The following is a 72,089-nucleotide window of genomic DNA, read 5'->3' as shown; positions in this document are numbered from 1 at the left end:
GGATAAGACGGAGATCCTTCCTATAACTAAACTCTGCCTTCCACATTTCTTTGCCTCCACTGGCTTTGCTTGGAACAGTACGAAAAAAAAAATATCTTGGTGTTCTCTTCTCTAATTCTATCTCCTCTTCTATCCGACTTAACATGAATGCTGTCATTTCTAGAATTGACTCTCTCCTCTCTTCCTGGAATCCCCTTTACCTTTCCTGGTGGGGTCATCTTGATTCGATTAAAATGATGATTGCTCCAATTTTGATCTACTTACTCTCCATGCTCCCTGTCCATATTCCAGCTCTCTACTTCCGTCGCATTGACTCTATTTTGTCCAAATTCCTTTGGAGACAGAAGAAAGCTCGTATATCTCTTTTAGCCCTTCGGAAATCTAAGTCAAATGGTGGAGTTAATTTCCCAAACTTCCGTCTTTATCACAAGTCCTTCTCTCTTCGCCAGGCTTCCCGTTGGTTATCGCAAGATGTGGACTCCTTTGCCCCTCTATGGTTATTGGTTGAACGGGAGTTATTGCTTCCCTATTCCTTTCACGATGTGATACGCTTTACTGCCAAGGCTCCTTGTCTTAACCCTCCATTATTCAAACATACGTCCTCTCTTTTGCGACCCTTGGTTTCCAAGACCTCTCTCTCTCGTGAATCCTTTTTATTGTCACCCATTTGGTATAATTCATTTATTCTGTTACAGAATAGACCTATTGCCTGGGCTTCGTGGAGATCAAAAGATATTATATGGGTTCATCATCTTTTTGACGGTTCATCTCCTCTTTCCTTCCCCCAATTTCAGGCCCAGTTTCATTGTCCTCCGTCGTTTGCAAAGAAATATTACATTCTCATAGACATCGTTCTTGATAGATACTACTCTTTACCCTCGGATGATCTATCCACCCCACTTTCCTCTTTACTCACCATTCTCTCTACCATTCCTAAGGCTTCTCTTATTTATCGATACTTCTCAGCTCCTGACCCTGATCGTCCCAAATCAAAATTGGAACTTTCTTGGGAATAAGACTTAAATTGCTTGTGGCCGACCTCTCTTTGGGACAAACTTTGGGCTAAATCCTTGAAGACCTCTCGCACTGCATCTCTCACTCAATCCTTATTCTTCTTCTATCACAGACTCTATCTCTTTTCTCTCTCTCGTTTTCTCTCTTCTTCTACAGCCAACTGCTGGACCTGGGATGCTCCAAATGCTGATCTTTATCATCTTTTCTTTTTCTGTCCTCCTGTCCGTCATTTTTGGGTACAAGTGTGGTCTCGCATCTCCCATATTTTTAATTTCTCTATTTCTTTTTCTACCTCTTTGGTTTTTTTGGGTACCCTTTCGGAGTCCTTGGACCTCCCCCCACATTCATGTGGTCTTTTTGATCTTTTTTTAGCCCTTGCACTCCAACATATTGCCTCCAATTGGAAATCTTTGAACAAACTCTCCATAACTTCCTGGTGGAAATTACTATGTCATTCTCATAGATTGGATGTTGCCTTTGCATCCTCCTGCAAGCCCCCCCGAAATGTTGAACTCTACTGGTTACTTCTCACCTTATACTTAGATCAATCCACCAAAAAGAAATACACTTCACTGACCTCTGACAATTTTAAACCCCCTTGAGCGTTTGTACTTCTGCTTGTAAGTTCATGCTTCAGACTTCACTATGGAAAGTTTTTCTTTTTCTTTTATTTACTCATATTTTAATAATGTTTTAATTCGTGCATTTATTAGTTACTCGTGCATTTGCTGTTCTATCTACCATCACTTAATTTGATTGTTTATATTGTAGTCTTAACTGTATTTTACATTGTTCTAATTTTCCCTTCCCCTCCCCTCCTTGCCCTCCCCTAAAATTTTAAAATGCTTTGTTTCTTCATTGTGCCATTAGCTGACTTAATTTTATTCTCCTATGATTGCCCCTTCTCATTTTATTCTGCTGTTGTCACCTTATTGTATTGCCAATTCTTTATTTCAATAAAGCTTTCAAACATAAAAAGAGAAACAAATATCATGTAGTAATATAGTCAGTGACCAAAGTAAACTATTTTCCTGCCCGATACTATATTTATTTGAGAATATCTAAGTAGAAGAAAAACTAGTGGTTACAAGTTAGAGTAAAGGCAGATGATTGAATCGTTTTGCTAATTTCTCGGACACCTTAGAACATACACACTTTTCTATCTGCCAGGCAATGAAGAGCAAATGAAGAGAAAAGTTATAGAAGTTCCTTGATGTATGAAATCAATCAATTCAAGTTGTGTTGAAAATTTTGACAAGGTTTTGGTCAGATTTTTTCAAACGAAGGGCTGAGATTGACACACAATGAAATTTGTCAATGTGTAACAATTACAGTCTGAAAGGTGTCTAGTTCACCCATTGACCAAGGATCTTCAATTACATATTTTAAATTTAAATGAAGAATTGCAGATGTAAAAAAAAGTGGGAAAATGGAACTTCCAATTAATAAAATATATATTAAAGTCTAGTGAAATGTTGCAAATGGGTTACTCTTATCACGTGGATAAGTAACCCTTTGCAGAAGAGAACGTCAACAAATCAGGCATATTTCTTTGAACACTTTAACAATAAAAAACCAGAATATGGCATTATTCTAAATACCAAAAATATTATTGGAACCTATGTTCAATTAAAGCAAATCAATTACAAAAAAATTCGAAGATAAGTAGTCCTTGACTTACATTTTTTTCAGGGAAAGTTGTGAAATTGAAGTGCAATCTAATTTTCCAAAATCCAATGGTGTGCTTTCAATAATATTACAAATGTAATCTCCTAAACCAGAATTTGTGATAAAAGTTGTATTTCAAGGTTGTAAAAAGTGGCTTTTGATAAGTGATATCAACTTCAGCTATCAATGAAATTATTTTTTGTTATCATCATGAGTGAATTGATTCTTCTGCTTTCGCTTACAATCTGTGCCATTACCTCCACTGTTGCAACGTGTTTCTGTGAATCAGAGGGCATCAAGCAAATGGTGAAAGTGCGCAATACCTATAAAACATGGCCTTTATCTATGAGGCCTTGCGTCAGTTTTGCGCCGCCGGTGCGTCACTTTTTGTGACGCACCAGCGGCGTAAAATATGCGCCTTGTTGCGCCATATTTAAAAAGTGACGCATTTAGGTAGATGCGTCACTTTTTAAACCCCTGCGCCACATTATACCTGCGTCAGGTATAATGTATGCAGAGGGGGCGTTCCTCCGCAAAAAGCCTCGTAATAGTGACGCAGTGAAATCTATGAGATTTCACTGCGTCACTTTTAGGATGCTGTTGCGTCAAAATCTTGCGCCTGCCTCACAGCAGTCGTAAGACTGGCGCAAGCCCTTTCACATGGGGCTTTCCCCATGTGAAAGTACGCAATGTGGGAGTTGCGTCACTTTTGTGACACACTCCAGCAATGCGTCACTTTTGCGCTTACAGATATGTCAGAAATACTGACGTATCTGTAAGTCCTTGCGACATGATGCGTCATACATTAAATATGACGCATCATTGGTGTCGCAAGGAGTGCGCAGTGAAAAGTGACGCATCGCTGTTTTCACGCAGCGATGCGTCACTTTTCATAAATGAGGCCCCATGTGTTTTGTCAGCACAATCTAAAATGGTGCTGGGCAAAAAAACGGGCACCCTTTAAAATACAAATATACATATTCAGTGAAAACCAAAGGGCATATTTACTAATCTTTCATGCAATATGGGGCAGCAATTAAAGTTGCCAAGCTGCATTGTGTGAAAGAGAGAGATCAGAATGCTCCATATTTACAAGTATATGGAGTATGTCGGCTCTCTCCTTGCGCCGGTGCAATGTGTGCAGTCTAGCATCAACGTAAGCACCTTAGTGCAAGGGTGTCTGCATTATGGGCAGGACTGTTTTTATGCAGGAGGTGTGCTCGAAGACATTTTTTTCAATTTCTGTGTGTACTGTTGAATACGGAAAGAGTAAATAACAAGGAGAAATAAAGATATTTCTCTTCATTAAACCTCACTGGTGAAGGCCTATCATTTTGACACTTTCCTAGTGTAACTTTGTTGCTTTACATTTCTTCATAAAGCAATGTGAGGTTGCATAAATAACCCTTTGCAGCTTTGTGAATCTTAAGTCTTTACATTGTCCTTGCATAACCTTGCACGTTGCAAAGTCAGCACAATGGCATGTTAAAAGGCCCCCAAATGTAGTGTTTTCACAGAGAGCAAACTACTGTGTCAAAACTAGAAAAGTCATTTCTTGAGCCATGTGCATTAAGATAATTTAACGATCTATGTGACCGATAATAAAGTTATGATGATGATGATGGCATTAAGATTATTGTTTCATTGAAAAGGATACAGATGTATTCAGACACTCTCTGAAAGCATTTTTTCCTTCTTCATTTGTGTTCAAGGCCTCTTCTGCAGTACCACATGTACAGCCAATGTTGCAGCTACAGACACTTTAATGCCCAGATGATGAGTAGGCGAGGTGGGGCATGCAACACCGAGAAAATGTGAATACCGTAGGTTGGCGTATTTACTGAGTGTAGTAAATACCTTGGGCCTCATTAATGAAAAGTGACACATCGCGATGCGTCACTTTTCACTGTGCTCTCCCTGCGACACAAATGATGCGTCATATTTACAGTATGACGCATCATGTCGCAAGGGTTTACAGATACGTCAGTATTTCTGACGTATCTGTAGGAGCAAAAGTGACGCATTGCTGGAGTGTGTCACAAAAGTGACGCAACTCCAGCAATGTGAACTTTCACATGGGCAAGTCCCATATTGTTACTGTCTGCGTCAGTCTTACGCCTGCCATGAGGCAGTCGTAAGATTTTGACGCATTAGCGTCCAAGAAATGACACAGTGAAATCTCATAGATTTTACTGCGTCACTTCTGTGACTCTTTCTTGCGTCAAAAACGCCCCCTCGTATATATTATACCTGGCGCAGTTATAATGTGGCGCAGGGGTTTACAAAGTGACGCATGTACCTAGATGCGTCACTTTGTAAATATGGGGCAACAAGGCACATTTTTTACTCTGCTGGTGCGTCACAAAAAGTGACGCACCAGCGGCGTAAAAGTGACACAAGGGCTCATAAATAAGCCCCTTTATATTCTGAGTTTTTCAATTTGTCTCTAAATATGGGTCATAATATGGAATTCAGTGCTTATCACATGTGCCAGTATTTACTAGGCTTTGCCTATAGAAATTTGACTGTAAAAATTACGGGTCGTTTGATAATAACCCCACATTTTGGAATTACCATCCCTGCGCAAGCAGTGAGTTGCATAGTAATGACAATTATACAGCATAATTAGTGCATTCGTATGAGCCCAATTGGGAAACCAGAGCACCAAAGATATATATTGTTTGTTTTATTCATTTATACGGTGCTCTAAACAAACATGATATCTTGGTGACTAAGCTTTAATAAAACATGTTTAAATTCCAATTCTAAACACATAAAGCTAAACAACTAAATAACATGTCGTCAAATAAGAAGATGGAGTTTAGAACCTTTCTAAATTTTGTGGGTTTTGAAAACATAATGAAAAATTGGAATTTGTTCCAGAGGTAAATTGCCTGAATTGAACACTGACAGGCTCTGATGCATTTGAGAAATAATTAGGGACTACCCAACATCACTTGGCCATAACACCTTGGAGAAAGTCCTATATGTAAGGTTGATTTTGTTCTTTATAATACTGGAGGCTGTTGCCTGGCAAAATGTTTCGACTAAAATAGTCAAGAGACAGAAATTTTGTGTCAAAAATATTGTGAAACAAAATATAGACTAAAAACAGGCAAGAGTATCATTTTTTTAAATGAATATTTAATGTAAAGAAATGTATTTTCAATATTTAATTAGTTAAAAATAATATAATGCTACCTATAAAGCTTTAGTCATGTATTTAAATATATGATCATATATAATTATTAAAGATGATAGATTGATAGATAGATACTTCAAAGATATATATATTGCTTCTCTGGTATTTGAGCCGACCCCTCCTTCGACGTGTGGCAGAGCGGTAGGAAGCAATCCCTTTCGGTGTCCCGGAAATTTACTTTGACTCCTGTGCGGAGTAGCTGCTCTAGCCCCAGGCCCGCTTTAAGTGTTCCCACATCCGAGAACGAAACCGGTGCTGAGAGATGGACGTTCCTACATCTGCCGAGGTACTCGCTGCGGAGGGGAATTACTGCATGCGGATTGTCTGGTGAAAGAGTGTGCGGACGGCGGACAGGGTCAGCTGTTCGCCTTCCTAGTGAGTGCGCATTTGTGCCCAATACACAGCTCCCTGTCAGCAGACGCTCTAAGAAGCAGGGAGGAGGTGGCATTAGACTTATTTGATGATTCCCCGGCTGGGGAGTCAAACGCTAATACTCAAACAGAGACTGTGCGAGAGGAGGGTTAAAGCCACAATGACAATTTCAAGAAGATGGAAAAGCTCATGAAAATGGAGCAAGCGAAATGGTGGGAGCACCGCACTCTGAGCAGATACCAGAGGGTTAAGGATCATGCTGGCACCCAGCTATGAGCAACCAGACCCTAACATGCTCAGAGAATGGGCGGAATGTAACATAGATTCCCCACTTAAGCTGGTCACCATCTTAGTTAAATATGCGGGGAGTTACCGTGCTGCGTTACAGGAAAAAATAGATGAATTAAACAGTGAGATTAACACCATGGATTCAGGGGCAGCGGCGGAGTGCGCTAAACTTAGAGAAGACATGTTGGTCAGGCTGCGTAAGGAGGAGTTAGTGATTAAAAAGAGGAAGGCAAATAAATTTCAACGCGATAAAACGGACTACCAACAGGGCCGTATTTTCACCTTCGCAAGGAAATGTGATGCCATTAAAGCCTCCAAAGTTTCTTCAGGTCTTCCATCAGTCTTGGCCAGCACCAGTTCTGCTCCCGCATCGCATTTGTTGTCTTCTGCTTCAGATTTGAGCTCTCTGCCTAACAGTGAGTCAGACACAGAACTAAGCAGAAATTACCATCGGTTGGGGTTTACCAGGTTCTCACTGGCGCAGGAGGTGGGCTGCCTGCGCCAGGACAGGCAAGATACTCTGCGTCCAAGAAGGCCCAATCCGAGCGACGCAAAAGGAACAACAAAAAACGAAAAACCCAAGAAAAGAAATTACCCCAGCAAGAGATGGAACCAAAAGAAGTAAGTCCAGCTCATAATAATGAAAGCTATGATCTAAGTGACTCTTCTGTTATTAATCTCACCAATGTTGCTCTTAGTATTGCTGAACTGAAAACTCTTTCGCTGGGACTAACATTTAGTCCTGCTAGTGACTTCAATTATGCAAAGACCAGGATTGATCTTTATAAATATTCTCGCAAATTGAAGCTACAGAAATATTTTTTATGAATTAAATTCCAGCCCAAAGTTAACATGACATCAACTACCGACCTGTTACCTGGCTTAAATGTTAATGATTTAGAACTGATACAGGACTTGGAAGCACTGCACAATGAAATCCCCAGCTCTGGCTTTTCAGAAGAACATTTGGTTTTAAACACTCCAGGCAACACTAAATGTAAACCCAAATCTACCTTCACTCCATTAATGTTGCATGATAACATCGATATTTTCATGAACTGGCCATCACAGGGATTAAAAACCTTTATGCAACAACACTGAGAGAAAAGTGCAAATATTCAGCACAAAACAACTGCTATGCAAAACTGGTAAAAAAACTAAAGGCGGATAACAACATCAAAATCTACCAATCAGACAAAAGGGGTAATGTTGTTTTATGGCCACGCTCTCTATACATGGAGGAGGCTTACTTTCAGTTGAATGACTCTAATTGTTATAAACGGTGTGATGTTTTTACTGTTAGAAAAGCTCAAGCAGATTTCTACGCACAACTGTTGGCTTGGAGAAGCTCGGGATTACTAAGCCAGGATGAATTTAAATTCCTCAAAAATGAACATCCAGTAATTCCCTTGTACTACCTTATTCCCAAAGTCCACAAGAACTCTGAGAAACCCCTAGGCAGGCCTATCATCTCTGCCCGCAGTGGACTTTTGGAAAATGCTACCATGTATATTGATTCTTTTCTCCAGGAGTTTGTCAAGGCGTTGCCATCCTATGTACAGGATTCTGGTGACTTTTTGAGGAAACTAGATTGTGTAGCATGGGACTCAGATTGTTGGCTAATTACTTTGGATGTTTCATCCTTATATACTAGCATCCACCACCTCGACGGTCTCAGGGCTATTCAATATTATTTGGGAAGTAGACCTATCCCAGGGCCCGATTCACAGAACTAACTTAAGACAAAATCCTAAACTTACTGCCATTTTGGTATTCACAGAAGGCACTTACTCATTTTGGTATTCACAGAATGCACTTACTCATTTCGGTATTCACAGAAGTTAGGGGTCCTAACTTTAGGACTCCTAAATGCCTTCTGTGAATACCGAAAGTCTTAAAGTTAGGATTTTTCTCAATTTAGAAGTAGTAAAGTTATAACTCCTAACCTTAGGACTCCTAAATGCCTTCTGTGAATACCGAAAGTCTTAAAATTAGGATTTTTCTCAATTTTACTACTACTAAACTGAGAAAAATCCTAATTTTAAGACTTTCGGTATTCACAGAAGGCATTAAGGAGTCCTAAAGTTAGGAGTCCTAACTTTACTACTACTAAATTGAGAAAAATCCAAATTTTAAGACTTTCGCTATTCACAGAAGGCATTTAGACGTCCTAAATTTAGGAGTCCTAACTCTACTACTACTAAACTGAGAAAAATTCTAATTTTAAGACTTTCGTAATTTTTATTTTTTTTAATTTTTGCGGGGTAAGCGCTGGCTACGCTCCCAGGTGCGTGCTCCAGTACGCGCACCCTGAGTGCACCACGGGGAAAAACAGTGTAGAAAAATAGAGTAAAAAAATAATGTAAAGTGTTTAGAGGTAAGTTAGCTCTGAAAAGAGCTGTTGCGTTAAGTGGGTGTTTTTTGTACCCACAAGTAGGTACCAATGCAGAGTCTTATATTCAAGAGATAAACTCTATTCCCCTCATCTGTAAAATGCACACCATCTCTCCTATAGATGTCTTGCATGTTGTAACACAAGTTGTTGTGGAAAATGGAACCCATACCATAGTCTCTGAGGTAAGCAGAAACAGATTTATTTACATGTTTCCTTGCTTTCTCAATCTGTGGACAAAATTGGTTGGACCAGTTCAATTTTTGCCTTTGGCATATATTAGAAAATACCAAGGCAGTTTTTGGAAAGAGTGACATCAATTGTCCAAAGATGTCCTTTAAAAGCATTTCCAGATCTACCCCAGTCAAAATGCCCAAGTCATTTCCACCACAGTGCACAATTATAAGGTATGGGGTTGGTAAATGCATAAAGGATTTTACCAATGGTATCAATTGGTGACTCCTCAATCCTCTCTGTCCGATCCATACAATGTCCATATTTGGTAAATCAAGATTGTAAATACCTCTGTTAGCTGCGTAATTTTGACTCTAGTGGACATAGCTATGACCCACAAATCAGACTTTTTTCATTTTGAAGGTGGATGTGCTTCTAGTCAGATGAGTTGTGGAAATGAAATGGCAGTTTGATTATGAAAAAAAGTGCTTTGGAATCAGTGCAGTTGAAAAACCAGAAATGATTGGTGCGTTGTTAAAAATCTCTACTTAAAATGAGGGTGCATGCTTTTTTTGTAAGAAGTCATTTCAATGGTTGAGAAAAAGTCATTTAAAGAAACATTGCATTTCATTAGCTAGTAGATTGAGAGGTCAAACAACCTTGAAGGATTGTTTTGCAACTTAGTATGCTGAACTTGTGAACTGTGTGCTGGTTTAAGAGGGAGTTACCATGGTTACTTGGTGAATGAGTACTGGGGGGATGGGTGAATGTTATGTGAGTTTCAAAGTCTTGAAATGTACAACCAATTAAAAAGTGCAGTTTGGTTTTGAATTTGTGTGGGAACAATTTTTATTGGCTATGTACAAGAATATGGCTCTGAAATGAGAAAGAATCTGTGCCATTATTGAAAGGCTCCAGTGAAGGGAGTATTGTTCAGAGATTCTTGTTAAGAATATCTGTTGACTGTGACTGACACTGTTTGACATCTTCCAAAGCATTTTTAAAGGTGAGTAATGATTCTTTTAAAAAAGATAGAGAGCTTAAAGAAATTTGACCAGTATCATAGTGAGTATCTGTGTGAATTAAGGAATTATATTTTTACCTTTTTCCATAATGTTAGCTGGATGTTTATAAGGTAGACTTCTTTATAAATTGTTTTTTATGCTTGGATACAATGCTGGTTTCGAAATTGTGTAATGGTTTCATTGGACTTGTAAATATGCTCCTTTTTTTGAAGAGCCTTGTGCAACCTTTTTCATGGGTGGAAGCAGTCAATGTATGGAGAGGGATAGGAATAGCAGATAGAAAACCATATGAAATGGTGTGGGAGATGCATAAAGTATTTTAGGAATGGTAACAATTGAGATGGAATATAAGATAAAGAGGGACATATTTACAAGACTTTTGCGCAATGTTTGACATTAAAGCTGATACAGAGATAGTGCATTGGTTTCATTGGCATATTTACAAGCTGTGTATTCAATGTGTGACATTAAAGCTGATACAGAGATTGTGTATTGGTTTTCTTTGGCATATTTACAAGCTGCGTGCGCAATGTTTGACATTAAAGCTGATACATCCACATCAATTTAAAATCAAGCTTCACTCACAGTGTGATCTTAGGCACATGTCCAGGATATTACATGTAATCTACCATCTCTGTCTCTGCACGCAGTATGTGTGTCTCTGCACAAATTATTTCTCTGTATCTACAGGCCAAAAACAGACCACCTATAAATAAACAAGATATAACATTAATTAGTAAATTATATCTAACATTGCGGAAGCGGCTTGTAAGTATGCCAATGAAACCTTTACACTATCTCTGGACCAGCATTAATGTCAATCATTCAGAATTTATGGGAAATGTGTGACATATCTGAATGCCTACTTGATGGAACCAAAGTAAACAAGCATTGAAAACGCAATAGATCTTGCCCTTGGTGTCAGACATACTGTTGGCAGTAAAAGACATGGTACATTGTATCTAAAATCCAATTAATCTGCCTAAGATTACACTGTGAGTGAAGCTTGAAATAATGAGCAACTAGAGTGCTAACATTAAATATGCACCCAGATAAGAATATGAAATGCAGTGAGAGATGTTTAAAGCTTTTTTTTAATGGCATAAAATGAGATAGATTGTACAAAAAAAGAGAAGCATATTTACAAGCTGTGTGCGCAATCTTTGACATAGCTGTGTGTTTATAAGGTAGACTTCTTTATAAATTGTTTTTTATGCTTGGATTCAATGCTGGTTTTAAAATTGTGTAATGGTTTTATTGGACTTGTAAATATGCTCCTTTTTTCGAAGCACCTTGTGCAACCTTTAGCATGGGTTGAAGCAGTCAATGTATGGAGAGGGATAGGAATAGCAGATAGAAAACCATATGAAATGGTGTGGGAGATGCATAAAGTATTTCAGGAATGGTATCAATTGAGATGGAATATAAGATAAAGAGGGACATATTTACAAGACTTTTGCTCAATGTTTGACATTAAAGCTGATACAGAGATAGTGCATTGGTTTCATTGGCATATTTACAAGCCACGTGTGCAATGTTTGACATTAAAGCTGATACAGAGATTGTGTATTGGTTTCATTGCCATATTTACAAGCTGCATGCACAATGTTTGACTGATACATCCACATCCATTTAAAATCAAGCTTCACTCACAATGTTATCTTAGGCACATGTCCATGATATTACATGTAATCTACCATCTCTGTCTCAGCAAGCAGTATGTGTGTCTCTGCACAAATTATTTCTCTGTATCTACAGGCCAAAAACAGGCCACCTATATATAAACAAGATATAACATTAATTAGTAAATTATATCTAACATTACGGAAGCGGCTTGTAAGTATGCCAATGAAACCTTTACACTATCTCTGGACCAGCATTAATGTCAATCATTCAGAATTTATGGGAAATGTGTGACACATCTGAATGACTTCTTGATGGTACCAAAGTAAACAAGCCTTGAAAATGCAATAGATTTGGTGTGATGTTAGGCACATGTCCATGAAATTACATGTAATCTACCATCTCTGTTTCTGCAAGCAGTATGTGTGTCTCTGCACAAATTATTTCTCTCTACCTACAGTCTAAAAACAGGCCACCTATATATAAACAAGATATAACATTCATTTGTAAACTATATCTAACATTGAGCATGCGGCTTGTAAGTATGCAATGAGACCAATGCACTATCTCTGGACCAGCATTAATGTCAAACATTCAGAATTTATGGCAAATGTGTGACACATCTGAATGCCTTCTTGATGGAACCAAAGTAAACAAGCATTGAAAATGCAATAGATTTCGTTATTTTTTGTTTTCCACAGATTATATTCATCCATACAAACAAAAAAATGCCTTCTAAAACAAGAAGAGAAAAAAATTATAAGAGAAAATAAGGTCTAAGGAAAAAGAAAATCAAGAACCAACCAAAAAAAAAATCTTCAGAGAAAAAAAAATGCTCCTGGTAAGCAAAGTAAAAATTTTCTCAGGAAGTTATTGAAATGTCAGGCAAAAAAAAGTTTTTTTAACTATTTCAAAAAAGACAGGATGTCCTTCTAAAAATGTTAGACGTGTAGAAGGAGACGATATCTTGCAAAGCAATAGACAAATGTTTTACAACAGAATTGTATTAAATTTATTAAAAAATGTAAAAAGGTATAAAAAAAGACAGCTTTTTACAAGAAAAAAAATATATAGTTAAGATCGTGGATGAAGCATTTAAAGTGAAAAATAAATTGTTTTGTTTAGTAATGAATAAAATTTGTACACTTGATAAGATAATCAATGTGTTTAAATCAAAATGTAAGTGGAGGAGAGTAATTAATCGAACTAATTTCTGTGATGTTTTTTCTGGAGAATGGAAGCATAGTTCAAGTTCTGAGCCATTTTTTAATGAAGAAAGTTACTTTCAGGATAATGATTTGGTACATGCAGTTGACACCAGTGGTCGAGCATATGAGGTGAAGGACGGTTGTCCGGTTGAAAAAGAAGAGATTGTGCTTAGAAATACAGAAGAGGTGTTAGCTGATGAAGTTTTAGGGAGATGTCCTAAGGCTCCAGTATATACATGGAATTTTAGTAGTATTTGTAGTGTCCGACAGGAATCAATTGATGTGTTTCGCACTTTCTTACGGACATATACTAAGAAAAGTGTGAAACAAAAAATGAAAATTTTATAAGAGTTAGATCCTTGTAGAGTGAGGGAAAAAAAAGGTTTGCATGGTCAATCACTGGCTTGTCTTTCTAGAAAAGTATGTCCGAGTGTTTTTCACCATTTTAGGATGTTAGCAGTGCATCATAATAAAGTGAGGACATTAGTGAGAAGGTTGTACTATGCAAAAAGTCCAGCACTTAAACTAAAACAGTTAAACAGTGCTCTTTTGCATGGAACTGAATTAGATGTCAAAAACATTTGTGATGAAATTGAATTTTGGTACTTTGGTGAAAAAGAGGTTAGTGCAGAAATTGATCCAGTAATGGAAGGTAATGTAGAAGAGAATGTAGAGATTTTAAGTACTGACAAATTTGAAAATGAAATTATAAAGTTTAAAGTCAATTCAAGTGAAAGGCCTAATTTTTCTTGTGTTTGTTGTCGACGGGCTCATTATAAGCATCAGACTAGATTAGTTGATTTATATGTAAAAAGCGAAAAGATAAATAATAATGAGTGGAAGGATTTTGCAACTTATTTGTTGGTTGAAAATTGTTTTGATTTGGGCTCTGATCAACGTATTTGTACATATTGCTATAATAAATTAAATGAAAACAAAATGCCTGCTAGAGCTGTTCCTAACATTCTGGAGTTGGTAGACATTCCTTCTGAATTGATGGATTTAAGAACCTATGAGTCTATTCTGATTCAATGTGTGCATCCTTTTCAGGCTATTGTTCGCATGGAGCCTAAGACAGGGAAATTGCCTCCTTCAGATTTACAGAGAGGATTAAAGGGAAGAGTTGTTTATTTGCCTCTAGATTTTAAGAAAACTATTGATACAATTGGTGTTGAAAAGTAGAAGAGGAACCTCTGGTTATTCTAGTTAATGGTGATCCGACAAAAAGTAGGAAAATCTGGCAAGAATTAGTGGATGTTAGAAAAGTCAAAAAGGCAATGTTGTATCTGGTAAAAAAAAATCAGTACTATAAAAATGTGTATGTGGGAGATGAGTAAACAGCTGTACAAGACGACACTGATGTCTCTCCTGGACAAATAGAAAAAGTTGATGTCTCTAGAAGTGAAGAAATTTACGAACATTATAGTGTTCATCCATTGCATTTCAAAGAAGTAATGGGGAATGCTATTGACTTGTTTCAGATGAAAAACCCGAAGGAAGTCCCATTAGTGTATGGGAAGAAAGTTTAGAAGCTCATTGTTTTCCACAGTTATTTCCAACAGGTGAAGGTGGACGATATGATTCCTGCATCTGAATACCGGACTTCAAGATTATATGCAGAAGATCCAAGGTTTCGTCAATGCATTCCATATTTTTTCCATCTACTGTTTGAGAGTGACTTGTCTGGACTTTCCTATGCAGTATACCATATACTGAAAAGTGGAACACATCTACAAAATGTTTCAGCAAGGGATTTTATGGATAAAGTGAAACTGCAAGACAGTGTTTTGGAATCTCAGCTAATTAATCTCATGGCATGTCAGCGTGGTACTAATGAGTATTGGTACCGTCGTCATGGGAATTGAAATGTATGCTAAGAAACTTAGGAACTCCTACATGGTTCCTTACTGTTAGCTGTGCTGAGTATGCTTGGGAAAACTTACTTGAATTTCTACGAGAGGCAAATAAAAACATTGAAAATATTGAATACAAGACAACTGGAGAACTGTGCTCTTTGGATCCAGTTAATGTATGCAGGTATTTCAATCATAGGTTTGAAGATATGATGTCTTTTATTACAAACAAAAAAAAATCTTCCGCTTGGTGAGGTTTTGGATTTCTTTTGGAGAAAGGAGTATCAAGCAAGAGGTGCTCCTCATATACATATGCTGCTATGGATTAAAGATGCACCAAAATTTGGAACAGATTCAGATGAGAAAGTCATGAGTTTCATTGAGCAGTATTCTACATGTGCTGTTCCGAAAAGTACAGAAGAAAACAATTTAAGACATCAGGTTTTAAGCTTTCAAAGCCATCGTTGTGGGAAATACTGTCGTCGAAAATACAAATCCAAGGACAAGTTCTACACGAAATGTCGTTTTGCATTTCCACGTCCAGTAACATCTAAAGGAAGAGTCAACAATTTTATGTCTTCTCTGCGACATACTGTGACATGGAAATCACCCAAAAATACATATACCTAAGAAGAAATGAGGAATCCAAATACATAAATGACTACAACCCAGTCATTTTGTCCATGTGGAATGCTAACATGGATATTCATTATGTGGCTGACAACTCTATTGCTGTGGCTCGATATGTGACGTCTTACATCACAAAATCAGAAAAGACGGAACTGAAGGAAATGTGGGAGGAAATTTCACATGAAAAGAATCTAAGCAAGAAATTATAAAGTTACAGTCTAAAGATGTTGTTGCATCGAGAAATTGGAGCATATGAATGTTCTGATTGGTTGTCATCAGCAAGTCTATACGCCAAATCTAGAACCATCATTTGGGTGAGTCTAGGTCTTGCTGAAACACGAAACCGAGTTTTGAAATCTGTACAAGAAATTGAGTATTTGGCGGAGAAAGAACCAGACAGTACAGATATTTTGACGACAAACATGTTGGATACATACTATCCAAATAGAAGTACTCACCTTGAGAATGCTTGTCTCTATGAAGTTCTGCAAACCTACATTTTTAAAAAGAACGTCACAGAAGACATCAATAAAGGTGTATATGCTGGAATTGGATGTGAAGGCTGTCTAGTAAAACAAAGAAAAGGCCATTTGATTAATCATCGAAAATTGAGTTGTGATTCTCCAGACAAAAGGGAATTTTATTACTTAGCTCTTTTACAACTCTTTAAGCCTTGGCGTAGAGAAGAGGAACTACTTGAAGATTTTCTTACTTATGAAGATTCGTTCAATGCAACCAAGGATACCATAGAATGTCCTGTTTTTTCAAATTATCTGGAAATGTTGAATGAGGAAGCTACAATTGCAGCAGAGATTGCTAGAGACAGTTCTCAAGACAGTCAGAGTTCTGCTTCATTGAGTCAAGTTCCACTAGGAGGACCAATTATACAAAATGAAGCTGCCACTGCCATGGATGAAGTTGAAAGAGCCATGGAACAAGCTCAGGAGGATGGAGTTGACTTAGAAGATTTGGAAAAAGAACTAAACATTGAGCAGAGACAAATATATGATCAAGTCACACAACAAATTGAGCATGGTTTATCTCATGAGAAAATAGAGTGTTCGTGTACGTCATTTGTACCCATCCGACTGTATGTGAGTGGAGAAGAAGGAACTGGGAAAAGTTTCCTGATTAAAGTGATTGCAACATATTTGAAGAAAACAACGGAATCATCGCTCTCTTGTGTTTTTACTGCTCCAACTGGGTTGGCAGCACACAACATTAAAGGATTACTTTACATCGCTTATTGATGCTGCCAGTGGAGCATGATAACAAATTACAATACCGCAAGCTATCTGGAGAAGCTTGTTGTGAAGTTTCAAGAGTCTTAAAGAAAATTAAACTTCTTATCATTGCTGAAGTAAGCATGGTGTCAAATGTAATGCTTGCTTTTGTGCATTTAAGAATGCACGAAACTCTTAAAACAGACTATGATGTGTTATTTGAAGGCAAACACATCATTGTTTTTAGAGATCTACTGAAACTAACTCCAGTGAAAGGACAGCCAGTGTTTAAAATGCTTACACATGAAGATATTAGGAAGTGCTTAGGAAGCATTGGAAATGTTAACATATGGCTAAATTTTAAATATGCAGAACTACTTCAAAATATGCGACAGGCAAAGGATGAAGATTATAAAAATATTCTACAAGATGTAAGAATTGGAAAAGTAAGTGAGCATGGGAAAGCAGCTTTACATGCACTATTAATTTTAAATTTGTTTCCAAACAAAAACATTCTCCCAGAGAATATTTTTAAGAAATTTCCTGAAAACAAATCTGTCATATACTTGATGCCAATTCTGCATGAATGTCCAATCTACAACACCAAAATGTTAAAGTTGGAAAATCAAGTAATTGTGAAACTGGAAGCTATTGATAAAATAGAACATGAAGGAGCAACTGTAATTTTACGATGTAATTTAGATGTGGAAAGAGGTTTAGTAAATGGAGCAATGGGTCATGTTGTGGATTTTGTGAATTACCGAAATAGAGATGGAATTGAAATTATAAAAATAAAATTTGATGGTATTGAAGAAGTACAACAAATCTGACGCAGAAAACAGTTTCCTGTTAGTTTGGCATATGCAGTAACTATTCATAAATCTCAAGGTTTAAGTGTTGATAGTGCTTTGGTGAATATTGGAAATTCTGTGTTCACTGAGGGCATCAGTGATGTCATTTGAGATGTCATCAGTGATGTCATCAGTGATGTCACTGACCATGTCATGAATGATGTAATATGTGACATCATCAGCAGTGGATTGCGGGCGCGCGACTTATAGTGAGTCCAACTAACTATAACATGGGAATTTCAATGGTTTTGTATCAGTAAAATGTTCAGCTAACTATAACTGGTGTGAAATCTATGGTTTTTTCAGCGAATTTCAAAGGTTTTTTAAATGCTAATTCCTAACTATAATGAGTATGAAACCTATGTTTTTTTCAGTGAATATATATATATATATATATATACATATATATATATATATATATATTCACTGAAAAAACCATAGGTTATAGACCATATATAGTTAGGGATTAGCATTTAAAAAACCTTATTTTATTTGCACAAAACCATTGAAATTCCATATATAGTTAGTTGCACTAACTATATATCGCGGACCCGCAATCCACTGCTAATGATGTCACATATTACATCATTCATGACATGGTCAGTGACATCACTGATGACATCACTGATGACATCTCAAATGACATCACTGATGACATCACTGATGACATCTCAAATGACATCACTGATGACATCACTGACATCTCATTTGACATTACTGATTACATCACTGATGATATCATTTATGTGATAATACATCTTCAGACTCTAATATAACCTTAGATACACTCAGTGTAAACAGGCATTCACAGACTGTCACACATCCATGGAGTTACTCACACACCTAGTCAGTCATGCAAAGAATCAATCACATCTCCATTTCCTTAACTATACAGTTATACACACCTTACTTATTCAAACATATACTAACACATATTTACTCTCGTATACAATCCTTGATACAAGTTCACAATGATTCATACAGCCACTCTCACATTCACTGGCTCTTATGTTCAGTTATTTATATATGTCAACTCTCACATGGAGTGTGTTTTACATATGTACTTACTTTGACATGTAGAACTGAGATATCCATTCACTCACCAATATACTCATGCACACAGTCAACTGTCCATACAGCTGTTTCTACATGCACTTTTGAACCCATACACCTAGGGAATCAACTGCTCACACATCTATGCACAGAGTTATACACCTCCCAGCCACCCACACACATACTCAGTCTCCCATACAAATACTTGGGCAACCATTCAATAACCCATATAGTTACTGATATAGCTACTGATTTAAACATGCAGCAGTTTACAGAAGAACATAAATAATGATTGCCAAATTAAGACACTTTAATCACTAACCCATGCACTCAGTGAGACACATTTAATCATTCTCTCATACAGTCAGTCATGCACCTACTAAATCCTTCATCCAGACACTTATACATCCACTCATTCTTCAATATGTAAGACATATTTTAACTTTACAGAAACATACAGTCACTGGGTGTTGTCATCAGTGATGTCATCAGTGATGTCATTTGAGATGTCATCAGTGATGTCATCAGTGATGTCACTGACCATGTCATGAATGATGTAATATGTGACATCATTAGCAGTGGATTGCGGGTCCGCGATATATAGTTAGTGCAACTAACTATATATGGAATTTCAATGGTTTTGTGCAAATAAAATAAGGTTTTTTAAATGCTAATCCCTAACTATATATGGTCTATAACCTATGGTTTTTTCAGTGAATTTTCAAGGTTTTGTAAATGCAAATTCCTAACTATATATAGTCTATAACCTATGGTTTTTTCTGTGAATTTCATTGGTTTTTTAAAAGCTAATATCTATAGCTGTAAAATATATTCTTTATTAAGTGACGTATCACGTAGCCCGTGAGACGCCTCATGATGCATCGCATAACCGTGACGTATCGTCTCTGAAGCGCAAACCAAACCCAAAACGTAAGCGCGCCAGAACACGCTTAAAGATATATATATATTTTTTTAACCTTAATTAGACAAAATCCACACGTGCACATATCACAAACGTTGAAAAAACACAATATGTCGGACTCCCGTTACGCTGCCGGTTAGCTGCCTGGTTAACGTACCAGGAAGCACCTTTACCGCGAAAAATCGCAATTTTTTTTTTTTTCACCCCCCAGGGAACTTTAATAGCCCCCTCATCAATCCTAGGGGTTCAGGAGGGGTCTGCCTTACCCCTTTCATTCATTTACACCTTTTTTTTTCCACCTCTTGTCTCTCGATCCCACAGAGAGACAAGATGGCGGCCGCTCCAGACTGTTTACAATGATAACAGCCAATCAGCTTCTCCTCAGACTCCCGTTACACTGCCGGTTAGCTTCCCGGTTAGCTGCCCGGTTAGCTGCCCAGTTCGCGTACCAAGACGCGTCTCTACGGCGAAAAAATCGGATTTTTTTTTTGTTTTTTTTTTGGCCCCGCGTGGCTTTATCAATCCTAGGGGGTCAGAAGGAGTCTACCTTGCCCTCTTTCCTTCATTTCCCCCTTTGTTTTGGCCTCCTCTTGTCTCTCGATCCTACCGAGAGACAAGATGGCGGCCGCTCCGGACTGTTTACAATATTGACAGCCAATCAGCTACTCCTCAGACTCCCGTTACACTGCCGGTTAGCTTCCCGGTTAGCTGCCCGGTTAGCTGCCCGGTTCGCGTACAAAGACGCGTCTCTACGGCGAAAAAATCGGATTTTTTTTTTTTTTTTGGGTTACACTGCCGGTTAGCTTCCCGGTTAGCTGCCCGGTTAGCTGCCTGGTTCGCGTACCAAGACGCGTCTCTACGGCGAAAAAATCGGAATTTTTTTTTTTTTTTTTTGGCCCGGCGTGGCTCTATAATATCCCCCTCATCAATCCTAGGGGGTCAGAAGGGGTCTACCTTGCCCTCTTTCCTTCATTTCCCCCTTTGTTTTGGCCTCCTCTTGTCTCTCGATCCTACCGAGAGACAAGATGGCGGCCGCTCCGGACTGTTTACAATATTGACAACCAATCAGCTACTCCTCAGACTCCCGTTACACTGCCGGTTAGCTTCCCGGTTAGCTGCCCGGTTAGCTGCCCGGTTCGCGTACCAAGACGCGTCTCTACGGCGAAAAAATCGTAATTTTTTTTTTTTTTTTGGGTTACACTGCCGGTTAGCTTCCCGGTTAGCTGCCCGGTTAGCTGCCCGGTTCGCGTACCAAGACGCGTCTCTACGGCGAAAAAAATCGGATTTTTTTTTTTTTTTTTTTGGGTTACACTGCCGGTTAGCTTCCTGGTTAGCTGCCCGGTTAGCGGCCCGGTTCGCGAACCAAGACGCGTCTCTACTGCGAAAAAAATCGGAATTTTTTTTTTTTTTTTTGGGGCCCGGCGTGGCTCTATAATATCCCCCTCATCAATCCTAGGGGGTCAGAAGGGGTCTACCTTGCCCCCTTTCCTTCATTTCCCCCTTTGTTTTGGCCTCCTCTTGTCTCTCGATCCTACCGAGAGACAAGATGGCGGCCGCTCCGGACTGTTTAGAATGTTGACAGACACCGGAGAGCCAATCAGCTTCGCTTCGCAAAGTTCCGATACGCGAAAAGTTCGCGAACCGGAGCGCTGCCCGGAGCGCTGTTACAGATATATATCTTGTTTTAAACGTTAATTTCTCAAAATCCACTGAAGCACATATATTGAGACCTAGCAAAGGCACATCGGGCTAACAGTCCCTACAATTTTGCCAAGTTTCGTGGAAATCCATTCAGCCGTTCGGGCTAAAAGTGAGGCCAACCGCCCTATGGAAATTAACATGGGAAAAACGTGTTTTGGGACCCCCCTTTTTTCTCAGCCCCCCCTTGACGAACCCCCCCCAAATTTCCAGGAGCTGCTCAGAAACAAAATGTGCCATTTTCCTGAAAATTTCAGCCAATTCCGTCCACAAACGCCAAAGTTATTAGGCATAGAATTTTCAAAAGTTCCATAGAGAAAAAATCCTAACTATATATACCTACTGGCTATCGCCAGTAGGTAATATATATATATATATATATATATATATATATATATATATATATATATATATATATATATATATATATATATATATATATATATATATATATATATATATATATATATATACATACATACATACATATATATATATATATATATATATATATATATATATATATATATATATATATATATATATATATATATATATATATATATATATATATATATATATATATATATATATATATATATATATATATATATTCACTGAAAAAACCATAGGTTTCACACCAGTTATAGTTAGGAATTAGCATTTAAAAAACCTATTAAATTCACTGAAAAAACCATAGGTTTCACACCAGTTATAGTTAGCTGGAAATGTTACTGATATAAAACCATTGAAATTCCCACGTTATAGTTAGTCGGACTCACTATAACTTGCGCGTGCAATGCACTGCTGATGAAATCACATATTACATCACTCATGACATGGTCAGTGACATCACTCATGACATCACTGATGACACCATCCTTGTGACACAGTGACAGACCTCCTCTCACTGTAAAGTAACCTTTGAAACACATATTGAAAAATAGAAACTAACATTTTCAAAAAAGTGCATATACCCATACCAGTTACAACAACCAATTCAGTAATTTCACCATCTATATACAAATTCACACATTCACCAACAGTTTTATGTATTCACTCATACATATACTCACTCATCATATATAGTGATACCCCTATTCATTCTGTTACACACCGACAGTCATCAAAAACTTACTCATACATATACTCACACATGCAAATAAACTAATAAACATCCATTTATTTGTATATACAACTATACACACATTAGCACATTACTTCTAAGGAAACTTACACATACTTACTCTCTTAAACAATCACTTATAGAAACACATACTTATTTAAACAGGAACTCTTTCAATCTCTCACTCTCACATATACTTACTTATATACATCAATGCTCATATATACAAGATTAAAACATATGTAGTTACTCATAAAGACACTAGTGAGAGAGGCATTCACTCTCTAACACACACATATACACAATCATCCACCCATACAGTCCTGCACATATGCTGTCTTCAAAACACATACAAACAGTGAGTCAGTCATTGATGCATCTATGTGCTAAGTAACAGCCCCACCAAACGATACAGACACTCATACTGATACTAAAAAACATCTAATAACCCATATACACACACATGTAGCTACTCACCAACCCATGCAGCCACTTATACACAAAGTAAAACACTAATACATATATTTAAATATTTAAACATTACTCGCTAATATATGTATTCACTAAGATACACTTAATAAGCCAGATAACCAATCAATTTTTTAAAAAAACATCCATTTAGACACTTATTTAAACATTTATTCTTCCATCGACCTTAACATATACATATATAAAATATATTTATTTTTCAGAAAGACACACATTCACTGGATGGTGTCATCAGTGATGTCATGAGTGATGTCACTGACCATGTCATGAGTGATGTAATATGTGATGTCATCAGCAGTGCATTGCACGCGCAAGTTATAGTGAGTCCGACTAACTATAACGTGGGAATTTCAATGGTTTTATATCAGTAACATTTCCAGCTAACTATAACTGGTGTGAAACCTATGGTTTTTTCAGTGAATTTAATAGGTTTTTTAAATGCTAATTCCTAACTATAACTGGTGTGAAACCTATGGTTTTTTCAGTGAATTTCATAGGTTTTTTAAATGCTAATTCCTTTCTATATCGAGTTTCTAACCATTTTTTTTTTACAATTTGCTGTTTTTTTGTAAGTATTCATTTTTTTTTATATGATTTTTTTTTTTTGCGCTCTGGGTGCGCGCTCAGGGAAGCTTTCAGCAAAGCTCTCCGGTAAGCTTTCCGGTGAGCTCTCGTGAAAGCGCACCCAGAGCGCTACTGTCGTTCGTGAAAAAAAATATGAATGAAAAGTTAATAATAATGCAAAACATTTCGTACCATACAAATAAAATCAGTTTTTTTTTATAAGGGAAATGATTATGCATTTCTGTAAAAGTTTGATGACGTCACTTCGGCGCGCAACGTAAGTGCCCTCGGAAGCGCCTACGTTCGCGCCGCATAAAAGCACCCAGAAGCGCCTCCGATCGCGCCACGTTTGCGCCCCGGAAGCGCCTACGATCGCGCTGCGTAAACGCACCCGGAAGTGCTCCAGAGCGCGCAGCGTAAACGCGTCGGGTCATGTGACCCTAAAATAACACTTTTCATTGGTTGCTAACAGTTTTTTTTACAATGAATGAAATCCCCACCCATTTCCTTCACTTCTTCTTTCACTTTTGTGACTGAAAGACCTGTTTTTTGTACCTGGATCTTTTGTGATTTACCATGGCTGCCAGAGAATCCAGCAGTGAGGATGAACCTGAGTTCATCAATGAAGAGCCTCCTACCCCAAAGGTGAAGGAACATTTCATATGGAAATTTTTTAAGATTCCAGCTGACCAGAAGAAAGTGAATGCACCAAAAGTGGAGTGCAGGATCTGCAAACAGGTCCTGTCACGGGGTGACCCCAAAAAAAAGTACTCTTTTGGGAACTTTACGATGATCCGACATGTGGAGAGGAGGCACCCCCAGAATTTTGCCCGGGAAAGTGTCAGGGCTCTGACACAAGAGGTTCCCAGAGATGGGGCCTCTACATCAACCGGAGGAGCAACTTCTTCTGGGAGAGAGCAATCGCAGGAGCAGGTGCCAAACATACAACCTGCTTTTAACCATGGTGTCCTCAGATGCAGATACTGCAATCAACTCCTCACCTATGGGGAGCAAAGTGTCCAGCTCATGGTTCGAGCATTGGAGAACCATCGCTGCCCTTCCCACCCCTAATTTTTTTGTTTTCTTTTTGCTCCTGTTGAGCAGTTTCTATTCCCTGTTTTTGTTCCTGTTCAGTTAAAAGAAGAAAACCAAAAGTTCTTTTCAGAACTACCTCCAATTCTCATCAAAGAGCTATATTCTTAAAAAAATGAAGAATAAGTGAAATATAGTGCATTGATAATTCAAAGGAGAATGAGTAAGAAAGAACAGAAAGGTATGAGAGGAAAAAAGAAGTGAAGTAGGAGGAATGAAAGAAGGTGAGTGTTAGAAAAGAAAGTTATGAGAAGAAGAGTGAATATGGGGAATGTTGATATTCAATGAAAATGTTGAAAAAGAACAGGAGTGTTGAAGGATAAGAAAAGATGCATTGCTGGAGTTGAAGGTAGAAGGCTTCATTTATGAAGCCATGCGTCACTTTAACGCCACCAAAGCATCACTTTTTGTGACACAACATTCCAATAAAAAATGCACCTTATTTATTCATATTTACAAAGTGGCGTTTCTTGGTAAATACATCACTATGTAAACCCCTGTGCCACATTATTCCTACGTCAGGTGTAATGTATGCAAAAGGGAGGTATTGACGCAAGAAAGGGTCGTAGAGGTGACACAGTGAATAAACTGGAGGCCTCATTTCTGAAAAGTGACGCATCGCTACGTGAAAACAGCGATGCGTCACTTTTCTGGACGCACTCCTTATGACATTCCAGATATGTCATATTTAATATATGACTAATCAATTCGCAAGGAGTTACAGATATGTCAGTATTTCTGACGTATCTGTAAACACAAAAGTAACGCATTGCTGGAGTGCGTCACAAAAGTGACGCAACTCCAGTAATGTGTCCTTTCACATGGAAAAAGCACCATGTGAAAGGTCTGCTGTGAAGCAGGCGCAAGATTTTGACGCAACAGCATCCTAAAAGTGACGCACTGAAATCTCAAAGATTTCACTGCGTCGCTATTACAAAGCTTTTTGCGGGGAACTCCCCCTCTGCATGCATTATACCTGACGCAGATATAATGTGGCGCAGGATTTTAAAAAGTGACCCATCTACCTAGATGCGTCACTTTTTAAATATAGCGCAACGAGGCGCATTTTTTTACACCACTGGTACAATGCGTCACTTTTCTGTGCGCACTCCTTATGACATTCCAGATATGTCATATTTAATGTATGATGAATCATGTCGCAAGGAGTTACAGATATGTCAGTATTTCTGACGTATCTGTAAACACTAAAGTAACGCATTGCTGGAGTGCGTCACAAAAGTGACGCAACTCCAGTAATGTGTCCTTTTAAGAAAAGATGCATTGCTGGAGTTGAAGGTAGAAGGCTTCATTTATGAAGCCATGCGCCACTTTAACGCCACCAAAGCATCACTTTTTGTGACACAACATTCCAATAAAAAATACACCTTATTTATTCATATTTACAAAGTGGCGTTTCTTGGTAAATACATCACTTTGTAAACCCCTGTGCCACATTATTCCTACGTCAGGTGTAATGTATGCAAAAGGGACATATTGACGCAAGAAAGGGTCGTAGAGGTGACACAGTGAATAAACTGGAGGCCTCATTTCTGAAAAGTGACGCATCGCTACGTGAAAACAGCGATGCATCACTTTTCTGGACGCACTCCTTATGACATTCCAGATATGTCATATTTAATATATGACTAATCAATTCGCAAGGAGTTACAGATATGTCAGTATTTCTGACGTATCTGTAAACACAAAAGTAACGCATTGCTGGAGTGCGTCACAAAAGTGACGCAACTCCAGTAATGTGTCCTTTCACATGAAAAAAGCACCATGTGAAAGGTCTGCTGTGAAGCAGGCGCAAGATTTTGACGCAACAGCATCCTAAAAGTGACGCAGTGAAATCTCAAAGACTTCACTGCGTCGCTATTACAAAGCTTTTTGCGGGGAACACCCCCTCTTCATGCATTATACCTGACGCAGATATAATGTGGCGCTTGATTTTAAAAAGTGACCCATCTACCTAGATGCGTCACTTTTTAAATATAGCGCAACGAGGCGCATTTTTTTACACCACTGGTGCGATGCGTCACTTTTCTGTGCGCACTCCTTATGACATTCCAAGTAACGCATTGCTGGAGTGCGTCACAAAAGTGACGCAACTCCAGTAATGTGTCCTTTCACATGGAAAAAGCACCATGTGAAAGGTCTGCTGTAAAGCAGGCGCAAGATTTTGACGCAACAGCATCCTAAAAGTGACGCAGCGAAATCTCAAAGATTTCACTGCGTCGTTATTACCAAGCTTTTTGCGGGGGAACACCCCCTCTGCATGCATTATACCTGACGCTATTTTTAAAAAGTGACGCATCTAGGTACATGGGTCACTTTTTAAAACTCTGCGCCACATTATATCTGCGTCAGGTATAATGTATGCAGAGGGGACATTCCCCCGCAAAAAGCTTGGTAATAACGACGTACTGAAATCTAAGAGATTTCTCTGCGTCACTTTTAGGATGCTGTTGCGTCAAAATCTTGCGCCTGCCTCGCGTCACTTTTATGTTTACAGATATGTCAGAAATACTGACGTATCTGTAACTCCTTGCAACATGATTCGTCATACATTAAATATGACACATCTGGAATGTCATAAGGAGTGCGCACAGAAAAGTGACGCATCGCACCAGCAGTGTAAAAAAATGTGCCTCGTTGCACTATATTTAAAAAGTGACGCATCTAGATAGATGCGTCACTTTTTAAATATAGCGTAACAATGCGCATTTTTTTACACCGCTGGTGCGTCACAAAAATTGACGCACAGGCGGCGCAAAACTGGCAGCGCAAGGCCTTCATAAATATGGTCCTAGATTTTCCCGTGCTTCGCTTTCCGGTGCGCGTACCATGCGCTTACCCCGGGCAAAACGAAAAAAAAAATAAAAAATGTAATGCCCCGCAGGACCCTATTTTAGCCCCCACATCAAACCTACGGGGTCAGAGAGAGTCTACTCTTCCCCCTTATGGTCATTTGCTCCTTTTTTTTTCAAACCCCTTGTGTCTCGATTTTACCGAGACACAAGATGGCGGCCGCTCCAGACTGTTTAGAATGTTTACAGACACCCAAGAGCCAATCAGCTTTCTGCGCACAAGTCGCGTGTCGCGCCAGGAGCGCACTCGGGTGCGCGCACCGGAGAGCGCCTACAGATATATATATTTTTTTGAACCTAAATTACTCAAAATCCACTGGAGCACATATCTTGAGACATAGCAAAGGCACATCGGGCTACCAGTCCCTACAATTTTGCCAAGTTTGATGGAAATCCATTCAGCCGTTCGAGCTAAAAGTGAAATCGACCGCCCTATGGAAAGTAACATGGGGAAAACGCGTTTTGGGACCCCCCTTTTATCTCAGCCCCCGCTTGACGTATCCCCCCCAAACTTTCAAGGAAGAACCAGAGCTCGACGAGGCCATTTTCAGGAAATTTTCAGGCAGATTCGTCAACCGGTGCCAAAGTTATTCCAAATAGAATTTTGAGATTTAACATTGAAAAAAATCCTAACTATAACTACCTACTGGCGACCGCCAGTAGGTAATATACATATATATATATATATATATATATATATATATATATATATATATATATATATATATATATATATTCACTGAAAAAAGCAGAGGTTTCAGGGACGTTATAGTTAGTTGGACATTTCACTCGTACCCAACCAGAGAAATATGGCCGTTATAGGTCGTAGACCTAACTATAACACGCGCCCCTGCAATGTACTGCTGATGACGTCACATATTACATGACTCATGACATGCCTTTTATAACTCAATTCCATTTTTGTATCTCCACTCATTCTTATTGGCATCATCGTCCTCAATGAAGAGTTAGTATTACCAGTAAATTGATACTGCTTTCCTTGTACGAATTCCGCTACATTATTTGCACTTTTGTCTCGGTCTGATGACTTTCTATAAAATGTATAGCCATTAGTTAATTCCTTTTTTTTCCTCATTTCAACCTTAACTTCTAAAGGTAACGGGCGCCTGCAGACATTGAACTCATAGCCATATCATCTTGTTGATGATATGGTTATGATATTGATATTTCCATCACATTCATATCCATATCTTTTTTTTCATTTGAGTGAGCAATGCTGAGTTTAGTGGCTCCAAGTCCGCTCTTTGTTCAGTTATCTGTCCCTCTAGATCCTTAGTTTGCGAGTTGTTAGCCTGCTCCTGCTCCCACTCTAGACCAGCTGTTTGTACATTTCCTTCCAAGTTGTTGGTTGGCTTAATCAGAGTTTGTAACTGTTGTGGTTCTACTTCTAGTTGCATTGACATCAGTGCTCCTGTTGTAACTCTCATAAAATCAAATTTGTGCAGTATTTTAGTAGACTTTTCAAACATCCGTGCTATTGGTGAAATTAGAGTTTAATGTGCACCCTTTATCTGTGCTTCAGATTTTCTTATGTGTTTGGTGCTTGATTTGTCCGTGCTCATCTTGTGGGGGGGCAAAATCCTTTATTTCCCTGAGCGCATTCCCAATATCTGCCTAGTTTGTTCGTATTTCAATTCAAGTTATTTCTCAGTACTTTGTACTACTAATAGATTACAAATGTACACGTATACGTCACAATAAGAATGATACTAGCGTAGCCGCGGTTACCAGACCTTGGCCTTGATGAAGAAGTCTGGGAGGAGGAGGGGCAAACGAGGGAGGACAGAGAGGATAGAAGGGGCAGAAGGCACAGGAAACACAGTGCACCCAACCAGGATGCAGGTCACAAGCTCACCTGGCACTTCACTCGGTGGCCAATGTAGTCACACTCTCTCTCCTCGTACCTACGATACCCCCTCAAACTCTGCCAGCACTCCTTCCACACTTGTTAGTGTTCTCCTGGCGGGTGCCTGCAGTTGAACACGCTCCTCTCTTTTCCACCCTCACTGCTCTCTCACTTTCTCAGCAGCACCAAGGAGAGGCACCAGTAATCAAACTTAAGAGAGAGGGCCTTAACCTCAACACAAGCCCCCACGAGTCCTAGAAGTATCACATTGTCACACTGTGAATTGCACTGCGGACCAGTGGGGCCAAGAGGATGATAAGGCCAATAGAAATCAAGAGAGGCCAGGCGGGGTCGACAGGCAGGCAGGCAGCTAGGCCGATTTATTGATTGTTTAATTATTGATAGTTGGTTGTAGATTGTAGATTGTGAAAGCTGCTCACTGCGGGTCACCGCGGGTCACTGTGGGTCACTGCACCTCACCGCGCAGTGCCTCTTCGTGAGATGGGGATGCTGCAAAAGGTGCACCGCAATCAGCAAGCTAACTGAGGCTGAAATCCCCGTCTCCACAGCCTGCAGCATGCAGCCTACAGGGCGGCCACACCAACAGTACGCAATATCCTCTGGGAGCTTCGCCACCGCTGCCACCGCAAGGAGGTAGATGGTGAAGGCGGTCGGTAACGGGGCCCTCAACGGGCGGCAGCGGGTCTGGAGGGGCTGGAGGAAGCCTGCAGAAGAGCACAGCAACAGCGGCAGCACAGCGGCAGCAAGCGGAGGCCAACGGCTGGCGGCGGGAAAACAGATCACACCAAAAATTAGGGCAGGAATCTTCACGAGAATGCTATGGTTAGCTGTGCGATTGTTGCTAATTTCTAACTATAACGTCCCTCAAACCTTTGGATTTTTTCAGTGAATTTCTAAGGTTTTTTAAATGCTAATTTCTAACTATAACATACCAGTTGCATTTCCAGAGAGGTGGAGAAAGGTGAGCGTGGCTTCCGAACACCTCTTCGCAACCCCACTGTGTGGGATTTACTGGAGGTATCAGGAGGATAGTTAGCCCCCAATGTCAACTTTGGGGGCCAACTACCCCTTTTATTACCAGCAGTAAATCCCACACAGCAGAAGTGCTAACTTGTAAAATTAGACCCGCCCCCTTCCTGCACCACTGTGCAAATGCGGGCCCTAGCAGCTTGTAAGTTGGAGGATTAAATCCCCTTGTATCCTGAGGGTCCCTGGGGGCCAACTAGCTCACCAGGTACCTCCAGTAAGCGCCACAGAGCTGAGTTGCAGAGAGGTGGTCTGAGGCCATGCCCCTTTTTACACCTCTCTGCAATGCAGCTCTGAGGCTCTTACTGGAGGTACCTGGTGGGCTAGTTGGACCCCAGGGACCCTCGGAACTCAAGAGGACTTAATCCCCCAACATGCAACACGCCAGAGGGCCAGTTTGCTTTTTATTTATTTATTTTTTTGAAAGGGGAGGGGGGCTTCATGGCCCCCCTCCAAGGCCACTTCTGGCCCCTGGGAACCCATCCCCTGGGGCCTGGCCTCTCCGTTGGGGACCGTGGGGGGAGCCCCAATGCCCCTACGTTCTCACCGTCTCCCAGCTTCCTGCTGGAACTGCCATTGCTTTTGGGCAAGGGGAACTGCTAACATGCAGCTCCCCTTGCCCAAAAGCAATTCTGCTTTGCTTCATTGAAGCAAGAGCAGGTTTTCCTGCTCTCGCTTCAATGAAGTAAAGCAGGGTTTGCTATGACAGGGTTGGAGCCATGCTACCGCCCTGCCATAGCAAAGACAATGTCCCAGGGGTGGGCACCCTGGGACATTGCAGGAGCTGGCCCTGGGAGATGGTGCTCCCCAGAACCATGAAGGGCTCCAAGAGGCGGGCCACGCGGAGGTGGTGGTCCCAGGGGCTCGGGGTCTGTAACAGATCCCTGAATTTGCATATTTAGTGTACCAGGTAGGTGGTGGTCCCCGTAGTGTGGGGGGGCTCAAACCCACAGGTTATTTAAAAACAAATAGAGCCCCGGGAAGTGGCGGTCCACGTGGCTGCAGGGGGGGCTGCAAGTCCCTCCACAATTTTGTTGCAAAGCCCCCGGGATGTGGTGGTCCCCAGGACTCTGGGGGGGGGCTGCATGCTCCCGCAAATAATGTAAAATGCACCGGGGAGCTGGTGGTCCCCGGGGCTTCAGGGGCACCCACGAGCCCCCGCTCTACAATATGGCATTGCCTCCGGGACCGTGCCTACCCGGGGGCTTAAAAATAATGAGGCCCGGGAGCCCGCACTTAGTTTAAAAAACATTTATTGGCAGGATTTGTGCACCCAGAGCGAATTCTGATGTTAAAAAAAACATGCTTTTTTTGGCCATGGGGGTCCGACTTAGCAGGCCTAGGGGGTTAGGGTGCTTGAACCCTGCCTCCTTTTCTTGTTTTTTAATGTTTACTTCACTGTTTTCTCTTGACTCATTTCTACCAGTCGGTTGCAACATGTCCTCCCCAAGTATCTTGAGGACTAGTGCATGCCTCACCCTGTGAAATTGAAACTGTGCAAGTAGTGTATAGGCATGCCTTCAACTTCAATCTCAGCCCACCTGCAGTCTTTGCCTTCAGAGAACAGATCCCCAATTTTAGTGATGTTAAGTGTCGCAAGAGCATGGACCACTTTCCTTTCCCTACATACCGGCACCCAGTGGCACCACTCCACCAGAGATAAGGGGTAATATAGAACAGTACCCGCCTGCTTCTTTAACAGGTTCAGCCATGCATGAGTTGTGGAGTTGACGGAGTCCATAATACCAGCCTGCCTAGAAGGGGCATGAAACAAAAACAATGGGAGAGTAGAGGGCACCGCCGCCACCTTTGCAATCTGCAAATGTGGGAAACCTAACTGCTTGTGAACCCAGTAGTATGCATGTGAGCTTTAAGCTGCAAAATAATGTAATTCTAAATCTGGGGCCCGAGACCACCCATGGAGTAGGGCAATGTGAGAATATCCCATTTAACATGTGAATATTTCCCAGCCCAGACCAGCTTCACTAGTAGAGAACAAATGACCTTGAAAATGTCCGCAGGGATCACCATCACATTTTTAAAAACAAGAATAACATTTTTGGCAGGACCACCATTTTCATAAGGGATATGCTTCCCAATAAAGACAAAGGCTCTCAAATCTAGCGTTCCACATCTTCCTCTAGCTTATTAATCGCTTTACTATAGTTCTCAATGAGGACCAACTCCGAATCTGTATGGACTTGCACACCCAAGTAGCACTACGGGTGAGATGTCCACAGGAGAGGCTAATCTAATTTGATAGGCACTATTGCTGGAGACAAAGGGAAAATAGTTGACTCAGCCCACTTGATTTTAGGGCCAGAGATCTCCCCGTATTTCACCACCTCATTCAGCAATGGAGACAGATCGGACTCTGGGTCCCTGATATATAGGAGCGTATCATCAGCATAGGATGACACAATGAGATCGTATTTAGGGAAGCGGATCCCCTGTGCCCATGATATTCCCTCAATCCCTTAAGTCACATGCCAGCGGCTCAGCCACCAAGGCGTATAGCAGCGGCAATAGTGGGCAACCTTGGCAAGTGCCCCTCAGGACCTTAATAGGGGCCGTGACTATGTTACCAGCTCTTACCCTGGCAACAGGTGATTTGTATAGGACCACCACCAACTTAAGGAAAACATCTTCCACCCCTATATGCCTCATCACAGCATGCATGACTGCCCACTCAACAGAGTCAAAGGCCTTTTCTGCATTGAGAAAGACTGCAGCTGCCTTGATATCGGTCTTGATATGCTGTATCGCCCCAAACACAGTACTGAGATCATATGACAGATTGCGCTCTGGCACAAACCCCGACTGCTCTGGCCCAACTAAGAGTAGCACTAGCGGGGCAAGCCGGTTAGCTAAAATTTTAGCAAAAAGCTTGGTATCCACATTAAGAAGTGACGAAGATCTAAAGGACAAATATTCATTTGGGGGGTTACCTAGCTTCAATAATTTAACTATTATAGCTTCTCTCATTGAGGGGGGCATCTTCCCATCCTCCCTCATCTCCTCAAAAATTGTGATCAGCTGTGGAATGAGCAGCTCCTTGAACTCTTTATAGAAAGTGATAGTCAGGCTGTCCTACCCAGGAGCACTCCCAACCCGCATTGCATTAAGTGCAGCGAGTTCCTCATTAGAATCCAACAGCCTCATTAGCTGCTCCGTGTGCTCATTACCCAACCACAGCAGCTGAATTTGTTCAAAATATTCTTGGATTGTCACCACATCAGCTACCTCTCTAGAGAGATACATATCGGAGAAGTACTTTATAAATCTGTCCACTATTCCAGCTGAATGCCTCAGTAGTTCTCCCCACATCATGCAACTCGGGTCACACCACCAGACTTCCACCTATCTCGCAGCAGAGCCACCAGCACTGCACCGAGCCTCTCTCCCTTCCCGTATATTTTAGCAACTGCATATTTCTCCATATGTTTCACCTCGCTGTCAGCAATTTCTTGATATTCCTCCAATGTATTTTTCAAATCATTTGCAGCGCGGGTATCTCTGCCTTCCAGGGCAACCCACTCCAGATCGGAATAGCCAATCGCCTACTGATAGAGCGATGCACATGATAAAAATGTTAAAAGTCTCCCATACTGTGGAGAACTGTTGAACAAAGCCAATATTCGTTTAAATAAATCTCTCTATGGACTCGGCCAGCTCAGATTTAAAAACACTGTATAGCAGAGACTATAGTGGGGACCGCCATGTAAAGGGAGCAAGCCTCTTCTGCGGACTCTCTATGTCCAACATTATTGGGGACTGGTCGGAAAAAGAGTGGCCGAGAATTGAGCAAATGCTTATCTGAGGGAACAGGGATCTAAAGATAAACAAACAATTGAATCCAGTATGGAGGTCATGCAGGGCTAAATAATTGGTGAAGCCCCCAGCTCCGAAGAGTGTATCCGCCAGACAACCAACAGGTCTAATTGAGTAGCAGCATCACAAATAGCTCTGGCAGCAGCAGAAGGGTGCTGCGCAGGGCCCCCAGATCAGTCCAATGCCAGCTCCAGCACACAGTTAAGATCCCCTCCCCATAGTTGTGGCAGAGTGGTCTCCCCACTCTTATGCCCGAGCACATCATGGTAAAATTGTGGATTGTCATTGTTAAGTCCATAAATGTTTACTAAATGCAAGTCTATACCCAGCCCCTGATACTTAAATATAACATACATGCACCCAGGGTCAGCCTTGAGCTCCTCTAGTGTAATCCCTGATCTCGGATTAACCCAGGTGAGTACCCCCATTGCATGTGTAGTAAACCCCCTTGCATAAGTACTGAACCCCGCCACATGAAAGAGATTGTGAAAACGCATGCGTGTGAGCATATTACTATCCATGGGCACATGGACCTCCTGTAGCAAAGCAATATCAATCGCAAGCCGTGTAAGGTAAGCAACTTTACGCAATTTTCTAAAAATATTAAGGCCCCTGACATTACACGTTAGAAAGCGAACTCTATTACCCTGGCCCTGCGCCTTATCAAGCTACTGTTGCTAGATCTGCGCTATTTATATCAGCCATGTGACTCCAACTCTCTCCCCGGCAGTGATGCTTTGTTCAAGAAACATGTAGCCACCATATAAACACTGCTATAACCAAAATGGCAATATGTCTCCCCCCCAAGCAACGCTATGCAATCCCCAACTTGGCATAGTCAATTTTTCACCCACCCTCCAAGATCAAACTATACTTCTACAAAAATTACTGCATCAAAAAAACAAACTATTCTGGCTTACCGCTATACAGTGGGTAACACGCAGGGGAGGATGTTATCGACTAAACACATAGATTCCCATGAACTCAGAAATGAGACCTAGCCATTTAAACACAATATATACATCCAGAGAATAGCATATAACTAGACCCATAAAGAGTTGAGACGGTCACTTGTTTGCCATCTTTAGGGACTCCCAACAAGGACGAAGCAAGCCAGCATAGATTAATGGTGTGCGTAATGTCACAACTTATGTCCCATTCACTTCTGTTCTTAACACTGAACAAACACATAGAGGCAACCCCCAGGCTCCAGGCAGCAGGCAGCTACAGACCACCTCTAGTGCACCTCAGTCAATGAACTCTTTACAACATACCTATAAGAGTAAGTAAAAGAGGACCAAATTACAATGATATCAGTCTTGCTCCTCAAAGTCGCCAACCAGCTCCTCTGCATCTCCAAGTTTTGGGGCACTAGCAAGTCACTCCACTCGATAGTGCAGTCAGGTTGTGCCCTTTAGCTGCTCCATAGTGCGCAATGCCCACATTCACCAGTCCCTGGCCTCCACGCAGGGCCTCACAACATGACCCGCTACCGAGTCGAGGGCGCTGGTTCTCCAGAAATCTCACCGCTGCCCCACAAGAGGGATAGATGATTCCGCTAGGCCCACGCAGGCAGTGCCTCAAAGACATCTCTTTGGGTGCGCCCGGCAGCGCTCATGGCCAGGGTCAGACTGATTTGCATATGGCCATGTCTGAACTGGGGTAGCAGAGTGGGCTGAAGAACGGTGATGGATTAAACCCAGATCTGTTGACTGGGTGTGAGTGTTTGATTGGTTCCATGCTCCGTCCATCAGCACCCCCTTTTGTACCACAGGACCAGACCCTGTCACTTCTCCAGGGCCGTCCTTCCGGATCTCACCTGGCCGCCGAGGACTAAGGCGCAGTTCACTCCTCTGTCTTACTGGAGGGCCGGGAGCACACACCCTGCCCCAGAGGGCATAAGGCCAAGGTCTCAGGGGTGCGAAATGTATACCATCATGCTGCCGCTTTTGGCAGGCTGCACCGCAGACCCCAGCAAGGCCTCTTGCGGCCGAGCTCCAGCACCGCTTGCCAGTAGCCCGGTCAGCGACGATAGACGCACGGACATGTAGCGCCTTCCAAATTCCCTGTAGGGCAGTGTATAGCATATAGTTTTATGTTTGGATGGTGCAGGATTCCTGTAGAATAGATTAGATGGCTTACAGAGCTCGATTAGGCAGCGGCCATCTTGAGGCTAAGCAAGCTCCGATACACCCCTCATTAATTAGTTTTAATGTGATATTTTATTGGAGCATCCCCTGCAGTGCAAAACAACTATTTTTAAAATGTTTGGGCCGACTTGGCATTACAAAAGTTTTGACAAGATTTGTGTTCAGGCCCCAGCTATTCATAAAATCCACAAAAGAGTCCAACAGAACCTGAAAGTCATTCGGTGTTCAGGATATTAGCACAGCATCATCAGAATACTGTCAGTGTGTCCCTGCCCCTGGCCACTGATGTACAAGGGAAATAAAATTGAAACAATAATGCAGACCTGCCGGAATTTAAGTCCCAGAACAAAACTCCCAGAGTACTCACTGTTCTGCAAATATCTGACACCAGCACTCACATCGTAATAGAGAGCACCCATAAAAGACACCAAGCAGGAGTCGAGCTCCAGAGACACTAAAACTCCCCAAAGTTTGAATCTGACTACTCTATCAAAAGCGCAAGCCAGATCCATAAAAGAAAGATAAAAAGAACCATCTTCGACCACAGTATATTTATTAATAAGAAATGAAAGGTTGTGGCATTTTTCCTGGTTGAACAAACTATGCCTAAAGCCATATTGGACGAGACTCATAACAAAAATCTGTCTAGAATAACCCTTCCAATAACCTTCACTGTGGAATGCAAAAGGGATATGTACCTATAGCAAATGGAGAGGCCCAATTCCCTTTTTAAAAATGGGGACTATAATTGCAGAATGCCATCACTTGGGCAGGCCAGTTTGGCAGGTTAAGTGGCATAATTTGTTAAAATGGGTGCCCAAAGGTCCACCTCCAACTTGTATAAATCCATGGGCACTCAGTTGGGCCAGTTGTTTTGCATCTGATTCTATTGCAGATAGCTTCGGCCACTTCCTCCACAGAAAACTCAATGCCTATCAGGCTCACCACTCACGCAGTCAGCCATGTGATAGACTTGCTAAAATGTCCCACCCAGGAGTCGGCACTAATGCTGTCACAAATGTGGTTAGAGTCAGTATTATTCAATCAGTTGGGTTTAACTGTATGCCACCAGTCCTAAAGGAAGTGACCAAGAACATCCTCACTAAGCTCCACCTTCCTTTTACTAATAGCTAACTTATAGGCCTCCCTACAAGAGGTGACCTCAGTGGGGGGCCATTACATAATTCTAAGTGATCGCTGCAGACCCAGGTTGGCATCACTACAGGCCGTATCAAACCAAGAATGGGCAACAGGCTTGATAGAGGCAATCAGTTTCCTGAATAAGTTCCTATTTGTTAACCCCAAACTCTCAGACAGACTTCCATGCCAACCTAAGCCCATCGTTGCTAGCTACAAGTTGTGTTCCTTAAACGGCAACAGCCCATGGACAAGGCTTTGGGCTCAACAGAGTAACAGAAAGGGAGTAATGATCACTAAAGAAGCTGGAAATTACCTTACCATCCCCCAAGCAGCCAAGAATATTCCTACTGACAAATATGTAATCTATAACTGATGAGTCTGCCCCTCCAGCAAAGGTAGATGTCGATACACTATGTGGGTGACCCATTCGAATGCATTATATAAGCCATAACTAGACAAGTAGGAAGATAGCATCTGGCCTCTACGATCACTAGGATGGGCCAGAGTGACCATAGTAATAAATTCAAAAACAAAAGAGCCTACACAAATATAGCCACCCTCCCTAAAGCACAATTTAGCATTGAAGTCATTGTGTTAAGGCCACAATCATGAAGAGAATAGCTAGAATTCAGATGGCAAACCAAAAAGAGAAATAAAAAAGAACTAATCTGTGTGGAGAAATTATTGTTGTAAAAATTAATAAAAACAAAATTACTAAACTTAGAACACTTGATCTGGAATGCCTGATTCAGGCTGCTATGTGTCGGGATTGGCAAAATATAAAAATCAAGAGAGGTTTTAAACCAGACTGCAAGCCGGCTCTGGCCTTTCCCATCCCATATGAAATAGCAGGGACAGAATGACAAATGAAGTCATCCCAAAAATATCCCTTGTGGGCTAGGTCACCTGTAGAAGTATAACATCATACGATAAAACAAAATTCAACACATTCTTCTCCCTGATTTTTGTAGCTTGACCAGCTATAGTCCAGCTCAGCAACTTAACCATGTGTGGGACGTTGTAATGGCAGGGTTAATTTGGGGCCCAAATCCTCAATTCCATTGAAAACATTGAAAATTGTCATAGGTTTTGGGTCACATGCCCTATGATGAGCCTTGATTTCAGAACCACTGGTGATGCCACAATCAACATCAGGCCAAGGTCGAACTAGATTGTGCAGTCAGTTAATGTCATATGAATCATCCAGAGCAGAAAACCAATTAATGACAGGTACTGAATAACAAACACTCGAGGACGACTCATGAATCTTCCTTAAAAGTCAGACCCTTCGACCCAACACCCTATAAAAGTACCCCAAAGATAGTACCTTCACAGTACTTCAGTGAGTTAACTCCAAATAAGAGGCACAACTCAACTCCTCACCAACTAACTGTTTGACAAAGATAACAATAATATAGTCCCCCCTCAAATTACTTTCTCATAGAACCCACCCATAGGAATCTATGAGCAAACAAAACTTCAGAGAACAAATTAGATTTGTGACAGACATGTAGATTCAACCAATGAGTGGCCTTGTTCATCAGCTATTCAGTATTTTCAGTGGACTGAGGTTAAGTCTGAGAATTATTTTTAGGAATCACAACAAAAGGCATAGGCAGCTGCAGGTAAGGTAAAAACAGTATTGTTGCCATAATTGAGAAGATCCATGTCTGATGATAGATGATTGGCAACCTATAGATAAACTGCAGCAAAAATTCAAGGGTAGAGGGTTCCCAGAGTTGATTCAATGAATCAGCATTACAAAGGAATACAGATGGTGTAGAGGAAGAGGTGGTATGGACGGTAAGGATGGGACCCAGACCACATTCACCCTGGCAGTGGTCTGTGAGGCCGTAGTTTTGATGACAGCTTTAGGTACTTCCCAGCACCTTAAACAAGCACCAGGCTCCATAGCCTTGGCTAATTTGCTTTCAATAACAGACAAACAGGCCAAACATGTGAGAGGCTGGTATCCAGAATAGATTCATATGCATCTATCAGTCTTGTGCATAGCTCATTAAACCCATGGCCTGGAAGCGTACAAGTTGGTGTACAAACCAGCCACGGTTGGTTCAGGTAAAAGCGGTGGGGCCATGTAAGGGGTGATTCCGAGGGACGATGCAGAGGGAACATAAATTATATAGTTAATTTCCCCTCTGCATCGTCCCTTGAAATCCCCCCTTACATTGCCCACCACTGTTACCTGCACAGAAGGCGGCTGGTACAAACTTTGGGGCATATTCACAAGGAGCTATCGCTGAATTAACTGCACTTTATCACAGCCAAAGTCATGATAAATTTAGCCCACCATTCACAAGCAGGTGCTGACAGCCCACAGCCCCACTTTTCCCGCGATAGCAGATGCAAAAAACATCACCACAGAGGACCCCGCAATTATCGCTAATGAGATGCAGAGTAGGCGTTCCCGTGACAACACCACACCTCAACATTCACAACGACCAGACAGTTTGGCGATAAGAACAAAAAACCTGTGATAAGGTGCATTAGCAGCAGGAATTTTAGACCTGCTCTGAACTGGTGTAAAGTCAGACGGCAGCCTGCAGCACAATAGGGAGCCCTGCCCAGGGCATCATCGGAAGGGCAACAGATGCCATGGAGCCACTCATCATGCAGCACGGACACCCAAGAGGGCCACAACACCCACCCGGCACCCCCCCATCCCGGTCTACCACAGAGGCAGCGCAGACAAAGACAGCGGCATCCCAGGAAACGCAACTTCCTCACAGGCCCAACATCTGACAATGTCACTGTCTACTACAGGCTGAAAGGACAGCAAATCCTATTCATCCTGGCCATCATCGCCTAACAGGCCTAAGGCACCAACACAGCGGACAACCAACATCCCACCCCACACCAAACTACTGGCTGTGCACCACCTGTTGGCCCCTGGCTCACCCGAAACTACACCCACCAGAGTTGGCGGAGTCTCACAGCCAGCCACATCCAATACCTCCATGCCTGTCCTGGACATCACTATCATCCTGGCACCTCATTCCCCGTACGGCCAACACAATGCGCAGGACCCGCTGGAGACCAAGCAAGGACCATACGACATAGCTGGATGCACGCACATGTAGGGGGCAATCCACTGCACACATGTTGCACCTGTGCCCCCTGGTAACACAGCACACAATCAGTGCAACAGGAAGCACACGTGACACATCAATGTGCAGGCAACATCCAAACTAATTATGGGCCAAAAATTTGTTTCGCTCGCGGAATTTGCGGATTTTCCGCAATTTCGCAATCCGCAAATCTCGCGAAATCGCGGCAAAATCCGCGAATCCGTGAGTGGGACGAATTTTGTTCAGAAGGAACTTACAGGGTTACAGCAGGTGCCCAAGTTGAAGCTAATTTCTTTGTAACCATTTACAAAATGGTTACAAAGAAATTAACTTCAACTTGGGCACCAGCTGTAACCCTGTAAGTGCTTCCTGAGCGGCGCCTCGTTGCCTACTTGCAATTATTCTCTGACCCTGCTCTGACCCTCGAAGCAGGGTCAGAGAATAGTTACAAGTAGACAACGAGGCTCCTTTCACAAAAATTAAACGTGAACAGGAAGCACTTACAGATATAGAAAAAGCAGGTGCTCGAGTTGAAGGTCAAATTCAGTAACTCCTTTAATCAGCCACAAAAAATCGTGCGTTTTGTCGAGGCTGGGCAGGTGTGCTTTCTCCCCATATCTACAGTCGAAAATGAGCTATGATGCTTGATGGAGGCCTTTGCATCCTTGACTTTTACGGGCGCAATCCCCGTGCAGTTCCTGTGACCAGGAGCTTCTTTCTCCCCATCTGCTGCTCTGATCAGTGCCTGACCTTTTATACACAAAAGAGGCATGTGAACTCGCAAAGAAGCCCCTCCCCCCGTTTGACGCCCCCACACTAGCGGTGTGCACCGTCTTCCCGCCCTTTAGCAACTATGATGGACAGCTCACTCGAGGGACGCCGGCGCCCTTCAGCGCGATGGCAAAGTTAAACAGCCCAAAACAAATGTGTGTTTTGTAGAGGCTGGGCAGGTGTGCTTTCTCCCCATATCTACAGTCGAAAATTAGCTATGATGCTTGATGGAGGCCTTTGCATCCTTGACTTTCATGGGTGCAATCCCCGTGCAGATCCTGTAACCAGTAGCTTCTTTCTCCTCATCTGCTGCTCTGATCTGTGCCTGTCCTTTTATACACACAGGAGGCATGTGAACTCGCAAAGACGCCTCCCCCCCTTTGCCCCCCCACACACTAGCGGTGTGCACCATCTTCTCGCTCTTTACCCACTATGATGCACAGCTCACTCGAGGGACCCCGGCATCCTTCGGCGCAATGGGAAAGTTAATCAGCCCAAAACAAATGTGTGTTTTGTCGAGGCTAGGCAGGTGTGCTTTCTCCCAAAATCTACCCTCGAAAATTAGCATGAGGCCTTTGCATCCTTGACTTTCACGAGTGCAATCCCAGTGCAGTTCTGTCAGCTGTAGTGGGCATGTTTCTGTGCATGTGCAGAGCCAGTTGTGCCCTCTGTTCTGCAGTGTTGGCTATGCGCGTAGTTCCATGTTGTCATCAATGTGGGTGTGCTGTTCGTGCTTTGTGTATGTGCTGCAGTGTGCCAAGGGGATCTGGGACATGATCCTGCGTTTTTGTGGGTGTGCAGTGTGCTATGCCTTGTTGTGCATGTGTACCACTGTGCCCATCTCCCCCGTCCCCCAAGGCCATGTTAGTTGCACTCTCTGTTGGTGTTTTGTCTGGTCCTCTCGAACTGTGTCCGTACCCCTTACTCCTTGCACCATCTCCACACTGTTGACTGAGGCCTGGGTTTCCTCAAGCTCCTCCGGTGGCGCTGGGCTGTCACCTCCTGTTGCCGTTGCTGCCTTCCTATGGCAACGGGTTGCTGCTAGTTTAGGTTGTCACGTCAGTTGTCAGTTTCTGCTGTTTGACTGTTGTTCCCTCCTGAGGTGGAAAGCCGGGCATTGGGCCGCTGTGTGTATACTGCTGAATACTAGCGCGTGTGCCTCTACCTTGCCACCGATTTTAACGCGGCAAATTTTAAAATGTATTCTTACTTCCCACATCACTCACCATCACTCTGCTGACCCTTTGGCAGTTTTCATCCCCTTTCCCCGCACTTTGGGCGGTCCCAGACGATCTATGTGCTGAGTATTGGGACCACAGGCGGTGAAATACGGCAGTGGACATCTTGGGTGGGAGGCGGCAGCACCTTCAGCGCTCTAGTCCTCCCTACTTAAGAAGACAGGCATGCCTCTGCGCAGCGGACGCGCCGCATCACGCCAGAGTCCAGCCCGTCCACGCCCGTCAGCGCCAAGGAACCGTCAGGGGCTAGGGAGGCCGATGCCAATCATGCCACTAACATCCCTGACTCAGTAAGTCTTACTAACTCCCTATGTGCACTTCTAGCACTTAAGCCATCCTGGCAGCCCTGTCATCACAGGTTTTCACCCGAGAAACTGCGGGATACATTCAAGTACTGTTGCACCAGGGGGGTAAAAAATGCCACCCTGCCCGTACTTTTAGGAAATCCGATCGCGAAGAAGGAAAAACATTCCCCCTCTCCTACTAGAGAAATGGGTTTTCTAATCAATGCCCGATCCCTAGTCAAAAACAACATCGCTTTTAGAGATTTAATTTCAGAGAGGAAGCCCTCGTGGGCCTTTGTTACTGAAATCTGGGCCTCAGAATTCTCCGGACCCGAACTTGTCAATGCTATTCCCGAGGGCTATGCCCTCGCGAGAATGGACAGAGAAGGGCGCTGGGGGGGGGGGGGATTGGCATTCTACACAAAAGCTCCATAATACACCGAATCGAGTGCCTCCCTTCCCCTCAGGATTCCTTCCAGGCTTTGCACTTTACGATAAGTTCCTCCCCTACGGTGTCCTTCACGGGCATCCTAATCTACAGACCGCCTGGTTCCAGGTCCGCTTTCAGCCCTGACCTCCTGGAAATTCTGGAACCATTTATTGATAAGCCTAACTTTACTATCCTTGGTGACTTTAATTTCCATCTGGAAAATTCTAACTCGGCTGATAATACATCGTTGGTAGACTCGCTGGCATCTTGTGGTCTCTCGCAAAGAGTTGGAAGTCCCACCCACTCCACTGGCCACACTTAGGATGGGGTATTTACCAACAACCTTCGGTTGGAAATAGGCCCCCCCTCCCTCTATCCTGGTCGGACCATATGGCTGTCCCACTTGAGTTCACTTTGCGTCCTTCTGCCGTGCCCATAAAGGACATAACAATTGGGTTTTGAAAAGGAACTATAGGGGCCTGAATAACGACTCCCTAGGCCCTATTATCGGCAATTTTAAGTTCCCTTCAATAATGGACACCGATGCGGCTGCCCTCGATCTTGCCAACACCATTTCGAATGCCATAAACATCTTAGCCCCGGCTAAACCACACTATTCTGCCAGGAATCGTCCTTCGACCCCTGGTTTTCAGATTCCCTTAGACTGCTTAGGCAGGAATGCAGGAAGAAAGAAAGACTCTGGAGGTCCTATTTTGATCCCAATGAAAGGACTAAGCATAAAAGTATGCTTAAAGGATTTAAAGCCGCAGTTATGGCAGAAAAAAAGGCATATTTCACCAAACTGACGGCCTCCTTAACTCGCCCAGAGAACTATTTAAAATCGTAGACTCTCTATCTCTTGCTCAACTTCCCGATCCCATTGTGGCAACCCAAGAACAGTGTGATCAGATCTCCACCTTTTTTCACACCTAAATCGTGGATATCTACACAGCCTTGGAAGCCCTTAACCCTAATCTAGAGGCAGCCCTTCCCCCTGTCACACACCCCCTGCAGGACCTTACCACTGGCCCATGCGGCAATCTGTCCAATTTCCCCCCTCTCACCCTGGAACTTCCCAATCAGCTCCTCGATAAGCTCAAATCTGGATCCCCCTTGGATCCATGTCCCTTAAAGACTCTGAAGGAGTGCAGAGATGTTTTCCTACCCCCCTTTCTGGAGGTAAAGAACCAGGCAATCTCCAAGGGTGTCTTCTTTGCGCCTTGGAAGATGGCCACTGTCAAGCCCCTTTTGAAGAAGGCTACCCATATCCCTGCTTCCTGCTCCCGCCAAGATGCTCGAGGCCCATCTTAACTACCATCTGAGAGCTTTCCTGGACAGATCTAGCCTGCTAGATTCTTCTCAGCATGGCTTTCGAAGGCGCAAAGTACAGAGTCAGCCCTCACAGTGGTGGTCAATAACATCCGTGCCAAGGTCGACAGTGTTGAGACTACCCTTCTGATCCTGCTCGACCTTACAGCCGCATTTGACACCCTGTCCCCCACCATCCTGGCCACCCGCCTCAGTAAGATGGGAGTGGATGGGCCTGCTCTGAGCCTCTTGACGTCGTTTCTCAATTAGCGTGAGCAAAGGGTTAAAATGGGCGACTTCCTCTCCTCCACTAAGCCTGTGCAGTGTGGGGTCCCTCAGGGCTTATCCTTGAGCCCCACACTTTTTAACATCTATGTGGCCCCACTTGCCAGGCTAGTAAGATCGTTCGGATTGGAAGTACTGTTGTATGCTGACGACACCGAGATTATGGTTTCCCTCTCTCAATCTGTGGAGAATGCGGCTTTACATTTTAGGAATTGCATGGAAGCAGTGGCAGGCTGGATGACCAAAAACTTCCTTAAATTAAATGGGGAAAAGACCGAGGTCACAAATGCAAAACAACAGTTGATGGACAGAATGCAGAACAATGTCATACAATCACCCCAGTACAGAGATCTGGGCCTAAATCCATCTTTTTTTTGCACTCCACAACACCCCAGTTCAGACATGGCCATATGCAAATCAACCTTGACCCTGTGCCTCATGGGAACAGTCCACTCCGAACTACCAAGCCATGTCTTTCCTGGACTTGAATCAAGCATCCTAGGACCGGTTTCTGGCTATCAGCCGTCTTCAGCTGGGATACGTTGACTCCAGTGGTGTGGAGAGCTTGGGACTCACGTCTGAGCATACCCATCCCACTCAGAGTGACAAATGCAAAACAACAGTTGATGGACAGAATGCAGAACAATGTCATAAATTCACCCCAGTACAGAGATCCGGACCTAAATCCATCGTTTTTTTGCACTCCACACCACCCCAGTTCAGACATGGCCATATGCAAATCAGCCTTGACCCTGTGCCTCATGGGAACAGTCCAGCCCGAACTGCCAAGCCATGTCTTTCCTGGACCGGAATCAAGCATCCTAGGACCGGTTTCTGGCTATCAGCCGTCTTCAACCAGGATAGCTTGACTCCAGTGGTGTGGAGAGCATGGGACTCACGTCTGAGCATACCCATCCCACTCGGGGTGACAAATGCAAAACAACAGTTGATGGACAGAATGCAGAACAATGTCAAACATTCACCCCAGTACAGAGATCTGGGCCAAATTCATAGTTTTTTTGCACTCCATACCACCCCAGTTCAGACATGGCGATATGCAAATCAGCCTTGACCCTGTGCCTCATGGGAACAGTCCAGCCCGAACTGCCAAGCCATGTCTTTCCTGGACTGGAATCAAGCATCCTAGGACCGGTTTCTGGCTATCAGCCGTCTTCAACCGGGATAGCTTGACTCCAGTGGTGTGGAGAGCATGGGACTCACGTCTGAGCATTCCCATCCCACTCGGGGTGACAAATGCAAAACAACAGTTGATGGACAGAATGCAGAACAATGTCATACATTCACCCCAGTACAGAGATCTGGGCCAAATTCATAGTTTTTTTTGCACTCCACACCACCCCAGTTCAGACATTGCGATATGCAAATCAGCCTTGACCCTGTGCCTCATGGGAACAGTCCAGCCCGAACTGCCAAGCCATGTCTTTCCTGGACCGGAATCAAGCATCCTAGGACCGGTTTCTGGCTATCCGCCGTCTTCAGCCAGGATAGCTTGACTCCAGTGGTGTGGAGAGCATGGGACTCACGTCTGAGCATACCCATCCCACTCGGGGTGACAAATGCAAAACAACAGTTGATGGACAGAATGCAAAACAATGTCATACATTCACCCCAGTACAGAGATCTGGGCCTAAATCCATCGTTTTTTTGCACTCCACACCACCCCAGTTCAGACATGGCCATATGCAAATCAGCCTTGACCCTGTGCCTCATGGGAACAGTCCAGCCCGAACTGCCAAGCCATGTCTTTCCTGAACCGGAATCAAGCATCCTAGGACCGGTTTCTGGCTATTAGCCGTCTTCAGCCACGATAGCTTGACTCCAGTGGTGTGGAGAGCATGGGACTCATGTCTGAGCATACCCATCCCACTCGGGGTGACAAATGCAAAACAACAGTTGATGGACAGAATGCAGAACAATGTCATACATTCACCCCAGTACAGAGATCTGGGCCTAAATCCATCGTTTTTTTGCACCCCACACCACCCCAGTTCAGACATGGCCATATGCAAATCAGCCTTGACCCTGTGCCTCATGGGAACAGTTCCGCCCGAACTGCCAAGCCATGTCTTTCCTGGACCGGAATCAAGCATCCTAGGGCCAGTTTCTGGCTATCAGCCGTCTTCAGCCAGGATAGCTTGACTCCAGTGGTGTGGAGAGCATGGGACTCCCGTCTGAGCATACCCATCCTACTCTGGGTGACATATGCAAAACAAGTTGATGGACAGAATGCAGAACAATGTCATACATTCACCCCAGTACAGAGATCTGGCCTAAATCCATCATTTTTTTGCACTCCACACCACCCCAGTTCAGACATGGCCATATGCAAATCAGCCTTGACCCTGTGCTTCATGGGAACAGTCCAGCCCGAACTGCCAAGCCATGTTTTTCCTGGACCAGATTCAAGCATCTTAGGACCGGTTTCTGGCTATCAGCCGTCTTCAGCCAGGATAGCTTGACTCCAGTGGTGTTGAGAGCATGGGACTCACGTCTGAGCATACCCATCCTACGCGGGGTGACAAATGCAAAACAACAGTTGATGGACAGAATGCAGAACAATGTCATACATTCACCCCAGTACAGAGATCTGGGCCTAAATCCATCATTTTTTTGCACTCCACACCACCCCAGTTCAGACCTGGCCATATGCAAATCAGAAAAAAAGACCGAGGTCCTCATCTTCGGAGGTAAACAGGAGGTCTGGTCGGCTGACTGGTGGCCGTCTGCCCTTGGAACCTGTCCCACACCCTCCCTTGCCACCCGCAATTTGGGTGTAATTCTTGACACAACACTTTCCTTTGACAGACAAGTCAATAGGACTGTTTCCACCTGTTGTTGCGTCTTAAGGATTTTGAGAAAACTTTCACACTACCTCTCCCTGGAAGCTCGGAAACAACTCTTGGTAGCTCTCATCTCCTCACGGTTAGATTACTGTAACACACTCTATTTAGGCATAAATAAGAGGCTGGTCCAACGCTTACAAGTTGTGCAGAATGCGGCAGCTAGGTTCGTTGTTGATGGCCCCAGGCGGTCATCAGGCTCCTCCATCAGAAAAAACCTTCATTGGCTTCCTATGCAGGCCAGGATAAACTTTAAGGTTCTGTGTCTTACCCACTGTGCTCTCCATGGATTCGGTGCAGAAGACACTAGGTCTCTTGTGTCCTCCTATACCCCGGGCAGGGCTCTGCACTCTGTCAATAAGAACCTTCTGTCGGTTCCCCGAACTGTTAAGGCCAGATGGGGAGGGAAGGCCTTTTTTCCCTTGCCCCGAAACTCTGGAACATGCTTCCAGTTGAACTCAAGGGCCATGCTTCCCTCGTTCTTTTCCGCAAAGCCCTAAAGACCTGGCTCTACACAGAAGCCTACCTATAGTCGACATCTGGCTTTACCTCTCATTCAGCTATACCATCTGATGCGCCTTGATGCCTTTGGGCTAAGTAGCGCAATACAAATTTAATTTCATTCATTCATTCATTCACGTCATGCCGTTGCCTATTGGCCTCCTGGATTGGGCTCCTCTACCCTCCGACTGCATTCCAGGTGGTCTGCTTGTGGGTCAATTGCTGGTAGTTTTCTATCACCTCCGTGACGCTGGTCTTGTTTTCCTGTGGTCTGCACCCCGTCTTCCTCTCCCTCTTCTCCTTGGCCTTCCCCGACCCCGTTGTTCCTTGCTGGTGGTCTGTGGGGATTGTGGGGTTCGAGTTGGTCTCTGCGTTGGGTCAGGGTGCATCCATGTTGCTATGTGCTTTGGCTTGTTTCTGGTGTATTTTTAACAGGGTTTTAATGGTGCATTGTCCCGCCAGACGCATGGGATTAGCTGGCCTGTGGCTGGTTTTCGCTACTTTTTTTCCTGCGGTTGGCCTCATCGCATGGTTTTTTTGCGTTCGCGTATCGCTTTTTTGCGCCATGGCATTGATTTTCAAGCAGACATCTGCCGCGGTATCTCTGTGTCTATTGCATGCTACCGCCTTGTTGTGAATTCCACGTTGACACAGGGTTGTTTTCCTGCGATAGGCTGTGATGTTGAAAGTTGTGTTTCGCTACTCTTGCGGTAGTTATCACACGTTCTTGTGAATATACCCCAGAGTCACTAGAGTACAAGGTATGGGTGGCAAGCTGCATTCTTCAAGGTCTGGGTAGCTTGGCTTTCCTTTAACGCTTCACAGGGGTGAACTAGCAGCGTTGGGTACAGTTAGGGTGGAGGTCAAGGTTACAGCACATTGAGGTAAGAGTTGAGACATTATAATTAGCTCTTCATTGCCTCCGCTTGATAAACCCCCTGTGAATTTCAACAAGTCCGTAGGGGTGACAAATAAAGATACATCAGTGTTATAAGATACAAGAGACAGGAGCCTCGCTCCCAATTATATCTCTTTATTGATAACACCCACGCCCACTCAATTAAGCCATGTTGGTACAAACTACCCTCAGGTTCTCCTTACCAGGTTTAGGCTGGACCAGATTAGATGGCCTGCCCTTGTGACAAGCACTCACAGCAATCCTTTGCGCATTTTGTGGCTTTTTTGTAGGTTTTATTGCAGCTTTACTAAAAAAAAATTCAATGCACTTTTCAGGGGCGCCTCGCATTCTCAAGATATCCCTACCCTTTTGTATTTAAAGTTGCGTTCCACTCCTCAGATTTATTTCGGCGTGGCCCCTTTTCTGAAACATTCAATACAGTAAAGGTGTTCTTATTGTTTTACTTGCCAGTATTTCTTTTGCTAATCATGATTGCAATCTGGTTATGTACGCTGATCACCTGTGAAGTATTGCATTTTATTACTCCTGCATTTTATATGTATTGATGTTTTTATGCCAGTTAAATTGAGTTGTTGGACGGTGTAGAATTTGAAATTGGTTGCATGATCCGCGGTCCTGGCTCAACATTTTGCAACTTTTTGGCTGGTATTTAAGGTACTCAGCTCATGGAGTTCAAGGGGTTTCTCCAGCCCGGCTGCTGAATACAGCCCGGCTGTAGAAACCTAAGTGCGCATGTGTGTTTCAGTCATCCTGAGACGGCCGGCCTAACACACATGAGCACTTAGGGAGTGCACAAGCACTCCTCATCCACCCTCCCTGCACAAGCTGGCTCAGAGCCGGCAAACAAAAAATAAAACAATGCTAGAGCATCGTTTTATTTTTTGCTTGCTGGCTCTGCGCCAGGCAGTGTGGCGAGGCTCCTCCGCCATTGGGGAGGAGCCGCTACTGGCCTTGTGGTCTAAAGCAAGGCCTAATGCACAGTGTCAAAAAAGACTAAGCGCAATAGAAGGGCTTTCCCTCCCTCAACTGCCACTGCGCGAATATCATTCAGGGTGGCTACAAGAGCGGAGATGTGAATAAAACCCTCTTTGTTGGGGTCCGGCAAGTCATTTCCCTGAATAAAAGGCGGTGCAACCCATAGACCACTTCAGCTCAAACACGTGCCCATTTAAACTCAAGGACCGGTATTTGTGATAGTTTTGTTGTTCATTGAAAGGAATGCTTTGTAAACTCAACTTCCTCTTTGCTTGTTATTGTATCGTGAATATTTCTACTATAATGTAAATCGTTCTGATATTCCTGTAATGAATGGGATCTCTCCACAAATACACAAATATTGAACTGCTCCAGTGCTAATTGCTAAAGGGGCTGTCCAAATAGGGCATGGGATGAAAAATGCATGTCCTCCTTTTGATTCATTTACATCTTAAGTAATTATTCCATTTCCTTGGAAACTTGTGTTATTTTTCTTATGGTTAGTTTAGCTAGTGCGGAATTAACTTTTTATATAATATGAAATCCTAAAAATGTAGGATCCCAGAGCCTTAGTGCTATTTCAGATGCTTCATGCATATTTTTGTTCATCCCATATTCTCGATTGTGCAACTGGGCTGTTGAATGTCACGATGTTGAGAGATAAGTCCGCAAACAACAGCAGTGTTGATTGTAGGGTATAGACTACCACTCTATTGTCCAGCTAAGGACATAGGAAAGTGTAGATTTAGTGTTATTTAGTCCACATCTACACACCTTGAATATATAGACATTGATCATAGCGCTACATACACATGGGGTTTAAAATAGTAAGTATGTATTTGACAATGCATTTTCACCTTGACATGTATTGATAGTGGATATATTGCACTTGCTATTGTTACAGGTCAATATTCTGCACTTAATATTGTGGTAGAAGATAAAGCACTACTCTCCCGAGGTTTCGGCACTGTATTTTAGATTTATTCAACATTTCTGACCGTGAATCTCTGGTGGTTTTCATTTCCAGGAAAGAGGGGACCGAAATTGTGTGATTTCTGGTCTCTCGCACGCTCTGTTAGCCGCACTTCAGGCCTTTCCACATGCACTGTGGTTTCTGACATGTGTACATAATAGCGTGTATTACTCATCTGGCAAACACAGACATGGTTGTCAGTTCCATTCAGAGGAATGTTCACAGTTATAAATTTGATTCGCGAAGTGGTTGTCAACGAATCTAGTATGACACAGACAGGTTTAGGTGCAAGGTCACTGAAAATATTGTGCTAGTTAAACGCCGATCAAAAAGACCTTGCTCCTGTTTTTTTCAATTCTGAGAGAACAGGGAGTTCTGCAACCAGACACAGGGCGCCATCACATACCTGACGTACATTCTGTCCGCCTTATTACAAGTGCATTATATGGCCGTCCAGCAAACTCTAAATCAGGCCCTTAAATGCTAGCAAACATGCCATTTATGACATAACATTATAGAAAAGCTGTTGCTCTAAATATAAACAGTGAAATATGCAGTGAAAAAAAGGTACTGAAATTGGTGTAGAGTAGACATAAAAATCAGTGCAGGAACATCAATTCCAGCTGTTATTACTAATTTGACAGGGGGTAGCACATAATGGGCCAGGTTACCCCCATCCTTTACGGACTGATACCTCCCGAAACGGAGGTACTGATACCCATAGTGTATGTACTTATTCAGGGGCGGCCTTAGGCATGTGCAAGCTGTGCACCTGCACAGGGCCACCAAACCCCAGGGGCCACCACGCCAATATATATCCTTAATATAATAATCCTCTGAGGATGGATACATGTTTGCGTGGCGGCCCCTGGCAGCGATTTGGCGGCCTCCGGCTCTGTTCCACTTCCAAACACCATGACACCCCCCTCTTCACGGGCCTTTGTGCTCTGCGCTCTGCCCTGACCCCCTCTTCCGGGGCCCCCTACCTATGCTCCCTGCCCAGGACCGCCATTAACGTAGAGCCGCCCTTGACTCAGTGGAGTAACGATAGCCCCCTGCAACCCTATGCCGTGCAGCCCCTCTTCCAGCCCACCCCTCCAGCATGGTGCAGGGGGGGGGGTTTGGGGGGCCCTGCCTGCGACCTCCTGACTGGATCCGGAGCATCGAGGCTCCAGGCACTTGGGGGGGGGGGGGTGGTACTCAAGTTTCGTTACACCACTGCATGTACTTCCAGGTCCAAGAATACTAATTCGAGTCTCCTGCCCATGCCATAATCAGGCATCTTTATTCAGCTCCGCATTCCTTACTAGCGTGGACATAGCCTTCGTGAATAGCCGGATTAGAGCTGGGTCACAGATAAAGAGCATCAAGCGTGCCTTCCAACTCCAGCCTACCTGTAAATCCTTCTTCACTCATAAGCACACTTCACGACATGCCTAACATGCACATCTTGGCGTAAGGCAGCTTTAACCCCGCAGTGTAAGGACACTACAAAAATTCATTTTATATTGCTGCAGTATGCAGAATTCAGACAGATAGAAGTGAATACATTATTCAAGGTAGCATTACAAAGCGAATGGAATGGCAGAAAGGCTTTTACTGCACTTAAAAAACATCCAGTATTAATCGCATTATTGTGAATGTTATAAATAGAAAAAAAGGCCACTGCTTTAGGGAGATATGCAGAAGGTGACAAGATGCTCGTGCAAAGCTTTGGAATGAAAGTGCCGCAGTTTTGATTTATTTGTAGGACGTCTTCTCCATATCTTGCCACCACTGGCTGGATCATATGAAATGGGGGAAAACAGATGCTTGTGGGACAGAGAATGGATGTTATTTGTGAAGAAGATTGCATTAAAGACTGTAGATGGTTGCATGTGATTATACCGGGAAAAAAAACCCTAAAGAAATTGGTTCTCTCTAATATTTTTTATTGAATCTTTTATGACAATTTGTTCACCAAGAATGGCTTTCACTGTTCTGGCAAAACTAATGGACCTATTATGATTTCGATTGGACTAGCGTCCGACTGACACTGTAGTGGGATGGAAACCGCCCAACTATTAGTGGGTGGTTCCACTTGCAGTATTAGGATGCAACGCACTATGGGTGGTAGGAAACATCCATTTTTCTATGCAGCTGGTGTGCCAGCCAGAAAAAGGTCGCAGCACAAGCTGCAATAGAAAAATGTATGTTTTCAAGTATCCTTGCACCGCGTGTGCAGGGATGTTTAGGGGGAACCACTGGTGCCCCACAGGCCACATAGAAGAAGGCCAGTGGGAAGGGGGCCCTGATAGTGGCCCCAATGTCAATTTTAGCCTGCCTTTTCTTGGCAGTCGGACCGCCATGAAAGGGCAGGAGGAAAGTGACATTGTAATCCATTTGGGATGACCTTTCTAACGGCTGCCCCTACGGGCTCGTGAGCCCGTTCAAAGAGGAGCGGAATTCCCCTGTGGATTTCCCTCAGACTGCCAGTATCATAATACGGCTTTTGGACAGAATCAATCAATCAATCAATCAAAGCATTTATATAGCGCACTACTCACCCAGAGGGTCTCAAGGCGCTGGGGGAGGGGGTCCGCTACTGCTCGAATAGCCAGGTCTTGAGTTGCTTCCTGAAGGCGAGGTGGTCCTGGGCCAGGCGGAGGTGAGTCGGGAGGGAGTTCCATGTCTTGGCGGCGAGGTAGGAGAAGGACCGTCCCCCTGTGGTGGCTCTTCGGATGCGGGGGACGGTGGCGAGGGCGTGGCCGGTCGATCGAAGCTGGCGTTTGGGAGCGTAGAAGTTGAGGCGGCTGTTGAGGTATCCTGGGCCTTGGTTGTGTAGGGCTTTGTGTGCATGGGTGAGGAGTCGGAAGGTGATTCTCTTGTTGACCGGGAGCCAGTGCAGGTCTCTCAGGTGTCCGGAGATGTGGCTGCGACGGGGGATGTCCAGGATGAGTCGTGCTGAGGCGTTCTGGATCCGCTGGAGTCTCTTCTGGAGTTTGGCGGTGGTTCCGGCGTAAAGGGAGTTGCCGTAGTCCAGCCAGCTGGTGACGAGGGCCTGGGTGACCGTCTTCCTGGTCTCGGTGGGGATCCACCGGAAGATCTTACATGGCATGCGCAGGATGTTGAAGCACGACGAGGAGACGGCGTTGACTTGTCTGGTCATGGAGAGGGAGGAGTCCAGGATGAAGCCCAGGTTGCGTGCGTGGTCTGTTGGTTTGGGTGCGCTGCCTAGGGCGGGGGGCCACCAGGAGTTGTCCCAGGCGGAGGGTGAGGATCCCAGGATGAGGACTTCCGTCTTGTCCGAGTTCAGTTTCAGGCGGCTGTTCTTCATCCATTCGGCTACCTCTTTCATCCCTTCGTGAAGGTTGGCTCTGGCGGTGGCGGGGTCGTTGGTGAGGGAGAGAATCAGCTGGGCGTAGGAGATGATGTTGAGGTTGTGCTGGCGTGCGATGTCTGCCAGGGGGCTCATGTAGACGTTGAAGAGGGTTGGACTGAGCGAGGAGCCTTGAGGAACGCCGCAGATGACTTTGGTGGCTTCAGATCTGAACGGGGGGAGGCGGACTCTCTGTGTCCTTCCGTCGAGGAAGGAGATGATCCACTCCAGTGCCTTCTCCTGGATTCCGACGTTGCTGAGTCGCTGCACTAGTGTACGGTGGCAGACAGTGTCAAAGGCCGCGGAGAGGTCTAGGAGGATGAGGGCTGCTGTTTCTCCGTTGTCAAGCAGTGCTCGGATGTCATCGGTGGCTGCGATCAGGGCGGTCTTGGTACTGTGGTTGGCCCGGAAGCCGGACTGCGAGAGGTCGAGGGATCCGTTCATCTCGAGGAAGGTGGCCAGCTGCTTGTTGACGGTCTTCTCGATGACTTTAGCAGGAAACGGGAGCAGCGAGATGGGGCGGTAGTTCTTGAGGTCGGTGGGGTCGGCTGATGGCTTCTTTAGTAGAGCGCTGAGTTTGGCGTGCTTCCAGCTCTCCGGGAAGGTAGCGGTGTCGAAGGAGGTGTTGATGATGTCCCGCAGGTGGGGTGCGATAACAGCGTCGGCCTTGTTGAAGACATGGTGAGGGCAGGGGTCGGTAGGAGATCAGGAGTGGATGGAGTTCATCGTGCGGACGGTGTCTTCGGTGCTGATCGGGGTCCAGGCGCGGAGGGTGTTGGTGGGGGGCGGTGGTTCAGTCGTGGCGTGCGTTGGTTGAGTGCTGAAGCTGTTGTGTATGTCCGCGATCTTGTTGTGGAAGTAGGAGGCGAGGGAGTTGCAGAGGTCTTGCGAAGGGGTGATGTCGTTGTTTCTGGTGTTGGGGTTGGAGAGCTCTTTAACAATGTTGAAGAGTTCCTTGCTGTTGTGTGCATTGTTCTCCAGTCGTTCCTTGAATGCGGTTTTCTTGGTGGCGTGGATGAGTTGGTGGTGTTTTCGGGTGGCGAGCTTGAGGGCAGTCATGTTGTCCGGTGTTGGGTCTCTGCGCCATGTTCTCTCGAGGGCTCGGCAGTTCTTCTTGGAGCTCTTGTGTTCGTCGGTGAACCATGGGGCTTTCTTGCTACCGGGTTTGCTAGGCGGGGTCTTCAGAGGGGCGAGGTCTTCTGCGCAGTTGCTGATCCACTTTGCGAGGTTGGCGGCCGCCTGGCTTGAGTTTGTTGCGCTGGTGGGAGGGTTCATGCTCAGGGAGGTTGCGAGCTGGTCGGCTGTGATCTTGTTCCAGCTTCTGCGTGCAACCTGTTGCTGGTGGTGGTGGATCGTGGTCCTTCTGAAGCTGAAGTGGACGCAACTGTGGTCCATCCAGTGGAGTCCGGTGGCGTGGCTGAAGGCGATGTCCTTGCTGGATGAGAAGACGGGGTCGAGTGTGTGTCCGGCGAAGTGGGTGGGGGTGGTGACCAGCTGCTTGAGTCCCAGGTTTGCGAGGTTGTCCAGCAGGATGGTGGTGTTGCGGTCGTTGTTGTTCTCCTGGTGGAAGTTGAGGTCCCCGAGGAGGATGTATTTAGCGGAGAGGAGGGCGTGCGGGCTGATGAAGTCGGCGATGTCTTCGCTGAATTGTGTGCGTGGTCCCGGGGGTCTGTAGATAAGGGTGCCTCTGAGGGTGGACTTGGGGTTGATGTGGACCTGGAAGTGCAGGTGCTCGGCGGGTGCGAGTGTGTCCTCGGTGTTGGTCATGATGCGGATGGTGTTCCTGTGGATGATGGCGATGCCTCCTCCGGTCTGGTTGATGCGGTCCCTTCGGATGATCTTGTAGCCGTCAGGGATGGCGATGGCGATGTCGGGCGCTGAAGAGACGTTCATCCAGGTTTTCGTGAGGAAGGCGACGTCTGGTGAGGTTGTGTCGAGCAGGTTCCAGAGCTCGATGGCGTGTCTGTGGATGGAGCGGGTGTTGAGCAGGATGCATTTCAGGTGGCAGCTGCTGTTGCTCGTCTTGGTCTTGGTTGGTGCAGGAGTAGTGCTTGTCCGGATGCAGGTGAACTTGCAGGCGTTGCAGCAGAAGGGTCCGTGGGTGCGTCTCGGGGTGGCTCGGTAGCATCCTGGGATTCGGCCAGCGTTGAGTGCGTTGAGGGTGGCGGCGTCGTACGTCCGGCGGGTGGGCTGGGGTCTGCGGGGGCCAGGGGTCCTGGCGCTGGGAGCGGTCCAGGGGCGGACGGGCGCAGATGGGCTTACCTTTGGCGCACCTTCGGCGCTCAATCGGTGCTCCCGCTGCATGCGTCCGCTGCGCGGTCGCTCTGGGGGCGTCATAAGAAGGGGGACGAGAGGGCGGGTCAGCTGGGCGGCGGGAGCGGCTTGGCCAATGGGCCGGTGGTGGGCGGGGCCTGTGGCGAGCTACGGCGGGAAACTGGCGAGCGGGCGGCTCTGCTGAGGCTGGGCCACTCGGGGGGCCAGGGGGGCGTCTGCGGCGAGAAAAGGCGGCAAGGCTGGCAGGCAGGAGCAGGCAGGAGCAGGAGGCGGCAGGAGGAGCAAGGGGGTGACACGGCCTGGTGAGAGGCGCAGTGGTCCTATGATGTTGGGCGGAAAGCCTCCGACGAGCTGTAAAATGGGTTTGCAGCAGACATCATAATGAGGCCCTAAGAGTGGGAGAAAGGTGTTTAAATTGCATTTGTGTAATTATGCAAAAGTTCATAAAAATGATGCCAAATTGCTTGAAATACAAAACCGGGAGTTAATTGGCACTATATTTTATCAGCAAAGGCATTCTTGTTTCCATTTTGGATGAAAGGACATATTTTGTAATTAAAAAAAGTGCAAAAAAACCCACAAACAACAGCTATTTGCGTTCTGGTTGTTCGAGTTATGCCCTTGCACTACATTTTTGTGGCAAAAACCAATTAATTATGTGACTTAGCATAATAGCATCATTTAGTGAATTTCGGCTAACAAAGTGAAATTACAAAAAGTTATTCAAAATTGTAGTTACACATGGAGCAAGACAAAATCAACCTGGCAATTGTCTTTGGTGGTGAAAAACATTTTCCTGCTGTTTTTTTTAAAGGTTTATCCCCCCTAACCTTTTTTCCTTTCTTTTGCCATATTTTCTTTTTAAGGGAGTCCAGTCCCCCTCCTTAACTGTCCTTGTTTCTTCATTTTCTTACTTTCTCTATCCTCTGCATTGAACTTCCCTTCTCTCTGTTATTTCCCCCTCCCTTTTTCCTTTTCACCCACCCTCTACCTCCACCTGAGAGCAAGGTAGCCCTGTCCTTTTTTCCCTCCAGTTTTTTCTAGTCGTAGTCCTTTGCCCTCTTCTGCCTACTTACTTTTGTTGCTCTCCTATCGTTTCTTCCCTTATTTGCTTTCTCCCCATTCTTCTTTACTCCTTTTAAGCATAACATTTTCAGGAAGATAACTGAATTTTCATGGAGAAGTAACTTTGTCAAAATGACCATACCCCAGCTAGAGTTTTATCAGCCTGATTTTGTCAAGCTGGCTTTCTTTATTTTGGGTTTTCGTCATAATTTGAAAATTCCATTGCAGAGCTGCACTGTATATCCAGAGGACATGGGTGGTAAATATTGTCCCACATTGCTGCTTCCAACGCCACAGTGCTAATAACACCAGGTAACACTGAGGAATTTAAATATATTATTAATAAAATAATGGTTTAAAAAAAAGTCAACATCGAGTGATTACTAATACAGAGAATTTTATTTTGTATAGTGAAAACATATGCAGGTTTGGCACCATAAATACAAAGGCATTTGTTTCGAATTATTAACTCAAAAAGAACACAGTGTAGACATTTTGCAGGGAATTTTTATTAGCATGCAAGTCGCATACATTTTACAATAAGCTAAACAACTCTAATAGCAATATAATAGATTACTCCTTGATTGTTTCAGTGCCTCATACATATTTCTAAGTCTTCAGCAGGACAAAAAGTAACAATATTTCTAAAACTCACCTGATCCTTGTTCCTGCTGATTATATTCTAAACCATCCACTGATGGTCAAAAATGACATGACCATGATTCCTGTTAATGCTCTTGGGTCTCATGTAAGTGCTAGTACATTCACCAAGTTTTGTTTGGGAAGACCTGGGTTTGAAGCTCCACTGGTTGGAATTGACTGATGAAAACGTGGAGGCTGAGGGCATGGAAACTGGCTATGTAGTCTGTGGGGGTTTGTGTAGAGCAATAATGTTATGAAAAGGTGCCTTTGATATGCCCCAGGCCAAAATATAATGAACTAATTTGGACATGGCAGGTCCAAAGCTGTTTTTGTGAGCTAATAGACAATTTCAGGGGCAACTGAGACAATGCTTTTTCGCTCAAGAAAATCTTTACAAGAAACTTTAAAAGAAGGCTTCACAAGAGAACAAGATCTCGGTATCATTTTGGATGGTAGAATATAAATACTTCGCCCACAATAGCAGGACTTGCTAGGCTATCGAGTGTCTTAAGGAGAAAAATTACCCGAGCTCACTCATATCCAGGACTGGCAAGGGTTGGCAGTGGAGAATGATGTGCAGCAACTTCACAGAGTTGCAGTCACCTAAGTGTTCAGCCTTCAAAGATTTATGTTCCTGAAAGGAAAGAGAATAGAATTGAACGGATCTAGTGGAGGCTAGCACATTGTACAACAGCTCAAAGTTTAGGGGCATTATCAATAGCCCCTTTCTATCCGGAGACAATGGTAATTTACTGGATGCCCACAGAACAGAGGACGAGTGGGTATGTCATTTTGAGGGCATTTTCCGGTCGGAGATCTCGCTAAATGAGAGCCTGAAAGGGGTGGTAGTCAAGGCTGAACTTGTATTTACAACACAAAGTCTGTCTAAAAATAAGGCCCCTGGGCCAGATGGGATCCTGCCAGATCTCTAGATTGCCCATGTGGACACCTGGGTACCGGGCATCACAGCTGTTATCAGTACTGTAGTCCAGGTTGGTCGCCCAGATTCCTGGGCCTTATTGATTATAGTCCTGATATTTAAAAAGGACGATCAGGACAGTACCCATTGTTACAGGCCCATCTCTCTTCTGGACTCTGTGGTGAAGGTGGTGGGTTGCATGATTCTGGATAGACCTGTATCCTGGGCTGACGAAAACAACTTCTTAGCCGAGAATCAATATGGCTTTTGCCCAGGTCGCTCCACCATGGAACATTATCTAAATCTGTACATGGTTCTGAATGAGTATACTGTGGCGCATTTTAGCACCATACACCTAGCCTTCATGGACCTGTTCCAAGCATTTAACTGTTTCAACAGATCTAACATATGGCAGTTGATGTCCTCTATTGGCATTGATGATAACATTATCTTATTCCTTGGGGATCTCCATCAAGAATCAAAGGCGGTTGTCCGCTACACAAAAGACTTGAAAGTGACCCGTCAGTTGAAAATCAACTCAGGGATGCGTCAGAGGTGAATTCTAGCCCCCTTTCTTTTTTAACTTATATATTAACTCTCTAGAGAAGGCACTCCTGGCTACACAAGCTGATTGTCCTCAGGTAGGCAAGCGTAGCCTGCCGGTCCTCCTTTATGCGGATGACGCAGTTCTTATGGCAAGGACAGCCAGGTGTCTACAACTTTTATTGAACTCCTTTGCTCTTTATATGGAGGACCTGGACCTGACGGTTAATCACTCTAAATCATTTATTATGCAGGTTGGACCCCGTTAAGCCAAGCAGTCCACTCTCAAGCTCGGACAGTCGCCAATACTCAAGACCAATGTCTTCTCCTATTTGGGAGTAGTATTTGATGGCTCCTTGAGCTGGTGCCCCTTGCTTACCCGGAAGAAAGGGGACCTAGTGAAAGCCTCTGCGGCTGTTTTCAACTTTGCCACCAGAGAGTGAGGGAAACCAATAGGGTCTCTTCTGAAGATTTATCAAACTAAATATATCTCAAAGGCCAATTATGGGAGTGAGATATGGGACCACATTGGGGTAGAGGCCCTGCAGATCACTGAGAATTCTTTCCTACAACAGGCTCTTACTGTACCACCTAGCACTCCAGCCTATGTTGTGCATGAAAATCTGGGGTTACCCTTCCCTCAGATGAATTGGCCTTTCGTCCCCTGGCTCGGTGGTTTAAGATTTGGGCTAAGCAAGAAAATACACTTACTAAAGATGTCTTAATGGATCTTTCTCTTGACCATCTCTAACACATCCGATGGCTACAGTATATATGAGTAGGCCTTTTCAGGTTAGGTAGAGCAGAAGTCTTTACTATCCCTGAGTGTATATAGAAGAAGGACTTTGCCTGGGACAAAGATTGTTTTTAAGAAGGAGCCGATGTGAAAGAGAGGAAATCGACCTGTGTAAGCCCAGTGTTCGTAGGTACATAATGTTAAAAATAGTCCCAACCACAGACCCATATTTGTATTTAATTATACTTATAGAGCGCCTATCACCCAGGGTCTCTAAGCGCTAAGATGTTGACACATTTCGAAATACAAATGCTCTACAGTATCTGGCAGAAAAAAAAGAAACTCGCAACTAGAGGGGCAAGCAGCAACCTCATATAGACTTAACCATAGGCTTCTCGAAAAAGCACTGTTTTCAAGCACTTTCTGAACGGTAAGAGCCTGGTTTCTTTACGAAGAGTGTCTGGTAGTTTATTCCAGAGTTTCGGAACCACTACGGAGAAGGTTCGGCCATCCAGTCTAGCTCCTTTAAACCGTGGGAAGACCAAGAGATTTGAGTCTGATGACCGGGGCAGGCGACTGGGTGCGTAAACCTTCAAACGGTCAATGATATATTCTGGGACTATGCCATCTTGTGATTTATGTGCAATACATAAAACCTTGAATTCAATGCACTGTTTCATTGGGAGCCAACGCATCTAGGGCTTAAAAACATTGATGATTGTTTCGTATTGATGAGGTTTCGGTTCGATCTTTTCCACTTCCTCCAGGCTCAACCTCATGGCTCCCATAGAGGTCAGTGCCTCATGCCCTGTGGGGCGACAGTATGTCTCCTCAGGACATGGTGCACTTTTTAATGTTCTAGAGTTTTATGCTGTCCCTAGAAAATTATTTATTATTCCTATCCTTAAAAAAGCTGGCTTTAGAAGGGTAAGACCAGCCTTTCTGATTTTGCAACTCCTCTTTAATGACACTGTTTTGTACACACTATGGGGGATATTCTCAAGAGTGTATGATAATTATCGCAAAATTATCTTAATGCAACTTTGCACATTGCAACAAAATAACACGGTGTTAACGTTGTATTCCCAACCCGGCGGCACCATGTGATAGTCTCACAATAACGCGCAAAATGACCGTGTAAAAATTAACGCAATGCCGAAAAAATGCGGAACACGAATGCGAAAAAATTTGCGATGCCCCAAATGGCAATATAAAAATCAGCGACAGGCCTGCAATTCCCACGCGACATGCGGGAAAATGCACTATAAAAGAAACAAAAAAGAACACACCAAAACCAAAATAAACTGCGTAGCACCATGGATGCACCCGGACCGAGTGCAGAGGACAACTTGAACCCCACAAGCCCCACGGAGGACCAGCCAGGAACCCTGTTTTCGGGGCATGGCAAGGAGGAGAGTAAGACGGATTTCAGTTCACAGGAAAACTGGATCATCGTCATGGAGGTGATAGAACACTATCAACAACTGTTCGTCAACTCCACTGTGTCATTGGCAATACAAACGGAAATATGGCAGTCCATCGTGAACAACGTAAATGCAGTCGGAGTGTTGAGGAGGTCAATGGAGGAGGTCAAGAGGCATTGGCATGATGTGAAAAGCCAAACCAAGCTGAAACTCGATGCCAAAAGGAAGGCAGCAACGGGGACTGGAGGTCGGAGTCCTGTGCCACAGGAGGAGCTGGATGAGCTGGATGAAATCGTGGGCACAGTCATCAGTGTGGAGACGGTGCAAGGAGTTGTAAGTCCAGACACAGCTCGATATGACTTAACCCAACAGGGTAAGTAATGACCAGGGACTGGGGGATAGGGGAGATGGGCACAATGACACACAGGCACAATTATGTGTAGCACACTCACACCCACAATGATTGTGGAACATGTCCCTGATACCCATGGCACGGTGCAGCACACATGCAAACACCAAGTAGGCCCCCATTCACTATGTACACAAAGGGGATCCCCTCTCTATCACCATTCCCACAACCTACCCATGTACATGTGCAAAATCTGGTGGCTCTGTGAACCACACTGACAATGCAAGTGACAATGCATGACCAATAGCATGGCTGCAGTCAAAATACATGACATGGTGCACAACACAACACTGAGATGGCCTAGTGTAGATGACATCCTCAAAGTAGCAGGTCACACTCTGACGTATCCACGTGCACATACAACCCCTGATGTCAACAACACATCTGCAGACAAACAATGCACAAGAGTACAAAAAACCATCCAAGAGCAGAAATGACCCAAGTCGCCAACATCTCAGCACTGTAAAAGCACACAAGTCAAAGGCACACTGCCTCAAAGGGAGAAGGGGCTGCTAAATTAGAGCTGCAGGGGCGACTCTCCTACAATGCAGCACACACACATAGCAATCACAGCACATCAACATTCGACACAACTGGTGCCGCTTGTGCATAGAAACTGGCCAATCACATCTGGCATAGGAGGAAACTGTGAGGTGATAATATATGAGTACAACCTCACATCCGTCATGTAGTTGAAATGTCCACTGTCTCCCATCAAATAGCCAGCTCCTGCAAAACAGTCACAATGTACATTGTCATGCTGTCTTTCTGGAAACATGTACAATGCGTCAACATACATGGAACACGCTGTTAACCTGCATCACCCCTTTACATTGCTGAGGACAAACAACACCTCCTGCAGAGCACACCAGACATCTCTGCAGTGATGATGAAGAGGACCCCCTAGTCACTGGTCCGACACAATCCAACAGCTCGTGGATAGCCTCCGCACCCCATCTCCAGGAGCAGGGCAGCTCAATTGCATCAAGGTGACCCCACCCCCTGCACAGACCACTCAGCAGGAAGCACCCACCACCATGGCTGGCTCACATCCCCTCACGGAAAGACACATGGCAATCCAACACCGTGCGTTAGACTGCCATAAGGAGTTGGCTGAACAGATGCGGTGGGTTTTGGCCTCATGGCAGCCAAACTAGATGCCATACATGGGTGTCTAAGTCCCATCATGGACCACTTACAGTCCATAATGGACACCCACAGTCCATTCCATGCTCTACAACAATTCTTGGCTGACCTCTCTGGAGCCATTATTCGGATAGTCAGACAGGCTCAAGAAATGACAGCACAAAGTTGGCACAGCTGCGGAGGACAATTGAAACATGGAGCAGATGCAGGCTGGTAGGATGGCTGCCACGGCTGAACACCAGCGAGATGTATCTGGGGTCTTCCCTGCCCTACAGATCCTCATCTTGCCATTGCTGCCACAGAGCCTGTCCCAGATGACTGCTGCAGGAACTTCGACACACACATCTCCATCCCCTGATGTGTCATTGGCACACAGTGATGCAGCCATACCACCACACACACACCTGACACACCGGACATAGAAGACATATCAGAGGAGTAAGATGTGGATGGTAATGCCTGTGTGAGAAATGAGGTTATAGCATTCATCCCGCCATATGACCTGTTCCTGCTTGGTTCAGCCCTCTGCATCATGCCCTGGAAAAACACCTTCCACTGTTCCCCGAACCACTCTGTGACATTCACCTGGACCCTGACATGCACTGCCATATCTACTCTGGTTACCAATGACAAAGCAATCAGGCTGCGGATTGAACTCTTCCTCTTCTGATTAACTTATCATTCCCCAAAGGACTCTGGTTGGGCCTCCACTAGGCAACCATGTAATGTGTGGTTTGCATGGCCATGTACTTCTCCAGCTCTGACACACCACAGAAAGTGAATAAAACATTCCAAATCACACAGATGTGTCATGTCTATGTTCAATCATGTATAAAAGTATGGATGAATGTAGGGACATTGATTGCACTAAAAAGTACACCCTGGAAAAGACATCAACACGCATGTTTGACCCTGACCCACATTAGATGACTGTGAAGGCCTCCACTGGCTCCCTGTCGAGAAGAGGGTCACCTCAAACTCCTCACCCATGCCTACAAATCCCTCAACAACATCGGACCCAAATACCTCAACGAGAGAGAATCCTTCCACGTACCCAAGAGGAGCTTCCGCTCCGCCGACCTTGCCTTGGCCGAGGTCCCCCGTATCCGCAAAACCAAAACCAGTGGGAGAGCTTTCTCCTACATCGCTGCCAAGACCTGGAACAGGCTCCCTGTGAACACTAGATGCTCCCCAACACTGCATATGTTCAGGAAGGACCTCAAGATCTGGCTCTTCGACGGATCTGGAGCCGCTTCCCCCCCAGCGCCTTGAGACCCTCAGAGGTAAGTAGCGTGCTTTACAAACCCCTGATTGATTATTGTTTGAAGGTGTGAACTCGCAACCCCCCAAAGTAACCCTGCGTTCTTGTATTAAATAGGGCAGTGTATAAAAATGTCAAATTCTGTAGCAGCCCTAAAGTAGTGTCCCCCATCACATGTGACAACAGAACATCTCTCTTTGCATACCTACTCACACTCAACTGGGTGAACACAGCCTGTTTTTACATAGACGTACCCTATGCACACACTTAATATTTCTGTACACGTAGGTGATAGTACACAAAATTCATAGTAATGCAAACATGCAGAGAAACAGTAGATATAAACAACACAGTGGAAATGAACAGTGTGACAAGGGAAGATCCACTACCAGGAACACGGCGACCCGGGAACAGCTAATCTGAACTCTACAAGAAATAAACTTATGCTTACTACGAAGGCACAGAGCTACCCTTTAGATCTTGGCTCGACTTGCTCACTATAAACATGAACTACAGTACCCAGGTATAAACAAAAAGCGCACTTCGCTTCAAGTCCACGTTCTCTCATCTACATTGGAATATAAGACGGTCTTGGGCCCCACCGGGTCGGAAGTATCACCGGCAGAGCGACCTTTGGCTCAAACACAGCCACCTAGAGCCCGGAAGATTCACGTGATGCGATGAGACACGTGTCGGCTGGCTGTTGTTAAGTCTTGAAAAAGGACATAAGGATCTTCCCTTGTCACACTGTTCATTTCCACTGTGTTGTTTATATCTACTGTTTCTCTGCATGTTTGCATTACTATGAATTTTGTGTACTGTCACCTACGTGTACAGAAATATTAAGTGTGTGCATAGGGTACGTCTATTTAGTAATTGTGAGGTCTTGCCAGCTTGCTGACATTACCATTGGGTGGTTACATGGTTTTCCACTCACCCAGTTGCACCACAAACTACCGTTCATTAGTGCTTCCATACAGGCAGTGCGCCCATTGTTAGATTGACCTCTAAAAACCATTCCCTCTTTCAACACAGCCTGTTTTGATGAATCACATTGATCCACATGGCAAGAAGTTGGACACCATACTCACATTGCTGAACACATGTAAGAGCACAGATCTACCAGGAACTATCCCAACCACAATGTCTGGCTCACAGAGGTGGAGCTGTCAATAGTAACTCACCCCCAAGTGAAATGCGTCAGTCAGTCCCTCACTGTGTACAGACAATGCTCATTAAGACACGATTTGTCATTCTAATCAACACTCATCGCAATTGAACACGGGTGAAGTTGCATACACTTTATTAGCATGTGCCTGTCGGTATGGGCAAGACAAGTGCCACAACATGCAGACTAATGCTTCAGACACTAACAGGCTGCATAAGAACATGTATAAGTGCAAGAAATGGGGAGGTATAAATGAACACCAATCATTACGGATGGCAACAGTCTCAGCCTACCTTGCTTTCCTGGACGAGTCATGTGATGTTTGGCGTCTGCTAACTGCCCTATGTCAGGGGACATTTTTGAAATTTTGAAATTTTTGAAATTTAAACTTTATTGTTCAGTTAATTAAACCCATAACAATTTAGAAGATAAAACACATCCATTATATAAAAAAAGTGTTTTGTTTTTTAAAATTACGTTAAAATTAGTAATAAAACGTCTATTATAAGGCAAAAAGTAAAACTCAAAGATTTCCGATCAATATTTACATCATTGTGCAATAGTTCAAATCGTTAGCATTAGATATCTTCATGTTGTTTAATGCGTTTCTCAAATGCCTGCAAGACCTTCACCAGCTTACAATGTAACCGAGGAGCAGTTGTGTCTAGGCATCCAATAATGGCAGATCTACATGTTCGCAACCTCTTAATCCTTCCAAGGGACATGACTCACAGCCCATGGGATCTGCATAGTGCTGTACCACCGGACTGCACTGACTGTCTGCTCTACTGACAGTGAGCAGGTGAAAGGGTCCAACAAGGTCACATGTAGTACTACATTGCCATGTGTGTACTCTCCTTCCAGCAGCATGTCATATTCAGGAATGTTGCCAAACGACGCTGTGCAACTCCACCCATGGAACTGCTTCACCTTGCATAGGTGTGTGTCAACACATGTAGGTGCACGCACATGCATTCTGCGTCCAGGCGAATGCAGACATGTCCACTGTTGTGGTGGGATATGTGACCATTCCTTCAAGATGCAACAAGGTGTTGAGACCTGTGCTCTGGGTTACAATTAGTTGTGGCTGCAGGAACATGGTTACTCGTCCATGAATGCGAGCGCAGCTTCCTGGGCAATCAGTTCCAAGAGTACGTCATTGTCAAGTTCAACGCACATGAGGGAGAGCAAATCAATTAGCTGGTCCGGAGAGAGGTGCTCCGTCCACACCGTTTCACCAATCCGCAACAAAGTCTAATAGGGGAGCGCCTCGATGTGGTCACTGCACATGATGACTTGTGCAATCTCCCATGCCCAACTGCCAGCACATACACCAAATATCAATGCATCCCATGCACGAGTATCACGATTGAACTCCTGGTCGTGGGCCAACAGGGGGCACACACACAAGTCATAATCCAGTTCAGCTACCATTGTGTTGGATAGGCAGACATCCATGGGTCACCCGAATGCGCATGATAGACAGTGGAACCAGGGCTGGATGCGGGTGATGAATGCAAGACGGAAGTTCAAACAGTAACTGATGTGCAACGCTGCCAGTGGAAGTGCTCCCAACAACTGCAGCATATGTGCATGGTACAGTTCCACGTGACAGCAATTGTGCATGTGCCCGGGATGTCCTGCCATTGCGTTGGTGGGTTTCGTAGAACCGGCACTCTTCTGACCTGCGGCAGTTATGGTATGCCACAGCTCAGAGCAATGAGTCATATGTGTGGGCAACGTTTGGGCGTATCGGTTATTGCGAATGTACGTCAAGGGCATCCCATGCAGGAGTACCTCAAGCAGGGACTTTTGTGTGTGGGGTGTGGATACATTGGTCTTTCATTAGTGCAGTTCATGGTGTGGGAGTCGTCATCATCTGCTATGTTATCTCTCTCACGGGGTGCCAGCTGCATTCAAGACCAAGGTCGGAGGTGCAGATGTCCTTCTGCCTTATGTATTGAGACAAAGGAGCTTTCATCCCTAATGTTAGTCTGACTACTGCTTGCATTTTGGAAATGTGATGTGGCTTTTGCGCTGCAATTGAGGCCAGGCCTTAGGCTTATGGTGCACCAATAACAATACTCACACAACAGTTGGCATGTATAAGCCAAGAGCCCGATTGGCCTTGCACTCCTTGTACAAACTCTCTCTTTCTCTCTCTCCCTCTCTCACTCTCTCTCTCTTTCTTGCTCCCTCTCTCTCTCTCTTTCCCTCTCTATCCCTTTCTCTCTCTCTCTCTCTTTCTCTCTCTTTCTTTCTCTCACTCTCTCTCTCTCTCTCTCCCTTCCTCCCTCTCTCCCTTTCTCTCTCTCTATCCTTTGATGAGTGCATGACACACCTTCGTATCTTGAATTTTGTCTTGCAGACTGTGACTTACAGATTGTCCAGGGAAGACCCACCATGACTCTTAAAAATAGTTGTTTTGAGTCAAATTTGGATGTGATATTTTGTTTGGAATTTCAATGGTGAATGAATGATTCTCCTTTTTCTGACCACACATGAAAGTTAATTGTTGTAAATGTGCGACATCAGAAAAAAAGTTTTGATCATGATTTTTTTAAAGTTCATGTGAAATGTCTTTGTCCGGGGGATGGGGGGTCCTGGGCGTGGTGGTGGTGGGTGTTTTGAGGCCCTCTTGGGTGTCAGAGCTGCATGATCAGTAGCTCCATGGCATCTTTTGTTCTTCAGGTGTGGCTCTGGGCTGGGCTCCCTTTTATCTTGCAAGTTGTCGTCTGACTTGACACCAGGTAAGAGCAGGTGGTAAATCCCTGCTGCTAATGTGCCTTATCGCATGTTTTGTGATCTTATCGCCGATCTGGTTGGTCGTTGAGAATGTTGTGAAGTGGTGTTGTAACAGCTTTTTGCACGGGGACGCCTACTCTGCATATCATTAGTTACTGGTGTCTTCTGTGTCGATGTTTTTTGCAGCTGCTATTGCAGGTAAATTGGTGATATTGGCTGTTATCACCAGCTTGTGAATGGGACAATACATTTATCACCACTTTGGCTGAGATAAAGTGCCAATAACTCGGCGATAAGTCCTTGAGAATATGCCCCTATATGTTGTACTGCTTGGTGGTAGACTCAGGTCAAGTTGTGAATAATTTTTGTATTGTACTCTATGTATTTTTATCTGAATCTAGATTTATTTGGATGTATCTCATTCGGTAGTGGTATTTCAGAAGATGTTTTTTCTCGATGTTTGTATGACTTTTATGGTTTGACTTATAAACCGAATAAAGTTTTGAAGTGTGAATTGAACCAGAGCACTATAAAATAAGTGAAAAGGCTAATTTGTAACAAGGGCTCTTGAGCAATTAGATGAAATGCTAGAAACCAAACTGTAAAAGAACTTAACCAAGACTACATTCAGACATTTGTCTCACACAACCAAGTGAAGCTGGATTTAACAAGGTGAATCAGTAAAGAATCATGAATAACCTACTCCAAGAAAATGCTTAGGACATTTGATCAAGAAACTTGGAATAGAATTATAGGAAGAGTTGAAGCAAGTGTTAAAAGAGATGTTTCAGGTAAAGATCACATTAAAAAAATGACAACATAATATTTAAAGTTTGGTGTAAGATTGAATATAAAAAGAATTCGGAAGTGAGAAAAGCTAAATGAAGCAAGTATTAAATTGGTGAAGAAACCAACATCAGTGGACTTTGTCTCTTTCTCTCAATCCCGACCCCTTTTCTCTTTGTGCTCAGCCCATGAATAAAGGAGTAATTTACTAAACCAATGTCTGTGCGCAGGTGGAGGAGGTGGACATCTATCATTCCCACCGGGCTAAGTATCCAGGTTAGAGCCAAGCTAAGATATTGTGACAGATTGCCTGGAAAGCAAATAAACTTGTCCTGAGCGTCCTGAGCGATGGATACTAAATGAGTGCTAATAAAGCAAGAGAAAAAAACCCACTTGACCTTTATTGATTCTATTATGTACTATATGTTCTGACCTGGAAAACACTATACAAGGAACATACTTTGTAAAACAACATTTTTTGTTGTTGTTTTTTTAGCCAATCTATAACTTGATATCATCAATAAATATCACTTTCATATATTCAGTGATATTGCAATATTTGTTGTATCATTATGTCAACATGTAACACTTACTTGGCACAAACTATGCAAAAAAAACAAAAGATGATTCTTAGAACCTCCATCCTGCACTCATTCATAAATATGACAATCATACCTTTCATACACTCCTTACATACAACATCTCAGAACAAACACACATACACATAGCGATAATATAACAGGGAAGGCGTTTTTCATTCATCCGGTGAGATGTGGGATGAGACCACTTTAAAAACGGTCAGCACACATAATATAAATGACTCCCTCTCTGGCTACCTTTAGAAGTATCCCCAAATAGTGTGGTCCTGAAGGTGTTTGTACAAAACCAATTTCTGCACCGAAATGTGAGTTGACCATTTTTAAGGGCACAACCCTTAATTGACTGGGCCACAAGTGATGGGGTCCAGAGGCTGAAATCAGCTTGTGAGGGGGAGGGGGGGGCAGGCGGCCTCCCCTCCCCCTTCAAGGCAGAAACCCCAGTTGAAGCTCCATTTCTGTAAAGGAAAAATGATCCTACTTCTTGGGCTTGACAAAAGCAAAGCTAGTGTATTTCCTTTACAATTACACCTTGAAAAATGATCTGAAATCCTTAATGAATGTGAATACATTGTTTATCTATTGGAGTGAAATTTGTTCTGCAGTGACTGAGACTAGCGGACTGTTTATTGCCCTCTCTTGGTGAAAGCAAAGTCCATGCTTTTACCTTTAAATCACTAACAGTATGCAAATATGCAAATTCACATAGAAGCTCCAACTGTGTGGCCCCACCCCGTGTACCTTAGTAATATGCAAAGATCTTGCCACCTTTTGCCAGGATGATGGACAGCTTACCAAAAGGCCCCCCACTGCATTTCAGCAGATTTTGGTGATGGGTTCTTGATGCCGAGGGATATGAATACATATCCACCAAACAAAGAAGCACTTACCTCATATATTAAGAGGAAGTACCTTTGTTTGGTAGAGAATCACCACTTTGTAGTCTCATCGACCTCTCTATAGTCTATACACGGATTCATGCATTCACAGATTTCTGGAAGATGACACTTGAGGAAATCAGCCCAAGGAGCGGGGCCGCATGGCCAAGCCCTACGGCCAACCTCCTACTGAGCACAGTCTTCTGTGTGGTTGACTGTATGGGAGGAGTTGGCCGCAGGGCCAGGGTGCAGGCCAGGTATTGTGGCCAACCCACACTGCACATGGCCGAAGGCAGTGCACTGTGGCTGTTGGTTTAGCATATATCAATTATAGATTACAGGTACGTTCAAGTTAGGAAGTAGAACTAACAAAAGTAGAAATTAATTGAAAAACAATTGGTACAGGGACATTATAGTTAAGGAATAGAATTAAGCAAAACCTTAGACATTCACTAAAAAACAAAGGTTACAGGGATGTTATAGTTAGACTCAGATTTTACACACACAAAATAATAGCAATTCAGCAGTTGAGTTATCTCAAATAACTATAACTCATTGCCTGAGGTAACTATAACTCACATACTCACTGTGCACTCATATTTTCCCCACATATTACATCACTCATCATATCTTCTATGACATCATTGATAACAGCGCTGCAACATATGCCATATGTATATTCCTAGGGGAGACCACCAGTAGGTAATATATATATATATATATACCTAGTGGCGGTTGCCCCTAGGTAGTTATAGTTAGGACTTAGTTTCCATAGGACTGTTTTTTTTCAATTTGCCAATAATTTTGGTACTGTTTGATGAATCCTTGCGAAATTTTCAAAACTAGTTTGATGCTCACTTCAGCTGCTGTCTTAAAAGTTTTGTGGTGATACGTCAAGTAGGGGCAGAGAATAGGGGGCTCCCAAAAAACATTTTCCCCATGTTGATTTCTATAGTAAACTTTAGACATGGCTACAGCCCTAACTGCTCAAAGAAATTACACCAAATTTGGCAGAAAGGTAGCTGTTGGTCTAGAAAGTACCCTATTTGTGAATTGGCAAAAATATGTACAATAGTTTATTAAATATTGAGGAAAACCCCAATTTGTCTCTATAGGGATGTGAAGGATCCGCGACC

The sequence above is a fragment of the Lissotriton vulgaris genome, chromosome 5 (assembly GCF_964263255.1).
Source record: "Lissotriton vulgaris chromosome 5, aLisVul1.2, whole genome shotgun sequence".
NCBI lineage: Eukaryota > Metazoa > Chordata > Amphibia > Caudata > Salamandridae > Lissotriton > Lissotriton vulgaris.
The sequence above is the reverse complement of the archived record's forward strand: the minus strand, read 5'-3'. Positions refer to the sequence as shown.